Source organism: Odocoileus virginianus, chromosome 25 (genome assembly GCF_023699985.2).
Source record: "Odocoileus virginianus isolate 20LAN1187 ecotype Illinois chromosome 25, Ovbor_1.2, whole genome shotgun sequence".
NCBI lineage: Eukaryota > Metazoa > Chordata > Mammalia > Artiodactyla > Cervidae > Odocoileus > Odocoileus virginianus.
In genome coordinates, this window is record NC_069698.1 from 2,835,309 (window position 1) to 2,898,391 (window position 63,083).

General features: G+C 41.0%; 2 pseudogenes; both read right to left on the bottom strand.

The window, feature by feature from the left end:
- Positions 1-15,214: 15,214 nt before the first annotated feature.
- Positions 15,215-34,343, bottom strand: LOC110140376 (intraflagellar transport protein 20 homolog pseudogene; annotated as a pseudogene).
- An 11,739-nt stretch (positions 34,344-46,082) lies between these two features.
- LOC139031156 (U6 spliceosomal RNA) lies at positions 46,083-46,181 on the bottom strand (annotated as a pseudogene).
- Between the last annotated feature and the right edge of the window lie 16,902 nt (positions 46,182-63,083).

The following is a 63,083-nucleotide window of genomic DNA, read 5'->3' on the forward strand; positions in this document are numbered from 1 at the left end:
AATCCTGCTCCACCTCCTTAAGGAATGAGTATCAGAATGCATTATTTGGAATTTTCTGCATGGGAGATTATCTGTACAGTTTTAATTTTTTGGTTAATATTGAGACTGAGCATTTTTTCATAAAGAGTCATTTTTATTTCCTTTCTCCTTAAACTATTTGTTCAAATTTGTTGTCTGTTTTTTCCATCAGGACTTGGGCTTTTTGTTTTGTTTGCCATGCCAGACCATTTTGTTTTTACTTATTTCAGTTTATCCATTTTTTTTCTGAATGATTTCTGGATTTCTTCTTACTTAGAAGAATGATTTTCCTCATTCTTAGATATTACATGTGTGCACATATAGACAAATTTTTGTGATTTATTCTGATTACATTTAGAGATTTGTTTCAGATATTTAAGTTTTTATATCTACTTGGAACTATATATGGTGTAAGGTGTGAGCTATGGACTCACCTTTTCCACTCTGAATTGAAATGCTACCTTTATATTTGTTGAAAAGAAATAAATGCATCTGTGTATTTGAGTCTGTAGCTGGGCTTTGTGTTTTGTTCTGTTGGTTTGTAAGAATATTCGTAGGTTCGCATTTAAAAACTAGTGATCTGTTCTGTGTTTGGCTGCATTGGGCCTGCACCGCTGTGCTCGGGCTTTCTCGTGCGGTGGTGAGCAGGCCTGCTCCATCACAGCATCGTGGTGCTCGGGCTTCTCGCCGCAGTGGCCTCTCTGATTGCAGAGCTCAGGCTCTCGGCGTGTCTGTCTCGGTAGTTGCAGTGTGCGGGCCCTAGGGTGCGCGGGCTTTGCTAGTTGCGGCACACGGGCTCAGTTGCGCCACGGCATGGACTGTCCTGGACCAGGGATTGAACCCTCATCCCCTGCATTGGCAGGTGGAGTCTTAACCAGCGGACCACCAGGGCGGTCACAGATTGGTATTTTTAAATGTAGATTTATAATTAATATTGTAGGAGAGGGAAAAAAATCACTCCACCTTTCTGAGTTCTTGACTGAGACTTTTATAATAAGGGATAGATTTAAAAGATAAAAATAAACAAGTTTATTAATATTATTTCACGTCTGCGTGCGTGCTAAGTCACTTCAGTTGTGTCCGACTCTCTGCGACCCTGTGGGCTGCCAGGCTCCTCTGCTGTGGCATCCTCCAGGCAAGAATACTGGAGTGGGTTGCTATTTCCTTCTCCAAGGGATTTTCCCAACTCAGGAATCGAATTTGAATCTCTTACATTTCCTGTGTTGGTGGGCAGGTTCTTCACCACTAGCACCACCTGGGAAGCCCAATATTTCATGTATACATGGGAGATATCCACAAACAAATGAGTAACTCCAATAAGTGGCTTAGAATTTAGGCTTAAATATCTTAAGAGGGAGAAGGGAGGGGAGATATAGGCCTCTGAGGGGATAGTAAGTGATTTTTAGGAAAGACAGCCGGGCCCTTGGAATAATAGATGAGAGGTTTTTCCAGCAGTCGTGTATGGATGTGAGAGTTGGACTATAAAGAAACCTGAGCGCCGAAGCATTGATGCTTTTGAACTGTGGTGTTGGAGAAGACTCTTGAGAGTCCCTTGGACTGCAAGGAGATCCAACCAGTCCATCCTAAAGGAAATCAGTCCTGAATATTCATTGGAAGGACTGATGTTGAAGCTGAAACTCCAGCACTTTGGCCACCTGATGCGAAGAGCTGACTCATTGGAAAAGACCCTGATGCTGGGAATGATTGAAGGCGGGAGAAGGGGATGACAGAGGATGAGATGGTGGGATGTCATCACCGACTCAGTGGACATGAGTTTGAGTAAGCTCCGGGAGTTGGTGATTGATGGGGAGGCCTGGCGTGCTGCAGTTCATGGGGTCACAGAGAGGCGGACATGACTGAGTGACTGAGGTGAACTGAGCTGATGACAGTTTATGACTGAGTTTGATGTTGGCTTCTAGTCTCCTCTCCTGTGATGAGTCAGTTTTCCCTGACTGATGAAATTCCTGGGTAGGGCCTTTATGACACCTGAGCTCCTTTTTGCTTTTGTCTTTAGGCAGATATTAGGAGTTCAGAGAAAGCCTCTCCCTGTATTTATTGTTTTTCATCAACAATGAAAAAGCTCAAAATCATATATCAAAGCTGCATATTTTGGAGTGGCATATTCTCATACCCTTATTTAAATTTTTTTTTCCCTAAGCTATTACTTATTTTTATATATACAGTTTAAAATTGTTTAGCTCCTAGAAGAAAAAAAAATGCCCCCTAGAAGAAAAAAAAATGTCTCTTAGAGTTTTTATTGGAATGATATCAAATTTATAGATAAACAAGGCTTGACTTTTTAAAAACTTTATTTTGTTGAAGTATGTGTGTGTGTGTGTGTGTGTGTGTGTGTGTGCGCGTGTGTGCGCGCGCGCGCCTGTTAGTTGCTCATTCATGTCTGACTCTTTGTGACCCCATGGACTATAACTTTCCAGGTTTTTCTGTCCATGGGATTCTCCAGGCAAGAATACCGGAGTGGGTAGCCATTCCCTTCTCCAGGATATCTTCCTGACCCTGGGATCAAACGTGCATCTCCTGTATTGCAAGAAGATTCTTTATCAAAGTATAGTTGATTTAAATGTGTTAATTTCTGTTGTGCAGCAAAGCTATTCAGTTTTATATATATGTAAACATTCTTTCTCTTATTATTAGCAGAGGTCTTCTTATTCAATTAAAAAATTTGTCTAAAACAAAGAAGCAAATCCTCAGATCCCCTCCCTTTAATGCACATCTGCCCTAATCCAATATCTTGACTCCTAAAGTTTTGTCATTCCTTATCCCCACCCATACCCCTTCAGTGCTTTTCCATTGTTCTCAGCCAGTAAGGACTCCTTTATAAGGCACTTTTGGATCTTCCTCTTCCTGTATCTTCTGTATGTCACATCCTCTCTTCCTTGCTCTCTAGAGCCTTCAGTTAATCTGATTTTCTTTTCATTCCTTTATGAATGAAAATCCACCTCCAGTGGCTGAATACTCTTCCTGAACTTCTGACTCATTAAAAGCTGCTTATAGTTCAGATCCTAAATCAATCATTATTACTTTCTCAGAGACAGGACCACAGTCTACCACTCTTCTTAACTGATTCACTCTTCGTATCCTCCTGTCTCTCCCAAGAGGTCAAGAGGGCTCAGACAGATGGTTCTTGGAAGTGAAGTGACGTCGCTCAGTCGTGTCCGACTCTTTGTGACCCCATGGGCTGCAGCCCACCAGGCTCCTCCGTCCATGGGATTCTCCAGGCAAGAGTATGGAGTGGGCTGCCATTGCCTTCTCCAGGGGATCTTCCTGACCAGGGATTGAACCCAGGTCTCCCGCATTGTAGGCAGATGCTTTACCGTCTGAGCCAGGCATAAATAGTCAAGAAAGAGTATTTGATTAAATTACTAATCAATAGTGGCTACTTAGCTTAGGCATAAAATGAGTAATGAACATGGTCAGGACTTCAGCCACACTTAGCTCTAGAGAGAAATTCTTCTAGGAAAAGTTTATTTATTCTAAACTCAGTACTCCACTAGGATCTAGAATACACAGATTACCAAGTGCACCAGTTTCTTTTTATTTTATTGAAATATAATTAACTTACAATATTATGTTAGTTTCAGGTAAATAGCCTAGTGATTTGATATGTTTATACATTACAAAATGACCAATATAGTCTAGTTATCATTTGTCACCGTAGAATGTTATTACACTATGACGGAGTGTACATTATCAAGTGTACTCGTATTTTTGTGCTACTGTCATTAATTACTGCAAATTTAGCAGCTTAGAATAAATTATCTTACAGTTCTAGAGTTCAGAAGTCTTAAAAAATCAAGCTGTCAGCAGGACTGCATTCCTTCCTTTTTGAGGCTCTGAAAGGGAGCATGTCCTAGCCTGCCCCTAGTCTTTTAGGCTGAATGCAGCACACTATCTGTGTTCCTTGGCTTATGAACCCCTTTCTCTGATTACCCCAGCCTCTGCTTCCATGGCCACCTCTCCTTTTCTGACTCTGACCCACCTCTTTCTCTCATATAAGGACCACATGGTTGCATTGGGCCCACTAGGATAAACCAGGACAACTTCCCTACCTTAGAATCCCCAACTGAATCACCTTTGCTAAGTCCCTTTTGCCACATAAGCTAGCATATTCACTGGTTTTAGGGAATAGGGTATCTTTGGGAATGTGTTATTCCACCTTTTACACCAGGATAAAATCCTTGTCTTCCGGCAGCTCAGTCTCAAAGGACAGAATGTGTGTATATTCGTATATAATATACATAATATGAGAGCCACAGGTGCTATGAGAATTCACGGAAGGTACCTAACTGTACATTTCTTTTTAAAGTAAGAAAGGGTATCTCCCAGAAGGGAGGTTCAAACCAAGCAGTGTTTTGGGTAGAAAGAGAAATGAAAGATATTTTGATACAGGGAATAGTGCACGCAAGTAGGAATGTCAGGGGAATGTGATTTAAAGAATACCATAAGTTTTTTTTTCCAGTGGGCCAATTTTTAAATTATCTCTGTGACCTCAGCTCCTGATAATCTTGTAAAATATATACACCTTCTTGTCAGAAAAATGCAAATACACACTGTTGTGTTACATTAGAAATTTCAACTTCTAAGTAGATATGTATATAACATCTTCTTTATTTATTTGTTGATGAACACTTAGGTTGCTTCCCTAGCTTGGCTATTGTAAATGAACATTGGGGTGCATATATCTTTTCAAAGTGGTGTTTTTGTTTTCTTCAGATACATATGCAGTGGCAGAATTGCTAGATCATATGGTAGTTCCATTTTTAGGTTTTTGAAACCCTCTGTATTGGTTTCTGTAGTGGCTGCAACAAAGTACATCCCCACCACAGTGTGTAAGGGTTCTCTTTTCTCCACCTCCTTACCAGCATTTTGTTATTTTCAGACTTTTAGATGGTAGCCATTTTGACAAGTGTGAGGTGATCCGTCATTGCGGTTTTGATTTGCATTTCTCTGATGATTAGCAGTGTCGAGGGTTTTTTTATGTGTTTGTTGGTCATCTGTATATCTTCTTGGAAAAATGTCTATTCAGACCTTCTGCCCAAAATGGGCTCCTTAAAATCAGGCAACTATACTTTATTTAGTTGGATTTCATATATGACTCTGTTTGAAGAGAATCTCTGCTACCTACTGGTTTGGAAAAACTAATCTAAACAAAATAAAATGCATTTATAAATATTTGGCTTTATTTTAATTAAATATAAAGTATAGAAGTGAAGCACCTAATTCTCTTCAATATATGTTATTTAAATTTCATACAAATAAATATGTTATGGATCTTTTTAATATAAAGCAAGAGTGAGATTAAAAAAATAAAATTTCTTTTCAACATAGGTGATCAACCTATAAATTGTCTCAAAACTAATAAACTTCACATCTTCAGCCTCAGAAGTTGTGACATGCAGATGAATCATCAGATATTGTCTTTCTTGCTTAACAGGGAAATAAATTGATAACATTGGTGTGGGTGAATTTCTCAGGGAATAATACCTGTTTTAACTACTGTAGCTATCATAAGACACAGTGGCTAGAACTTAGCTATTTAATGGAATCCTGAGTCTTTTTAAGAATTTTTATCTATTTATCTGGGTGTGCTGGGTCTTAGTTGAAGCATGTGGAATCTTTAGTTGAGGCATGTGGAATCTAATTCTCTAACCAGGGATCGAACCTGGTCCCCCAGAACTGGGAGAGTCAAATCTTAGCCACTAGACCACTGGGTAAGTCCTGGAATTCTGAGTCTTCAAGTCATCTTGAATGTATGTCTATTTCAGGAAAGATGGAGAATAACTTTGGGGTGAAATGTATAATGAAAAGCATAATGTTGAGATTTAAGAGGAAACAAATTTTAATATGTCAACCTAAGAGATAGAAGCTTTCCTGAGAAATGTGAGGAATACATTGCTTGTGAATGTGATCCAAAAATTCAGACATAATTGATCGTACTGTAGAATTTGCAGTGAGTTAATCATTGTTAGCACCCCATTATTATCCTGGAAAGAATTTAATTTGGATTGTTGTCAGTTAAGGTGAATTTTATACAATATATATCAAGTAGTGAATGTTAAATCATGTTACCATGGAATATAATGGGGCTGTTAAAAATAATGATGTAATTTTATTGATATGAAAGCTATCTGACACATATTAAGTAAAAGAGAAACTTCTAAAATAGCTCCAAGATTTACTTCACTCTGTTTTCTAGTTGAATCTTAATGTATATTGTAGACTTTATCAGTTAGCTTTTGAACTTAAATAAGCCACCCCCCAAAACATAGACATTGAAAACAGTCCCCGGGTGGTTTTTTTGGTGTGGGCCGTGTAGGTTCAGGACACCTCACTTGTGCTCTGGAGAGTATAGGCTGCTTGGTTTAGGAGACTCCTGCTTGTAAATGTGGAAGTCGGTACCGTGGCAGCTGGGCGGTGACCACAGACATCTCACCGTCTCAGACTGGCACAAGCTCCTTCCATAATAGTTAGGGGGTTCCCTGTAGGAAGTCTCAGTACATAAGCTCTTTTTAAGCCTTTGCCTAAGTCACATTTTCCATTTTCCAGCTGGCCAAAGCTAGTCACACAGTGAAGCACTATTAAGAGAGGGAGCGGTCTTCCCACAGGAGGAGTGTAGAGAGATACAAGCTAATTAGGGTGAGTATCACTAATCCTACCACGAGGAACTCATGTGCATTCATACAAAGTTGAAAATACCCAGTTTTTGCTTCCATTGGTTAAAGTTTGAAAAAAAAACTTTTTTGAGAAACTGTGTTGTTGTGCACTACAGTTCTTCTCATGTATGATTAAAATTAGGCCCTTTGAATCGTGGCACAGGAACCTTAGAGCCGCTGTGGTCCCAAGTCGAAGTCCATCTGAGCAGAAGTCCAGTCTGGAAGTGAGAGTAGGTGCCGCAGATGTAACTCTTCAACCTTCATTTAAATGTTTTGAATAGAAAATTCATTCACATAGTTCAAGATTAAAGATACCAGAGAGTGAAAAGCCTGTCTTCCATCCACTAGGTTCTTTTCCCAGAGAGAATCAATGTTTGAGTCTCTTAAATGACCTCCTAGAGATGCCTTGTGTATATGTATGGGAACATTGGTATATATTCCCTTTCAGATGTGATTTAGAACCCTTAGTCTAGCTCCCAGTCAGACTTTCAGGAAACCAGGAGAAAGAAGGCAAGGTGCCATGTGTTCCGTCTTTTGTAAAGTGTTACAAGTGCATGAACAAGTAATTGACAATGAGTGTGGCATCAGAGTTTGGATGGTATTAATCTATTGTTTAGTCACTAAGCTGTGTCTGACTCTCTTGTGACCACATGGACGGTAACCTGCCAAACTCCTCTGCCAATGGGATCTCCAAGGCAAGAATACTGGAATCGGTTGCAGTTTCCTTCTCCAGGGAATCTTCCCGACTCAGGAACTGAACCCTCATCTCCTGTGTCACCTTGAGGATTCGTTCCCACTGAGCCACCAGGAAAGTCCGTTATTGATCTTTAATACTAAGCTTTCACTGGTTAGGGAAAGGGATTAGCAACTTGGTGCGTATACACCTGACATTCTGCTATTTATCATCTCCTGTAGGAAGGTATGTGAGTGAATGTATGACCAAGGTTAGAAATGATCTAACATCAAAGTGACCTTAAATTTAAAGAAAGAGGAGGCCACACTGTCATGTTAGCGAAATGTACCTTCTGAAACTCTAGGTGTATGCAGTAATTGCTCCATAGAGGTAAAGTTTATTCCTGTCTTGTCCTTCACGTTAGACGGTGGTGTGTGAGACAGTGAATGCTCAGTCGTCTGTCTGTTGCACATGAATGTGTAATTGCTCCATAGAGGTAAAGTTTATTCCTATCCTGTCCTTCACGTTAGACGGCAGTGTGTGAGACAGTGATGCTCAGTCGTCTGTTGCACGTGAATGTGTGTCACTGAGACACCTTTTCCACCTTTGCTGTTAGGTTATGATTCCCCATGCCTAGTAGATAGCAGATATTAGATAATTGTGTCTTTAATGTGTGAAGGAGTAGCGTATACATTAAAAAATCAAGTGACATTTCAGGGGGCTAGTTTTCTCCATCTTTAGTTTTTCCCCACTAGATATGACTAACAGCAAATGAGGGAGATATCACGAAGATGTCTAACTATGAAATGTAGTCATTCATAAAATTCCCACAGGTTGCTAATTTCAGAAAGACAAAGCACTTATCTGTAGTCTTCTTCAGCTTCCCTTAATTTTAAAGGCATAGGAGAAAGTCAGAACTCCTGGAGTTTGAAGTCAAGTGTCCTTTAGGAAGCATCACAACAAAAAAACCTAGTAGAAATGACAGAATACCAGCTGGGCTATTTCAGATCCTAAAAGATGATGCTGTTAAAGTGCCGCACTCAGGATGTCAGTAAATTTGGAAAACTCAGCAGTGGCCACAGGACTGAAAGAGGTCAGTTTTCATTCCATACCAAAGAAGGGCAACGCCAAATAATGTTCAAACCACCATACAACTGCCCTCATTTCACATGCTAGCAAGGTATTGCTCAAAATCCTTCAAGCTAGGCTTCAGCAGTATATGAAACAAGAACTTGCAGATGTATAAGGTGGGTTTAAAAACGGCAGAAGAACCAGAGATGAGATTGCCAACAGTCACTGGATCAAGGAGAAAGCAAGAGAGTTCCAGAAAAGCTTCTGCGTCCACTCCATCGGTCATGCTAAAGCCTTTGGCTGTGTGGGTCACTGTGAACTGTGGGAGATTCTTCAAGAGTTAGGAATGCCAGGCCTCTTTTCCAGTCTCTGAGAAACCTGCATGCAGAAGAAGAAACAACAGTCAGAATTAGACATGGAACAACGGGCTGGCTGCAGATTGGGAAAGGAGTGTGATAAGGCTGTATATTGTCACCCTGGTTATTTAACTTCTATACATCATGGGAAATGTGGGGCTGGATGAATCACAAGCTGGAATCAAGGTTGCTGGGAGAAATATCAAGAACCTCAGATATGCAGATGATAGCACTCTAATAGCAGAAAGTAAAGAGGAACTAAAGAGCCTCTTGATGAAGGTGAAAAGGGAGAGTGAAAAAGCTGGTTTGAAATTCAACATTCAAAAAATGAAGACTCTGGCATCTGGTCCCATCTCTTCATAGCAAATAGAAGGGGATAAAGTGGAAACAATGACAGATTTTCTTTTCTTGGGCTCCAAAATCACTGTGGATGGTGACTGCAGCCATGAACTTAAAAGATGCTTGCTCCTTGGAAGGAAAGCTATGATAAACCTAGACAGTGTATTAGAAAGCAGAGACATCACCTTGCCGACAAAGGTCTGCATAGTCAAAGCTATGGTTTTTCCAGTGTTCCGATGTGAGAGTTGGACCATAAAGAAGGCTGAGTGGGGAAGAATTGATGCTTTCAAATTGTGGTGCTGAAGAAGACTCTTGAGAGTCCCTTGGAAGCAAGGAGATCAAACCAGTTAAACCTGAAGGAAATAAACCCTGAATATCATTGGAAGGACTGATACTGAAGCTGAAGCTTCAATACTTTGGCCACCTGATGTGAAGAGCCAGTCATTGGAAAAGCCCCTGATGCTGGTAAAGATTGAAGGCAAAAGGAGAAAAGGGTGGCAGAGGATGAGATGGTTAGATAGCATCAGCAACTTAATGGACTTGAATTTGAGCAAGTTCCAAGAGATAGTGGAGGATAGGGGAGGCTGACTTGCTGCAGTCCATTAGGTTGCAAAGAGTCAGACAGGACTTAGTGACTAAACCACAAGAAAAGAAAAGAATATTGATATTGAAGTTAAACAGTGCAGTGATCAGATTCTGGTTTCACCACTTAACAGCTGTGAAGAGATGGCGTGCTCCTTACCCTTCCTCATCAGCAAAAGGACACTGATGTTTCCTTTTTTTTCCTTTAATTGGAGGATAATTACTATACAGTATTGCATTGGCTTCTGCCATACAGCAATGTGAATCAGTCACAAGTAGAACACTGATGTTTCTTACCAGGCTGGGTTTTGCTTTGTGAGAGAATGTCTGTAAAAAACTAGCTTGCAGAAAACAGATCCTTAGTAGTAAATATTAGCTATTATTGTTATTCTTAGTAGACAGGAGAGAAGGTGTGGAAAAGGAAGGAGATTAGACACCAATATCAGGCAGGAACCTTGGAAAATGATGAAGAATTTATAGCAGGAACCGGAGCACTTTGTTACCTCCAGTTGCGTTTTCTCCACAATGTCCTGACTGTCAAATAAATAATTTTAAGCTTTTCCCCTTATTTCACTCTCCAGCTTGAAATCTCTTCATCTCCCTCTGCTAGTGTCTTAATAAGAAGTTCATGTCTGTTCATAATCTGTTTTTTTTTTTTTCCCCCAAATTTCCCAGGGTGAAGCCGCTACTGCTGCCGCCGGGCCCTGCAGATGGTCTTTTCTTTGCCACGTCTCGGCTGCAGGCCCACCTTGTCCTGTCATCTCCATTCCTGTTTCCCAGTCCTCCCCCCCCCCCCCCGCCCCCCCCCCATTGAACAGCAGGGCCCTCCCACATGAGAGTTGAGAGCTGCTTTTCATGTTTTCTGATATTCTTTTCTGTAATTTAACTTTGCATTAGCAGTATCACTTGTCTTTTCATTAAGAGTGTTTCCTCAAGGTAGTGATTGTTCTATTTCTTGGTGTCTAACTGAGATGCTAATATCTGTAATTTATGTTTCTTAGAGAATTCTGCAAAAGAAGCCTGCAGGTCCAATTTACCCCTTTACTGATAATTTTGATAATGCATCTAGGGAATTAGGACTTTTTAAATCTAAAAACCACATGGGTCTGAGGTTCCCTCACCTATTTCTGCCTTAAGTACTGTTTTCTCCAAGTGATTATTCCACTGTCATATTCTAGCAGTATTTCAGGAGCGCCCCCTACTGGGGAAATGGCTTTTGGATGACATCTGTTGACCTGAAATTTGGGGAGAATCTAATTTCTCTGTACCAAAGTTTCAGTCTACAAGCAGAGACAGGATGCTTGAAGCAATGACACAACTCCAGTGTAAATTAGTAGTGTTTTTTTCCTTCCTAATCCCACTGTCCGTTGGCTCTTGATGACTTTTTAGATGGAACAGTATTAAAATAATGTCTTTGAAGCACATGGATTCCTATCCTTGTTTAATTGTCTTGGCTTCAAAAGTTTACTCAAGTAAATCCAGGGTTCCATTTTTACATTGCACTTTTAGCCCCCTAGGATTATGTAGTCAATTAAGCTATCCTTCCAAGAGTTCTAAATACTCATTAACATTAATCATTTTTAACATCCAAGTTCTTACATCCTCTGGGAAATGCTGTGGACTGCGTTAGAGTGTGTCTTATGTTGGCTCTCCTGCAGGGATGGGGCCGTATACTTCAGCTTTGTTGTCAAATATGCCAAGGCTAAAACTTTGCTATTGGTGGAATAATGACTTTGGGTTTTAGGTATACTTTCATGGCTTCATAAATTACTTAAGACCCACTCTGGATATGGTTCTCTTCTAAGTGAAATTACTTTAATCTTAACTGAGCATAAAAATGTTCAGTGACTAGAATCAGATTAAATTGGAAAATCAGATTAAATCATATACCACTGCTAATAGCAGCAAATACTCGTATGGTCCTTCACACCACAGCCCTCCTCCCCCTCATTTACTGATAAGAAGCTGAAGCTCAGAAAAGTCAAGTACAATAACTTATCCTAGGTCACCCAACCATAAACGGTAAAATCACAGTTCAAACCCCGGGAGGCTGTGAACCCGGTTATTTCTGTTAAAACATGTTCTAGAAGAGAGCATATCTGTTTGTGTGATAAGTTACTGAAATTCAGGTACCTCTACAGTTTCAAATGTATTATACAAAGTTAACAGGGAGGCTGCTGGTCACCTTATCTTTTAAGCAGAGACCATAAGCAGTTACTCCTCTGATGAAATTAATTAAATTAAAAATCTCGTTTGCTCATGGGCTTGGTTATAAAACCTCTGCAGATAAACATATGCTAGCTGACCGTGCTAGTTGTTAGGTCCCTATTATACACACTTAACTAGAGGTGAGGGTGAGCGGTTGTCCGACTCTTCCACACTCGGCGTCACATTAGCACAGGTCTTCCTACTGCTCATTCTAACGCTGTAATTCAGATCTTAGGACATGCAAGCTGTATAGATAACTTGCTTTTTAAAACCCCCAGTTTCCGTATTTATTTTAGGAGATTATGGGAACTGTAGTAACATTTTGTCATTCATGTTTTATGTAAAGAGAATAGTTCAAAGATTGTATTTCCCTATTGTTTCGTAATATCATGCAGCCAGTGAAAATGATTGAACTGTACGCGCCGCCTGCCACCAGCACTACCATCTGCGCCGCCTCCGCGACTGTTGCTAGTAGCAGACATTTGGCATTCGGTGTGACTTAGGCAGCGTTCTGGCCTCCCTGGAGGCTCGGATGCTGAAGCGTCTGCCTGCAGTGTGGGCCGCCTGGTGGGTTCAGTCCCTGGGGCAGAAAGATCCCCTGGAGAAGGAAATAGCAACCCACTCTGGTACTCTTGCCTGGAAAATTCCATGGACGGAGGAGCCTGGTAGGCTACAGTCCATGGGGTCGCTAAGAGTTGTACATGACTGAGCGACTTCACTTTTCATTTTAGGCAATGTTCTAAGTTCATCATGTACGTGAACTCATTTAATCTGTCTCTGAAAGGACATGCAGAAAACTGATCGTTGTGTTCCTCTGGAAAGGGAGTCAGAGCAACTCGAGTCTGACCTAGAGATTTAGTATCCACTGAATCCCTTTTTATTGGTTTGAAATTAACATACTCATTGAATTGAACATTAATTTTAATGTAATGATAGCTTCATTAGGATTAAAATAATATGAAAGTAAAAATTGAACATAAGTAAGTAGAAAAACAGCAAGTAGCTTATATTCACTATGGCTGCAAATTGGTTTTTTTTTTAGAAACATTTTATTGTTGCTGTTCAGTTACTCAGTTGGGTCTGACTCTTTGTGACCCCATAGACTGCAGCACACCAGGCTTCCCTATCCTTCACTATCTCCTGGAGCTTGCTCAAACTCATGTCCACTGAGTTGGTGATGCCATCCAGTCATCTCATCCTCTGTCACTGCCTTCTCCTCCTGCCCCCAATCTTTTCCAGCATCAGGGTCTTTTCCAGTGAGTCGGCTCTTCACATCAGGTGGCCAAAATATTGGAGCTTCAGCATCAGTCCTTCCAGGGAACCCCCAGGGTTGATCTCCTTTAGGATGGACTGGTTGGATCTCCTTGCCGTCCAGGGACTCTCAAGAGCCTACCTTAGCACCACAGTTCGAAGGCATCAGTTCTTCAGTGCTCAGCCTTTTTTATTGTCCAGCTCTCACATCCATATATGACTGCTGGAAAAACTGTAACTTTGACTAGATGGACCTTTGTAGGCAAAGTAATGCCTCTGCTTTTTAATACACTGTCTAGGTTTGTCATAACTTTTCTTTCAAGGAGCAAGCATCTTTTAATTTCAAGGCTGCAGTCACCATCCACAGTGATTTTGGAGCCCAAGAAAATAAAGTCTGTCACTCTTTCCATTTTTTCCCCATCTAGATTTAGCTCTCCTCTTTCTTCCTATTTCCACTGTGCATAAGCACCTTCCACATCCTCCAGTATTTTTAATAACACTGTTATCACAATATCAGGTCAATAGTTAATATTCACATTATTATGAATATAAAAATGCCATTCACAGCACAACCATATAGAAAATTATAATTACTTTTCTTTATGCCATTTTCTGTTTTTTCCTGAAGTCGATTTTTCATGTTTTTTTAATTTTTTTTTTTAACTGGTGGCATTTCTGTACCCTTGGAAAACTAGTATGGAATAAGAGTTACACAACAGTCCCTGGAGTCAGATTGCCTGGGATTCAGCCCCAGATTCAATCCCAGATTACCTGGGATTCCTTACTGGCTGTGTTGACTACCTAGTTAATTGGCTTTGCCTTCTTTTTCTTATCTGTAAAAGAGGGGCAGTACATCCATGCATTGCACAAGGTTCAGATACAGTGTGCTGGGAAGAGTGTCTGCCTGTAGAGAGCGTTCCATAAATGTTATCTGTTATTAATTGCTAATTCAACCTTGACACTCTGGATTTGTATGTTTCTTAATGTACAGGCTCCCAGTAGTGAGTCTGTCAGTTTCATCTTTGGGGAAATGTCTCCCAGATTCTTCCAACCTGCCCCACAAAGGAGTATTCACCCAACCTGCTGCTAAGTCACTTCAGTTGTGTCCGACTCTGTGCAACCCCATAGACAGCAGCCCACCAGGCTCCCCGGTCCCTGGGATTCTCCAGGCAAGAATACTGGAGTGGGTTGCCATTTCCTTCTCCAATGCATGAAAGTGAAACCCAACCCAGGACAGTGCAAATTCTTATTCAGGATTTCCTCTGATAAAATGAAATGCACATTTTATTGTAAGGCAAGATAGATTTAACATAGAGTTTTTCTTTGTTGGGCCTCTTCCTTTCCCTTTAGGGTGTATTGTGTATCTGCATTAAGCAGACCTCCTTAGGAGATAACTTTCCTAAACTTCCTTTTTAATCTCATTAAGGGTCCCACCTCCTGGGGAGATAAACCTCTCTTTTTAATCTTGTAAGGGGCCAGAGTGACCCATGAGCCACTCCTCACTTCCTACCTGTAGATCTGGACTGTATAAACTGTGCTTATGTACAGCGCTCTGTCTCAGAAATGTAGGTAACTGTGCTTTGACTTCTAATGAGCGGAAGAGTTCGCAGAGGTTTCTGGGAGGTTGCTCCCAGGTTATAACCCTCAGTTTGAATAGAATAAGATTTTCTGTTTCCTTCTTAAATCAGCTGGTTAGTTTTTTATCACCATCTTTTACCTTCATCTTGTTTTTTTTTAACTTGTAAATAATAATTTATTTCTTTTCCCCCCAAAACTATGAAAAATTAAAAAAGAAATCAAACTTTACACGCTGCTCAGTTCAGACTGAGAGCGCAAAGGGTGGGAGCCTGGACCGCAGTGGCCCCTAGGTTCACCTGCAGGTAAACACCTGAAAGACGCTCCCCCGGCTTTGTGTTCCTGCCTCCAGAGATCCTACAGTTCTTCCCATGCCATCTCACACCACACTCTTGGGTCATTAGGTCACCAGAATGATACAGAGGTTTTTTGGGTTTGGACATTGTGGATTTTTTTTTTTCTTTTCTTTTTTTTTTTTTTTTTTTGCCCTCCTGCTAGAAAAGGAAAATTTCAGTTCATTTCTAAGAAATAAATTGGTCAATAAATTCATTTTGTTATGCTTCTCCTTTCCACAAAGCTTCATATTCAATCCGATACCCTTCAGGCTGCATTCTTTTCTGCTGTTAGTGCTTGGAGTTGCTGCTATTGGTCTTCTGTCTTGCTGTAGATCTCAGCAAGCTGTGAGCACCAGGGGCCTTCATCTTCTTATTTCCTGCTTCTTTTGCAAGTTGGTCAACAAGCTCAATTAAACCACCAGCTATTTTTTAAAATTTTGTCCACAAAGTCCTTGCGCCCTTCCTTGAGCTCTCTGGTCTGCTGGGTAACCTCTGGGTCCAACACTTGCGGCTTGTCTAGCTTATCAAAGTGCAGCCCTGCTTCACCCAGGATGTCCGTGACTCACTCTCCGCTCAGGCAGCCGGCGCCCTGCCTGGCAGCCTCACCCCTGCTGTGGCTGCAGGACCTGCTGACCTCCCTGTTTTCGGCTTTGGTCCCTTGTGTTCTGGACTCCATTTCCTCCTCTTTATTGGCCTATGACTGTATTTTAATGAAGCATATCTTACAGCTTCTTGAGAAAGAGTTTTGGGGGAGTAATTTTTTTTTAAAGGAAATTGCATGTCAGAAAATGTCCATTTTCTATCCTTACACCAAGTAATAGTTTCATTGGATATGCAATTCTAAAAGAAAAGTAATTTCTCTTCAGATTTGTGAAGGCATTTTTTCTTTATTGTCTTCTTGTTCCAGTATTGCTGTTGAGAGGTCTAAAGCTATTCTAATTCCTATCTTTAAATATGACTCTCCCCCTCCTTTTCTGGAATATAGGTTCTTCACTATGATGCCAGTTCTCAAAAATTTTACAGTGACATGTAATTTTTAAATTTTTTTCTGGAATATAGTTGCTTTAGTACAGTGATGTATAATTAATTTTTAAAAGAAATCTGTGGATTCTTCTCTTCCATAAAGTATAACTCACTTTCTGTACCATTCTGCTCTGTGCTTTTTTCCCACTAAATGTATCCTCAGATCTCAGAGTATCATCTTTCCATTCCATACTGGAAAGCCTGTCTTATAAAGGGTGGTAATGTACTCTTAGAGAAAGCTCTGGCCTGAGTGATGGTGGGTTATATCAGTTAGTTCAGTTGCTCATATCTGTCCAACTCTTTGCAACCCCATGGACTGCAGCACGCCAGGCTTCCCTGTCCATCACCAACTCCCAAAGCTTGCTCAAACTCATGTCCACCAAGTCGGTGATGCCATCCAAACATCTCACCCTCTGTTGGTCCCTTCTCTTCCTGCCTTCAATCTTTCCAAGCATCAGGGTCTTTTCTTCTAATTAGATGGCCAAAGTATTAGAGCTTCAACCTCAGCATCAGTCCTTCCAATGAATATTCAGGACTGATCTCCTTTAGGATGGACGAGTTGGATCCCCTGGACAGTCTTCTCTAACACCACAGTTCCAAAGCATCAATTCTTCAGTGCTCAGCTTTCTTTATGGTCCATCTCTCACATCCATACATGACTACTGGAAAAACCATTGCTTTGACTAGGGGTTATATGGGTACCTTTAAATAATTTTAAAATGTTTAATATATTTAGTGGAAAAAAGGATGAACAAATTGTACACAATAAATATGTGCAGTTATTTGTCCATCAATAGTGGCTCTATAAAGCTTTAAAAATAATGCAGGAATTCGGGGCTGACTTCAGGTCAGACTTGATTTTATTGCCACTGCTTTTGCCTTGAATTTGACTAAGAGCCTGCATAAGGATATAAATGCCTGTGGTGGTTTAGTTGCTAAGTTGTGTCCAACTCTTGCGACCCCATGAACTGTAGCCTGCCAGGCTCCTCTTTCCATGGGATTCACCAGGCAAGAATACTGGAGTAATTGAACCTGAGTCTCCTGCATTGCAAGCAGATTCTTTACCGACTGAGCTATGAGGTAAGCCCCATATAAATGCCTGTTCTGCCTTTTTAACTTTCTATTTGTTTGCCATTGCTTTCCTTATGTATCCCTTGAAGGAATCTTTTAAAATTGTTTGTTCATTTAATTACAGTCGCTTAAAGGCACACATAAACTGCAGAACATTTCAGTAGACCGAGAGCACTGCTGCTGATCTCACAAACTGTCTGGCATCCTGAGCACAGGTAACTGTGCCAACCTGAATATTAAGGTGCTCGTGGTCAATAGTGGTAAAGGATCTGCCTGCCAGTACAGGAGACGTAAGAGACTCGGGTTTGATTCCTAGCTGGGGAAGATCCCCTGGAGGAGGGAATGGCAACCTACTCCAGTATTCTTGCCTGGAGAATCCCATAGAAAGAGGAGCCTGGCAGGCTACGTTCCACAGGGTTGCAAAGAGCTGGACATGACTGAAGCAATTTAGCATGGACACATGGATAGCTCCTTTTAAAAATAAAAATTCTAAAATTTTATGCCTATACCCGGTTGGACTGTTTTGCACACATCAGAGGCAAATATCTTCCTTTGAAGAAAGATCCTCTAAAATACCCTGTTCTTCTGGCATATAATTATGCCAGTATATATATATATAGTGTATATGTATATTATACTATATTTATATAGTATAAATATATATATACACACTATATTTATATAGTATAATATATATATACATATATAATATATGCCCAAAGTATAATATTTCTGGTATATGCATGCTTTTTCTCTTTCTATCTCAAACTGCTATCACATATTTTTCTCTCTCAGACCTTCACACCTGGTATTTTTAACAGGTTATGAAGCCTTTGTTTTAGGAGAATAATTAACACATGTATTAAATCTTAAGGTGTATAAGGCTAGTACTGTGGGTAGTGCTAAGTTGCTTCAGTCATGTCTGACTCTTTGCAACCCTATGGACTGTAGCCCACCAGGCTCCTCTGTCCATGGGGTTCTCTCCATGAGCTCTTCCAGGAGACCTTCCCAACCCAGGGACTGAACCCGAGCTTCTTACGACTCTTCCCTTGAGAGGTGGAGTCTTTACCACTAGCGCCACTTGGGAAGCCCTATGCTAGTACCATAATGTTTCTTAAATTTTAATGTACATTGAAATCACCTGGAGTTTTTTTAGTACTGATTCTGATTCAGTATGTCTGGGATGAGAGCTATGGTTCTACATTTCTAATAAGCTCCCAAGTGATGGCAGTGATGTTGGTCTATGAAGCACACAGAGTTCTACAGTTGGAATGTTAAGAGGTGCATAATCTCATCTCCACCTCTAAAGGAGTTATAATCTAGCCAGGGATGAGTATGGACATGAATAGAACACCCCAGATTTATGTAATTGTGATATAGCTCTTCGTTTTTAGTGTCTTTTTTGTCCTGTTCCCAAGTCACCTAATTTTACCGACCCCCTTGGATGGTAGCAGCATGAGCCCTGTGTTCAGAACTCACCTGCATTCTCTTAATGTGCCCTCTCTGAGATTTTCCCTTTGAGAATTAACATACTATATTATTTAAAAATATGTTAGCATATATTAATGTCTAATCCCTCTCAGATATTATATGGAAATTTGTACCAGGTTGTCTGATGACATAAGCCAGAAGTTTATATGGTAGAAGATAGTGTGAGGACTATGCACATGCTGGAAAATAGACTGTGAGTTAGTCCTTGGAGCTGGGAGAAATCTGCCATGTAGTTCTGTGATTAAATACTCAGAATCTGTGGGCTTCCCTGCTGGCTCAGCTGGTAAAGAATCCGCCTGCAGTGCGGGAGACCTGCATTCGATCCCTGGGTTGGGAAGATCTCCTGGAGAAGGGAATGGCTACCCACTCCAGGATTCTGGCCTGGAGAATTCCATGGACTGTATAGTCCATGGGGTCACAAAGAGTCGGACATGACTGAGCGACTTTCATTTCAGTTATATACATAATAAGGTCCCAGAAAGTAAACATTCGCTGAATGAGTGGTATGGTGGGACTGATAGACAGGGAACAAAAATGCAATAAAGGAGCTCTGTTAACCTCGAAATGGACGCATGAAAGGATTAATCATCAGTGATAAATGTTCATGATCCCCACAGAGCTGAACGTGTTGTGCTATTCTGAGCAAACTTCATCTATCACTGTTGAGCCGTAATAGCTCTCCATCTATTATGCTGACTGGTGAAGCTCTGTACCCACCGAGGTCAGCTTTATGACTTGCTCAGCTCCAGATTGCCACAGTGGCTGTTGCACCGTCTTTATCACCAAGCAGCCTTCTCTTCATCGTAATTGCCAACACGCAAACAAATGCACTCACTGCTTCTTCATAGGAAATGAAAAAGAGAAATATGGTGGCACGGTTCTTTCTCTCCAGGTTTGTCTGCCAAATTTAACTGAGCAATTGAATATAGGCTTTCAAGTCTAATCAATAATTGAATACTGATTGAGTACCAACTTTTTGAAAGCACTTTGTTGGGTCTCTGGGAAACATGAAGATTAGTAAGACCTGGCTCCCACCTTCACAGAGCTTACATTACAGTTTTTTTTTTTTTTTATAATACACATAACTTTTTGAAAAATCTGTTGTGAGCAATTGACCAAGTTATTTTTTCACCTTTGTGTTTCCCTACCTAGGAAAAAGTGAAAGTTAGTTGCACAGTCATGTCCAACTCTTTGGGATCCCATGGACAGTAGCCTGCCCAGCTCCTCTGTCCATGGAATTCTCCAGGCAATAATCCTGGAGTGGGTAGCCATTTCCTTCTCCAGGGGCTCTCCCCGAACCAGGGATCAAACCTGGGTCTCCTGGATTGTAATCGGATTCTTTACCAACTGAGCTAGTAGGGAGGTCCAGGAAAAGTGACTGGTCAACAGAGATCACAGAAGTGTCACTGAAGAATGGTAGTTACATGAGGAAATTAAACAACGGCTTTGGGCAGCAATGAGATACTGTCACGGGACATGATACAGCTAACTTTAAAATGAGCTTTGTATACAGTGATACGGGAATAGCATTTCTCAAACCAGGTCCACAACTTTGCTTCAAGAATGTTTTCTTTTCTGTAGACACATGAGAGATACACATGAGTAATTTATATTCAGTTTCATGTTTGTATGTATTCGACAATATAATTAAGTGACTTAAAGTAATGTTAGGGGTCCTCCGAAATGTTATTCTTTTAATCAAATATTATTCAATGCCATGTATGGATCTTATTTAATTCTCTTTCAAATAAGCTGTAAATTATTTTAAAAATTATGGAAGTGTTGAAAGTGTTAGTTGCTCAGTCATATCTGACTGTACCTCCATTCAGCTGTAACCCACCAGGCTCCTCCGTCCATGGGATTCTCCAGGTTGGAATACTGGAGTGGGTTGCCATGCCCTTCTCCAGGGGAGCTTCCCAACCCAGGGATTGAATCCTGCTTTCCTGCATTGCAGGTGGATTCTTTACTGGCTGAGCCAGCAGGGAAGCCCAGTTTAAATAATGACTGGATAGTTCATGATCCTAAGAAATCATGGTTATTATTTTTTAGGTGTGGTTGTTTTCTTTTTTAAAAATATTTACTTACTTGGCTGCGTCAGGTCTCTGGTTGCAGCATGCAGGTTCTCTCATTGCTGTGCAGATTCTCTAGTTGTGGAGCTTGGGCCCAGTTGCCGCTCAGCATGTGGGATCTTAGTTCCCCACCAGGGATCAAACCCATGTCCCCTGCATTGCAAGGCGAATTCTTAACCACTGGACTGCCAGGAGAGTCCTGATTGTTTCTTTTTAAAAAGGATTCTTATCTTTTAAAAATGCATACTGAAATAGCTATGAATGAGATGGTATAATATCTGGGATCTTCTCTGAAATAATCCAGGGGGTAAGTTGATAGTGGGGCTTCCCTGGTGGCTCAGTGATAAAGAATTCACCTGCCAAGCAGGAGATTTTGATTCCCCATGGATCAGAAAGATCACCTGGAGAAGGAAATAGCAACCCACTCCAATGTTCTTGCCTAGGAAATCCTGTTGACAGAGGAGTGTGACGGGCTACAGTCCAGGGGTCCCAAAGAGTCGAACGCGATCTGGCGACTAAACAGCAAGGGACAGTTGTTAGGCACAGATGGTGGTAGGTAAAATGGTGGCTTCCCAAAGACGCCTACGTCCTAATCCCCAGAAGTTAAGGTAGTAGTTGGAAGTAAGGTTGCTAATCAGTTGACTTTAAGATTCTCCTGGATTAACCATTTGGACTCAGTGTAATCACAAGAGTTCTTAGATGTGGAAGAGACAGGTAGGGTCAGAGTGATGCAGTGTGAGGGAGAATTGACTGGTCGTTGTTAACTTGAAGATGGGAGTCAGCCATACACCAAGCCTCTAGAGTCTGGGACGGGTGAGTGAATAGATTCTCATACAGTCTCTTCAGGAAGGAGCTCAGTCTGGTGACAGCACTGAGATTTTAGCCCTGTGAGACTCATTTTGGGCTTCTGACTTCCAGAACTGTAAGATAATGAATATATCTTGTTTTAAGGCTGGCATGATCCTGAGAGCAAAGTTAGAGTCTTTCCTCCTATCACCACTTTGCTTTGAGTTTTTGTTTTTGCTTTTTAGTCATAAATGGTTGCTGAATTTGGTCAACTCTTTTTTTTTTTTTTTTCTGTATTTGTTGAGATGATAATTTTTATCTGTCTTTTTTTTTATTTTCAAGTGTTAAACCTTCCTGGTATTCTTAGAATAACTCCAATTGGATGAGGATATAGAATCTTTTTTATATATTGCTGATTATAATTTGCTTTTCTTTTTTTTGTAGTTTGCTTTTCTTTTATTAAGGATTTTTATATGTATGTTTGTGAGAGCACTATGCTGGTCTTATAAAATGACTTGGGACACATTCTCTTTCTCTGTTTTTCAGGAACGGTGTGTAATGTTAGTATGTATCTTACCATTTAGTTGTTCAGTATGGTTTTCGGGAGGGTACAAGCGCTAGAAATCCCTATTGTTGTTGTTTAGTCACTGAGTCCTGTCTGATTCTTTGTGACCCCATGAACCGCAGCACACCACGCACTGTCTCTAGGAATTTTCTCAAACTCACGTCCATTAAATCAGGGATGCCATCCAACCATCTCATCCTTTGTTGCCTCCTTCTCCTCCTGCCCTCAGTCTTTCCCAGAATCAGGAGAAAGATTCCAGTTTCTCATTTTCCAATGAGAAAAGGACTTTAGCTCTTGCCATCAGATGGCCAAAGTATTGTAGCTTCAGTTTCAGCATCAGTCCTTCCACTGAATATTCAGGATTGATTTCCTACAGGATTGACTGATTTGATTCCCTTGCTGTCCAAGGGACTCTCAGGAGTCTTCTCCAAAACCACAATTCAAAAGCATCAAATCTTCCATGCTCCGTCTTCTTTGTGGTCCAACTCTAACATTCACGCTCCAGCTGCTGCTGCTAAGTTGCTTCAGCTGTGTCCGACTCTGTGCGACCCCATAGACGGCAGCCTACCAGGCTCCTCCATCCACAGGATTCTCTAGGCAAGAACACTGGAGTGGGTTGCCATTTCCTCCTCCATCTAACATCCACAGCTTTGACTGTATGGACTTTTGTCGGCAAGTGATGTCTCTGCTTTTTAATATGCTGTCTAGGTTTGTCATAGGTTTCTTTCCAAGGAGCAAGCATCTTTTGATTTCATGGCTGCAGTCACTGTCCGCAGTGGTTTTGGAGCCCAAGAAAATAAAATCTGTCACTGTTTCCACTTTTCCCCCTTCTATTTGCCGTGAAGTGATGGGACCAGATGCCATGATCTTTGCTTTTTTGATGTTGAATTTCAAGCCAGCTTTTTCAGTCCCTTCTTTCATTCTCATCAAGAGGCTTTTTTCTTCCTCTTCGCTTTCTGCCATAAGATTGGTATTGTTTGCATATCAGAGGTTGTTGATATTTCTCCTGGCAGTCTTGTTTCCAGCTTGGCATTTATCCAGTCCAGCATTTCACATGGTGTACTCTGCATATAAGCTAAGGAAAAGACTCTTGAGAGTCCCTTGGACAGCACGGAGATCAAACCAGTGGATCCTTAAGGAAATCAACCCTGAGTATTATTAATTGAGAAGACTGATGCTGAAGCTGAAGCTCCAATACTTTGGCCATCTGATGCAAAGAGCTGACTCATTGGAGAAGACCCTGATGCTGGGAAAGATTGATGGCAGGAGGAGAAGGGGAGAAAGAGGGTGAGATGGTTGGATGGCATCTCCGACTTAGCGGAGCAAACTCTGGGAGATAGTGAAGGACAGGGAAGCCTGGCGTGCTGCAGTCCATGAAACTGCAAAGAGTCAGACTTGGCTGAGCAGCTGAACAACAACAGCAGCAAAGGAAGGTGATGATATACAGCCTCTCACACCCCTCTCCCGATTTGGGACCAGTCTGGTTCTAGCTGTTGCTTCGTGACTTGCATCCAGGTTTCTCAGGAGACAGGTGAAACGGCCTGCTCCTTCCATCTCTTTAAGAATTTTCCACAGTTTGTTGTGATCCATACAGTCAAAGGCTTTAGCGTGATCAGTGAAGCAGAAGTAGATGTTTTCCTGGAACTCCTTGCTTTCTCTGTGATCCAGTGATGTGGTCAGTTTGATCTTTGGTTCCTCTGCCTTTTCTAAACCCAGCTTGTATATCTGGAAGTTCTTGGTTTACATACTACTCCTGTCCTTGACTTTTGTGACCCCATGGACTGTAGCATGCCTGGCTCCTCTGTCCATGGGATTTCCCAGGGAAGAATACTGAAGTGGGTTGCTATTTCCTACTCCGGGGGATCTTCTTGACCGGAGGATTGAACCTGCATCTCCTGTGTCTCCCGCTTTGGCAGGAGGATTCCTTATCAACTGTGCCACTTGGGAAGCCCAGAAATCCCTATAGTTCCATATTTTCACTACTGGCTTTTAAATACTTATTTATATTTTAATCATTAATTAGGGTTTACATTATGCATCTATAACTTGCCCCAGTCTACCTTGAATTAATGCATAACTTATCCTAACTTACGTGTAACGTCAGAATCATATAACCCTATAGTACTGCTTACTTCACTTCTTCTTTGTAGTGTTATTATCACATATTTTAAAGCTATTTATGTTGTAATCCCCCAAATATAGTATTATAATAGTTGTATTAAACTCTCCATCATCTTTGACAAAATAGCATTTCCGGTGCTCTTCATTTTTCTTCTATCAGAACTAAGTTTCTGTCTGGCGTCATTGCCCTTTTGTCTGGAAAACTTTTATCAGCACTTAAGGTGTAACAGTTCTACTTATGATGAATTCTCCTAGTTTTTTTTTTTTTTTTTGCTATTATTTATTCTCCAAGAATATACTGAGCACAAAATATGAGGAAGGCACTAGGTAATTGTCTAATGTATTCTACATAAGAAAATTCATTTGTTTTGATACTATTTTCAGACTCTTTGTTCAAATACTTTGCTTTTGGTATAGACTGAAAAATAGATAACAAAAACAAGTCAGGATCAACTAAAACTAAAAGCCAGTAAGAAAGTGAAATTCAAGTAATTTCATGGAAAAGAATGGTGATTCATTCAAAGAAATGTAACAGTAAAAAGCCTATTTAAGTTATTAACATTATCACTATCTTTATACTTACACGTTATGATTTGGATTTATGGCAGTCTTTTGTTTGTTTGTTTGTTTCGTGTTTTCCTTTTGTTTTGTTTGGGCTGTTCCTCGTGGCTTGCAGGATCTTAGTTCCCTGACCAGGAACTGAACCTGCGCCCTTGGCAGTGAAAGCTCCGTGTCCTAACCACTGGATCAGCAGGGAATTCCCATAATAGTTGTTTTACCAAAGTAATTCACAAAGGGAAGCAGTAAGTAGCTACATGTTTAAGGCCAGAGTGGCAAATAAAAAATTTCTAAAATAGGTTCATGTAAATAAAGGATAAACTGAAATTTCAAATTGTGTGTATGTGTAAGTGTGTTTGTGTGTGTAAGAGAGAGAGAAGAGAGACTTCTCAAAAATGGGTGGGTCAGAAAATATTCCTGTGGCCCCTTATTTCTAGGTTAAGAAAGTCATGCTGTTGTTTCTAGTAAATGGATTTTTGCAAATGTCTCGCTTTTGTCCCCATCTAGTCACTGTAGACTTCCCCTGTGGCTCAGCTGGTAAAGAATCCGCCTGCAATGCGGGAGACCTGGGTTCGATCCCTGGGTTGGGAAGATCCCCTAGAGAAGGGAAAGGCTGCTCATAGGCTGCCCACTCCAGTATTCAGGCCTGGAGAATCCCATGGACTGTGGGGTCGCACAGAGTCGGACACGGCTGAGAGACTTTCCCTTTCACTTTCAGTCCCCGTAGAAAATGAAGAAGCATAGAAGAACTACAGCAGTTGCTGTCAGTCTTTTTGTCCTCATTAATTCTTTCTTAGGCATAAAGCTAAAGCTGACACTATTTGTTATTTTTATCTTGTCATATATATTCCAGTTTGAGGTGAAATGCAAAGATTTACGAGGTAAAAGTTTTATAATGCATCATCCCAAGAATGCTGTCTGCTTGGCATTACAGAAAATATTAGGGGTGAGAAGTCGGCCTAAAATTATGGCTAATGGAATTATAACCTCGATTTATCAGCATCCAAAAGTTATAGACACATGTTTATTCATTTATTTATAGGCGAGTCTGTGTTTTTAGAAGTATCTTTGAAATTTCTTTCTTCTCTAGTTTTATGATTTATCCAAAATTATCCATTCCAATATTATATTTAGGGTAAATATGTTAAAATACTAGTTTAATTTATGTTTAAAGACTGCTCCTAAGTATGCAGATGGAAGTGCCGTCTGACATGGGGATACATTATGCCACATAGTACCTGAAAATAGAACTAACCCAGAAAGTGATTTTGACATAAGACCTCATTGTTTTCCAAAGGTTATTTCAGTCCCAGACTTTGGGGATGAGTCAAAACAACTCAGAATGGGAGAGGTAAGGTGCAATTTCATCCTGAGTAAATTCTGCAATATCCAGGCAGATCAGTTGTTGGCGAGAACTTCTGCAAAATCAGGTCATGTTTACCAATCAGCAGAACTTAATGAGCATGTCCTTTTTGCCTGACATGGTTATAAATACTGTGGGAAATATAAAAATGTCTGAAGACAAATAGAAGATCTACAGTTATGCTGGAGAAATAATGCAATTGTTAAGAAAAAGTAAATGCTGAGTTGTATGTGCTCAGTTGCTTGGTTGTGTCTGGTTCTCTATAACCCCATAGACTGTAGCCCATCAGACTCCTCTGTCCATGGGCTTCTCCAGGCAGGAGCGCTGCCTGCCTTCCTGTGGGTTGCCACGCCCCCCTCCAGGGGTCTTCCTGACGCGGGGATCAAACCCACATCACCGACGCCTCCTGCGGTGGCAAGTGGATTCTTCACCGCTAGTGCCACGCTGGGGAGCTGATGAATCTCATAGGAATATGCAACAGTAGGTTCAGTGAAAATTGAGCAAAAACTCTCTCTGTATTGAACCTACTTTTGTACATTGCTAAATTTTATAGTAATATACAACAGTAGGTTCAGTGCAAATTGAGCAAAAACTCTCTCTATATTGAACCTACTTTTGTACATTGCTAAATTTTATAGTAATATACAGAAGAAGGTTGTATAAAGAGAAAATTTTTGTGGATTTGAATAATTAATAAGGTTTTACCAAAGGAAATGGGGAATCAGCTGGATGTTTATTCATCTTGTTTCTGTTCTGGGTGGGATGACTGTAAAGTGAAATAAATAAACCACCAAACAGCCATATTTGTTGGAAGAAATGACTTACAGTGATCTAAGTAGGGTCAGTTTAAGCCTTCCAGGAATTGACTAAAAGAGTTACAAGATAAATTTCAGGAAGACTTGATTTCTATCTCATTGAGATAAAAAAGAAGAGGTGTTCAATAGATGAAATTCTGGGATGTGCTAAGCTGTTATATTAGTCTGTTACTAGTAACAAATCACCAAAAATGTAGCAGCTTAAGATAGCACATGTGTATTACCTTATAGTTTCTCTGGGTCAAGAGAAACTATGGGCACAGCTCAACTGGGGCCTTTGCTTAGAGCTTTGAAAGGCGGCAACCAAAGTGGCAAGCCGTGTTGACCAGGCTGCATCTGGAGGCGCAAGTGGGGGAAATGTGCTTCCAGGCTCATTTGGGTTATTGGCAGAATGCTGATCCTTTGGCTATAGGACTGAGGACCCCAGCTTTTTACTGGGTGTTGGCTGGAGGCTGCCTTTTGTCCCTGGAGGAGATTCATAAATTCCTACTACAGAACCTTTCCACAGACAGTGACAGTGTGACAGTTTGTTTTTTCCAGATCAGCAGGTCTCGAACATGATCTACAAAGAGTCATGCATATATGATTTTAGGTGATATATTCGTCTATCTAATCTATACGTATGCCATGGGTTTCCTAAAATATAGATAGAAAGAGTAACCTAATTATGAGTGTGACATCCTGTAATCTCTGGCATATTAATTTGGTTAAAACCAAGTCACAGTTTCTTCCTGCAAAGAGAGGAGATTAACTCATTAGGTGTCAACCTTAGGATGTGTCCACCTGACTGTCAAATATTAAATAATGTATTTCTACCATATTTTATTGTACTGATTAACAACTCAGCACTTTAGTAGGTGATTTTAAATAATCTCTTTCTTCTCACTAAATCTCAGTATTGGGATACAATTGTCTATGTGTCTTTCACATTTTTGTGCATCTTCTGAGCAAGAGGCATTAACTTCTTATGTTTGTACAGATGTTTGTATAGACAATGTCTCCCTCCAGGGCAGATGACAGATTTATTTCCAGATCATAGGATAAAGATAGGTTTTCCTCACTGGAAAACATTAGGCAGGTTTGCTAGCATCCTCCTTCTAAAATTGAGGGTTTCCTAAACTCAGAATTCCTCAGCTGTGACACAGATACTCTGCATGCCCAGAATCCACCTGGGTTCATGTCTTCACACCCCCATGGAACTTGGGGAGCAATGGGAATCGACTTGAACATGAAGTTCACGTTGCCTGCTGAGTCCTGGGCACTAATGTCCTTTGTCTCTGACTTGGGTCTCCTGTCTTCTGCCACGTCTATGAAACTGTGAGCTGACTAAGCAGGGCTACATCTCAGGCCCTCCACAGTTTCGTGACGCTCAGTTTTCCTCCATGTAATTTAAGAGATTAGAGTGGGATTATTTTTACATTCATTTAATGTTTCATCATTGGTATTCTGATACTCTAACTGGCTTTGTCATTTTCATCATTGGTATAGAAGAACGCAACCATTTTTTGCACTCTTCTTTAAAAGGCGTTTAAAGACTCCACAATAGTCTAGAGATAGTAAACATTATTTAAAACCACCTTTTGCAAATAAGGAAACTAAACATATTTTAATTTGCTTGTTATGCTAATGTGAGGCATTTTCCGTTTGGAAAACAAATCTATTAGGACGCTGGTTTGACTGGAGGTCAGGTACCCATCCCTTAGCTCATGTTTTTGCTGTAGTTTTATGGTTTATGGCAACATTGTAAAATCCCATTCTTTGAACTTCTTTGAGTTTAAGTATCAGTCTGATATATTCTACATCCTGTGTTTTGTTCAAACTATTCCTTTCCCACGTTTGCAAACATTAACTTGTCTGTGACTGTTAATTAGCATTTCTTAATTGATCTTTTTGTTTATTGTGAAAAAGTGAAGTGCTTTGGAAGGGGATAAAGTTGCCCTGAACCACTAAATGGGGCTGGTGCCTGAGATGGAATCCTGAAACAAACCCACACAGGCAGGCAGAGAGCATAGATACAACAAGTAGGTTTTCCACAAAGTCAGCGAAGGACCCACAACTGCAGGTGAGATTAGTCTGTTTTTTGCTATTTTGCTATTTTGTTATTTTCTTCAGCTATGATTGAAAGTAATGAACTTACAGTTTAATTTTTTACTGCATATGCAAAATTTATAGAGACTTATCTAAAAATAGAAGTAGCTAAAAATAGAAATAGCTAATACATATTTTTCATTATATTTAGCTTTTGTTGTTGTTTAATTGCTTAGTCGTGTCCAACTCTTTTGCAACCCCATGGACTGTAGCCTGCCAGTCTCCTCTGTCCATGGGGTTTCCCAGGCAGGAATACTGGAGTGAGTTGCCATTTCCTTCTCTGAGGGATCATTCTGACCCAGGGATTGAACCTGTGTCTCCTGCATTGGCAGGCAGGTTCTTTACCACTGAGCCACCTGGGAAGTTCCTATTTGGCTTAATACTTTAAAACAAAAACCTCAACATAAAAAAAGCTAGCATCCTAACACCAGAGTTTGTACCACACACGAGCATCCTATGAGTGTGAGTGTGAGCATGTATGTGCATGCATGTATGGATTTGTGTTTGTACGGAGGTCAAACGAAAGTGAGTGTATCCTTAGCTCCACCTCCCTTTCTGTGTAATATCATCCTTGATTGACTGGCCTTTCTCACGCATCTTTCTTCTCAGTTTCTTTTCTTGGCCTCTCCTGCGTGAACAAACTTAATTTAAGTTCTCTTAAATGAATGTTTGAAATGAATGAATGAATGAAATGAAGCTGTTCTCTTCATATTTGGCCTATCCCAGAACCTGGCTCATGAGAGCACTTAATCAGTATTTGCTGGATGTGTGAATGAAGAAGTGAAGGGATAGATAAATGAATAAGTTAATAGATGAAGTGCTATGGAAATGCATAGGTAGGAGAGCTTCATTTTACTGGAGTCAGTCAGAAAATTTTTTTCTAAAGAAGGTGAAAATTGACCTGTCTTGAGAGATGTGTCAAGACTTACCCAGTGAACAAATAAAGTCTTCATTTCCATAAATAAGTGTTTCTACAAATAGTATACCATTTCTTAGGAAACTGGGGGGAAATATTTCATTCCAAAAGGAGGAAGTGAGCTAAGGAAGAGAAAAACGTGAGCTCCAGGAGAGCCAGCCCAAGTGAGAGCAAGAGGAAGCCTCCTGGAAGCTGAGTAAGGGAGATGCTGTGACGATGACTAGGCAGCGGGTCCGGAGGTGAGCAGGCCATCGTGGGTGAGGAGGGCAAAGCGCTGCAAGGAGGTTAATCTGACGGCATGGACTCCTACCAAGGAAAACGAGTGATCGGTACACAGACAGTGCAAGCGACAATGTTAGTCAGTCAGTGATCTCCAGCTCTTGTACCTCCGTGGACTGCAGGCCGCCAGGCTCCTCTGTCCTTGGGATTCTCCAGGCAAGAACACTGATGAGGGTAGCCGTTTCCTCCTCCAGGGGATCTTCCCAAGGCAGGAACTGAACCCTCGTCTTCCGCATTGCAGGCAGATTCTTTACTGTCTGAGACACCAGGGAAGCCTGCACACAGAAATCCAGGTTAATTAAAAAGGGATAGTTATCAAATATCCATAAAATTAAAAGTTATTTTAAAAAGAGCTTCATGGCTCAGCTATAGATGTTGTTTACGCAGTCATAATAATACAAATACTGCTTGTTTAATTAAAATTATGGTTAACTCTACTGGAAGGATTAAAGAAAGGGAAAAGTCTGCACTTTGGGAAGGGAGAAGTATGAAAGGGAACTAAATTCTTATGTTCTACATAGCAGAGACATGAAAAATGGCTGAAACTGAAAATATTATTAAGTGGCATTATCAATACATTATTTAGAGATAAGAAGAAATGCTAAAAGGAAAAGCCAAAATAGTTGGGAATGGTTGCCTCTATGGAAGATAATGGAGGGGTCAAGTGATTACTTATTTTCATAATAAACCGTATAGAAGTATTTGGAATCAGAATGTACATTAAAAAATTAGGCAGAAGAGGGGTTAAACAATGTCAGTAAAATAAACAATTTAGTCCTCAACACTGGTTTCTCAGTGTTGATGCAAAAAACCCTTGCTTCAATGTGGGAAAGTTTTCAAAAGAATTGGTGAAAAGTTTGAGAGTTTTCTATTTAATTAATCTTTATAAAAATAAGTGTCTGTCAGTTGATGTAGTCTCAGAGGATGATTATGTGACTGCAGGCAGACCTAACTGGAAGAATATGTTACCTGGGCCATGAGAAAATGCAGCTGATAAATATTATAGCTTTCAGGGCTATTTGCAGCTGTGTCATGGGGGGAAACTCGGAGACCAGTCAGTGACTGCATTCTTTTTTTTTTTGGCGGCCCAGCATGGCTTGTATGATCTTAGTTTCCTGACCAGGGGTTGAACATGGTCCTGGCATAAAAGCGCCCAGTCCTAACCACTAGACTGCCAGGGGATTCCCCAGAGATCAGATTCTTAATCTTCTTCCTAATAAATATGTATTGTGGGTTATAGTCAGGCTTGTAGGAAAATGTGTTCTCTTCTACAAAAAGCCTTTTGAGGAAAATCATTCTTTCTCTGAAGAACTCTGTAGTTTCATAGCTTTTAAGTTACGGAATTTAATTTTAATAAGGAACAGAAAAGTCACACAGCAGAGGTGACCTATTAAATAAAGTTATAACATACCTAGAAAACTGTGTCTAGTGATATTACAGAAGTGTTGTCACAGGATGATAGTAACAGATCCAAGACTATCAGCCCACAGACTTAGGTTTAAGCAATTGCCCCCAGATTCAGGTTTGAGAACTTTAGTGTAAAAAATTCCTTCTGTTAAAAGATGAAAGAGTGACATCAGACAGTTTGCTCTTGGGCAGAGGATAATTTTCTTATAGCCCGTTTATGTCTGTGGGGCTTAGCTGTGGAGGTGAAATAAATTTGGAAGTTATTCTGTGGAATAGAGAATCCTGCCTGGTTGAGTTTCTGCAGAAAAGAACCTGAGAGGTGCTAGGGCATCCTTTTCCGAAATGGTTCTATTTCTTTGTCACATCCCAGGAGCCTTCTAGTTTTTCCCTTAAGAGCCTTAAAACATGATTTTTTTAAAAAAGAAATTTAAACTTTTAATTTTGTGTTGGGGTATAGCCAAGTAGCAATATTGTGATAGTTCCGGTGAGCAGCGAATGGGCTCAGCCATACATATATATGTATCCGTATCCATTCCCCCCACCGCTAAACTCCCCTCCCATCCAGGTCACCACGTTTGAGCAGACTTCCATGTGCTATAGAGTAGGCCCTTGTTGGTTATCTATTTTAAGTATAGCAGGGTGTACGTGTCCATCCTAAGTGTCCCTTCCCCCTGCAGCAGTAAGTTTGCTCTCTAAGGCTGTTAAAACATGATCGTTGAAGAAAAGCCCTTGCTTCCCAGCCAGTCTTACTAATTCTCTCTTGAGGGGAGGGAAAGCGACAAAGAAGTACTGGTGGGTTGAGTCGTGTGCCTCTGAAAGATATGTCCACTTGGGGCCTGTCAGTGTGACCTTACTTGGGGGGCGGGGGGAAGCAGCTTTGGAGATGTAACTTAGTTAAGGAGCTTGAGACGAGATCATCTTGGGTTTGAGTGGGCCTTACGTCCAGTGATGAGCGTCCTTAGAAGAGAAGAGAGGGAGACGAGGCGCTAAGGGGAGGTCGTGTGAAGACAGAGGCCGCGACTGGAGCTGTCAGTGCACATACAAGCCAGGAAACCGAGATTGCCAGCGACCGCCGGAAGCTAGAGGAGAGTCAGGGCCCGGTTCTCCCAAGTGCTTCCAGAAGGGATGAGCCCCGCTGAGACACTGACTTCAGACTTCAGCCTTCCTGCACTGTGAAAAAAAGTCTGTTATTTTAGACACCCAGTCTGTGATAATTTCTCACAGCAGTCGAAGAAAAAGATGCACAGCTGTTCCGATACGACTTTCCCGCAGAGCCCTCAGCCAGCTGCGTCTGCCCTCTTGGTGCCCCCAGTCCCGTTCTCTTCAGGAGAGAGTTCGTGTCGTCAGTCGGTTGGCAACATTTTTCTAAATATATTTGCTGCAAAAATGCTTTATATTTTCTTAACCTCTTCTCCCAGTTTAACAGGTTTATCAGTTTAACAGATGTCTGTTAGAAGACTGCATCCAAGGAAAAAGCCAAATCTCAAGGAAGCTGCAGCAAAGGCCCTGGAAGTCTTAAGTCATAGGAAGATCAATGTCATTCAACTAATGACAACTAACCAACAATGTCATTCACCTAATATTTACCTTGGACCTAAGATGAGCCAGACGCTATGGGAGATCAAGAGGTTGAGTCAGATATTAGCCCCTGGCTTTAGGGATATTAAATCCTATAAAGGATGAAAGACACAATCTTCAATGACCTTTAGGGAAGAAAGGAATTGATGTTATCAAAGCCAAAAAAAAGCACCATGCTCCCTCTAGCAAGGTGCCAATTTCTGCCTTAGGATGTGCTCAGGGCTCATCCTCAAATGGAGTTTTCCATGCAGTTCTCTAAAGGTAAATTTAGAGAAATGTACATGGGAAGCAGGAAATAGGAGTCAGTTAATGAGTTTGTTGAAGTCCAAGATTGAATGAGGTCAAGCACATGATTCTTGCCTTCAAAGTTGGAGACAAGATTTAGGCACCCATATCATTTAAGAATGTTTTCACTTAAAAATATCAGAACACAGAGTGGCTTAGCCAGTTACCATCTTTTGTAATCAGCAATCTACAATCTTACGTAATCAGCAATCTGCAGGTAGGGAATTTCCAGTGAGGAGAAAGCCGCAGGTAAGGAACCATCTGGAAATTAACACCAGAAATCAAATTGGCCAGCAAAACTCTGAGAAAATAAATTTTTGTTGTTCAAGCCACCTAGTCTAAGGGTTTTGTTATGGCAGCCGAAACTATTACAGGAAGAAAATTTTTCTTAAAAGCCTCCTTGTGAATTTTGCTTTACATTTAGTTGCTGGGAAAAAGTCACATGGCCACTGCTTGCTTCATGAGAACTTGCAAAAATATATGAAAAAATGCAATGCGACCAGCACTGTTGCCTTCCATCAGTCACAGCTGACCACGTGTGACTGGATGCATCATCAGCCCTAACAAGACAGATGTTCTGTTAACGGGAGGAGGGCAAAGGCTTCAGATGGGCAAATGACGTTTCTGCCATAGAGCCTGGGACAGTTAGAGAACTGTGCACAGGGGTTATATCCAAGTAGACATTACTCCCAATTCTATCAGTTGAATGTCTGCTTGGCTATAATTCCATTGTCCTCCTCCTCTGTCAAGAGAACGTCTGTTTTGTTAGGGATGACTTCAATATGGTTTGCGTGCTATAGCCAGTGCATAACATGGAGCTGATCTTTCCTACTTACCATCTTTCCCCATCATTCCTGAATAAGGCCCATTGCTCCTTATGTTCTGATTCAGTCTGTTTTCCTTGTCTCGTATCCTATTCCATCACTCTGTCTAGCCACGCGAATGTGCTGACACATTCGTGAGAATATCCAGTATTCTCACATTCTATCCTTAGCTCAAGCAGCTCTCTCTCCACCCAGAGTGCAGTCATCCAGTTTCTCTACTTGGTAGACATAGGAAAGCAAAATGCAAACTGTTTTCTCCAGGCATAGCAAGGCTTGTCCTAAGCAAACAGTGGTTTTCCCGTCTTTGCTTTGAGGTTTTAGATCAGTCTCATTTAATCCGCACAACCTGTGCTGTAGGAATTACTGCAGACAAATTCCATTTAGTAGAGAGCTATTCCTTTCATGGAAGGAGAACTGAATCTGACTGTATGAGGGATGCACGCAAAGGGCCATGGGAGTGTTTTTCCTTACCTCATCTACTGGCAATCGCCATTGGCTTCTTTTCAAATCAGAAATTGTAACATATACCCACTCATACTTTCTGCAAACTACTATACAAACAACTGTTGGTCACTTCCCCCTAAGCTATTTAAGTTGACCTTCATGTGTCAAAGGGCCTCCATCGATCCCTGACTGGCTTCTGAACTCTCCCATTACTGAATTCCTTCCATCAGTTTTTTGACAGTGCTCATTTATCATAAAATGTGTATTTCCACATCTCTTGTGAACTCTGCCACGGCGTCTTGTGACATCTCCAACACTATCAATTTATTTGCTATTCATCAGCCATTAAGAGGTCACCCTGTTCAACAAAACATGAAATAATGGAAGAAAAAAGATCATATCAGAGTAAACAAATTGACTGGGAGCATGTGATATTGCTTACTCTATATGTTGGTTGATGGGTCACAAGAAAAATATGTATTTTAACTGCTCAGTAGAGTAATAAAAAATCCATTCTTCTCTTAAGAAATATAAAACTATTCCTGAGGCAGTCTAGAACAAGCAAGTACCATATAGGTCAAAAATAAATGAGGAATGTTATGCTTAGAGGAGATGTAAGTGGGGCAGAGATGGTGAAATGACTCAAGGCCACTTTCCTAAGATTAGAGTCAAGATTGGAACCCAAGTCTGGTGGCTAAGATGGTAAAGAATCTGCTTGCAATGCGGGAGACCAGAGTTTGATTCCTGGGTCAGGAAGATGCCCGAGAGAAGGGAATGACAGCCCACTCCAGCATTCTTCCTGGAGAATCTCATGGACAGCGGAGCCTGATATATATATATATATATATATATATATGTGTATATATATATATATGTATATATATATATATGTATATATATATATATGTATATATATATATATATACACACAGACTTTATTCCAAATTCTAGAGGCTGGCTTGTTTCACACCTGTTTTTGTGTATCATGTCACTTGTCTTAAAGTCTCAACAGAAAATTTTACCTTAACATTCCCTTATATATTCAAAGCTTGGGTTGATTAAAATTGTATCTTCACTTTTCAGTTCTATACATTGAAATAACAAAATTTGAAGATTGATAAATTTTACATTCTCTTAAATTTTACCTTCTTCAGTTTATGGTGTGAATTTTATGAACTGGAAAGAAAATGCCGAGCGTACATTAGAGTCCCTGTTAGGTGGTTTTACACTTGATTTTGCTAATCAGGCAAACTTTTCTTCTTTAATTGAGCTCAGAGCCTGGCTGCAGTTTGCCCAGAGGCATGGGAACTTCAATTGCTCAGTCATTCCACACCTTACACATCGAGTTTCTGATCTCAGTTTGATAGTTTCTATTTGGGTAAGAGGGGGCCCTCATATTACATCTTCTTCCAACCAAATATAAATATTTGATTTGAATAAGGTTATGATTACTTTGTACAAATGTAACTCATGAATGCATTGGTGACTATGAATTTTAGATATTTGTGAGGCCTCCATGTTGACAGGCTAAGTCACTGGTGGTTTTACTTTCTTGTACTGTAGAGTTTACAGTTTCCACAGTATATCATCACAAGTGCTTATTAGCAATAATAGCAGCTTTCTTTTCCATTCATAGAGATACTCTAATATTTGCATTTTCTGTAATGAGAATTAGAGTTGCTTAGAAGAATTTTTGCCTTTGAGGAAAAGCTTTTAAGAGATTACCCATAGGCTAGAGATAACTGCATAGAAAAAGAACTAGACCAAGACTCCAGAGACTTGGATTAAAGATCAGGAATGCTTGAGAGAAACTAGGAAACTATGCTATTATCCTAATTTTTAATATTATTTTTAATGGTTTTAAAATCTTTTTTTTTCTGTGTAAATATATTCTCTTTTAGAGTGCCTCAAAGTAATGTCTAATATTATTTAGTATATAAATAGATAATCCCATAATTTATTTAAGCTTTTACAGTTTTCAAGGAACTGTAATCAATATAAACCTAGGAATATCAATTTTTTTGCAAGTACAGTGTTTATAAATCACATCAATTTAGTCAAACACACTTTTTATTTAGAAAAAATCATCCAGCATTACAAAATGATAACGTAAAAGATAGAAATTGTCTGTAGGCATTGTATTAACCACTGTTTATAGTTTAGTATACATTTCCCTGATATTTATTTTTCTAAACATTTACTTGTGGTGATTTTTTTCCTTTTTAAACAAAAATAGAACATCATTATCCATGCAGTTTTTTCATATATTGATAGCTCTTGAATAACCTCTTGTGTTTACATTATGTTGAATCTATTTCATCTTTTAAATTGCTACACAGTGTTCTAGAGTTCATTCAGTCAGTCAATTATTGATAGACATTTAGATTGTTCCCAGTGTTTCTTTAATATGATTGAGACTGCATAGATTTTCTCAAATACTTATGTTTGGAATTTCTGCAAGTACATCTGAAGGATAAATTTCTGTTTAGAATATATGTGTTTTAGAATAAGAGCATTTGCAAATTTAAAAGGCATTCCCAAATTGTCTTCCAAAAAAGGTTATATCAGTTTCCACTACCATCAGCAGTGCATAATCAGAGTTTGACAAACTACTTATTTTCTTATCCTTTTTTCAACATGTGTAAAATGAGTTGGCTGGAGCAAATGCTTTTATATTCTTGCATGATTGTCTTCTGATTGTCTCCCACCATGGTTGGCAAACTCCTAAGGTCGGGCAGTGTGGCTTGCTCAACTGTAATTACTTAGTGTATAGCACATTGCCTAGCACATAGTACATCAGTGATTAGAATGTGTGAGATAACAAAATACACGTGTGTGTGTGTGTTCTAATGAGGTAACTCTTGGTGGGCTCCTGGATGGGTGCTGGTCACCAGAAAGGTGAAGCCATGATTAGAAACTTGGAATTTTCAACCCTACTCCGCATTCTCCAGAGAAAGGAGAGGAGCTGGAAATGAAGTTAATGATCCATCATGCCTAGGTGATGGTGCTTCCATACAAACCCCTGAAGTGAGTCTGAAGGGCTTCTGGGTTGGTGGTTGCTTAGAGGAGCTAGGACTCTAGTGCTCTGGGGGAGAGCATGGAAGCTCTGTGCCACTTCCCTACACGTCTCGTTCATCTGAATGTTAATCTGTATCTTTTATTATATCCTTTTACAGTAAACCAGTCATCAGCAAGATTTCTGCTTTCCTTAATTCTGTGAGCTGCTCTAGCAAATTAATTGAACCCAAGGTGAGGGTTTTGGGAATCTCCGATTTATAGCTAATGGCTCAGAAACACTGACAAACTGGACTTGCTGTTGAAGTTAGGCTGGGGAGCAGTCTAGTGGGGCAGAGCACTGCTGAAGCTATGTGTCTACTGATTCCTCAGGGTGGATAGTGTGAGAGGTGAGTTAAATCGGAGGACACCCCGCCAGTGTCACAGGACTGCTTGGTATGGGAACAGTTCCCACACATTTAGTGACCGGCAGCCTCAGAAGGGAAGTGTTCATGTGAGTGGCAGAGGGGAGACTCACAGGAGGATGAGTTTTCCCTGCTCAGGAAGGCTCTTGAATACCTACAGCCCTTACATAGTGTCTTTCAACTGGTGATGACAGTAGGTTGAAAATAAAACTGTCCCCTTTTATAAAGATAGGCAAAAGATCAAGAAAATTTTAGTGTATCCCATCATGAGGAGAGCTAAGTCAACTCCTTTTTCTAGATGGTCTTAAGACTACTGCCTCCCTCTGATTGAATCTGAGACTATTTGATCAATTAAAGGAAATGTTTTCAGATGTTTATTATAAAGTTTGAACAGGGCTTCCATTTTTCCCAGTGACAGTTTTAGATTTTTATATCTATTCTTCTCTGTGATGACAGTAATATTTTGGGTTTTCATGAGAATTTCTAACAGTAGACGGCAGAAATACAAGCCTGCAATTACTGCATATTCTTTTAGTTCAGCATAATGTGAATTAGGAAGCATAGGACTTCCCTCATAGCTCAGTCGGTAAAGAATATGCCTGCAATACAGGAGACTGGGGTTCGATTCCTGGGTCGGGAAGATCCCCTGGAGAAGGAAATGGCAACCCTCTCCAGTATTCTTGCCTGGAGAATCCCATGGACAGAGGAGCCTGGCAGGCTACAGTCCATGGGGTCACACGAGTCGGACATGACTTAACAACTAAAGAGAGAGAAAGAGAGAATGTAAATGCAAGAAGGGAATGTTATATTGGAATCCCTAAATGGGATAAGCAATGGTGAAAAAAGTTTTTGACTTGGAGAGACATACAGAGTATTTTTCTTGGCCCTCAAAGGTAATGGAAAATGTGTCATACTGGGATCAGGTAGACTTGGTCCTACCAGTTATTATCTCTGAGTCAGAATACGTCTGTTTCCTCATCTATAAAATGGGAATAATTATATTACCTACATATGAGGCTTATTAGAGATTTTTCTGAAAATCAGCCAATCTTCATCTCTGAGGTCCAGTCCTCCTCTGAAAAGTATTCTTGCCTCTCTTCTCCCATAAGATAAGGTAAAATTACCTTGTCTCTGGGCATTCCCCCACCCCCACTCTACACCAGGACTCTCTTACTATCATTGCATTTCTTATTGTATTGAAATTGAATCTACATATACCTGCCACTTGCCTGTGATATCCTTATAGACTGTGATATCCTTATAACCTTTATGTCTTCAGCACTTAGAGAACCTACTCATCAAAGAGTATGAGTTCAGTAAATGTTAAATAAATGAATGACATATTTCAGGTGCTTGCTTGGCACTTAAAATATTTTGTTCTTGACTTCTTTTGTAAATTTGCATCTCCAACATTTTTTATCAAGGAAAAGATTTATCTTTTGTTTATGATGCTTTATTAAAATGCAGGATTAGTACTGTTTTTGGACCCATTCTAGGTAATTAGATACACTGTGAGAGATGTGGTTCATGGAAGGTTAAGATTTATAAAACTACACGAATAACAGGATGACCTTTAGTCATAGCCTATGCACATACATCCAGAAAAAAATAATTATTTGACCTTTTTGTCCATATTTTTTGTAAATATATAACTTGATAGTGCCAATTTAGATCCTCAAAGCTATGTTTTGGAGACTTTTTTTCTGTTTGTCTCAACTGCCTTATTTCTCTGTATTACAAATGCAGTGAAATGATGTTAATTCTGTGCTTAATTATGCTTAGCATAATATATATGCAGCCCAGTGTTTATCAGTTGGATATAACAAAAATGCTGTTGTTTCATTCCACCTTCCTTCTGCTTATCATCTGTTGAGTTTTGAAAACAGCTGGGGTTGTTCCATGTGAATGGAAACAATTTTAAGGCTGTACAATAAATGCCTTCTCTCTCAACATGATCTTATATCAACAGTAATCTTTGCTTTTTAAAGTTTTCATGCAAACTTTTAACCCGGTTTTTGCTATCCTTTCCGATCAGAAGAAATCTATTAGATAAAAAATGTTTACATTTGAATTTTTCAAAGGCATGCATATTTCATCCATTGAAACAAGAACTTCCATCTCTCAAAATTGACTATTAAAGTCTGTCTGGCATGTGTTGATTCATGTTGACATAAAAGACCATCTTAATATGATGACTGGGTTTTTATGGCTTCAGTTCAGTTCAGTCGCTCAGTCGTGTCTGACTCTTTGCGACCCCATGAACTGCAGCACGCCAGGCCTCCCTGTCTCATCACCAACTCCCGGAGTCCACCCAAACTCATGTCCATTGAGTCGGTGATGCCATTCAACCATCTCATCCTCTGTCATCCCCTTCCCCTCCTGCCCCCAATCCCTCCCAGCATTAGGGTCTTTTCAAATGAGTCAACTCTCCGCACCAGGTGGCCAAAGTATTGGAGTTTCAGCTTCAACATCAGTCCTTCCAATGAACACCCAGGACTGATCACCTTTAGGAGGGACTGGTTGGATCTCCTTGCAGTCCAAGGGACTCTCAAGAGTCTTCTCCAACACCACACTTCAAAAGCATCAATTCTTCGGCGCTCAGCTTTCTTTATATCCCAACTCTCACATCCATATATGACCAGTGGAAAAACCATAGCTTTGACTAGATGGATCTTTATTGGCAAAGTAATGTCTCTGCTTTTTAATATGCTGTCTAGGTTGGTCATAACTTTCCTTCCAAGGAGTAAGCATCTTTTGATTTCATGGCTGCAGTCACCATCTGCAGTGATTTTGGAGCCCAAAAATATAAAGTCTGACACTCTTTCCAATGTTTCCCCATCTATTTGCCATGAAGTGATGGGACCAGATGCCATGATCTTAGTTTTCTGACTGTTGAGCTTTAAGCCCACTTTTTCACTCTCCTCTTTCACTTTCATCAAGAGGCTCTTTAGTTCTTCTTGACTTTCTGCCATAAGGGTGGTGTCATCTGCATATCTGAGGTTATTGCTATTTCTCCCGGCAATCTTGATTCCAGCTTGTGCTTCCTCCAGCCCAGCGTTTCTCATGATGTACTCTGCATATAAGTTAAATAAGCAGGGTGACAATATACAGCCTTGACGTACTCCTTTTCCTATTTGGAACCAGTCTGTTGTTCCATGTCCAGTTCTAACTGTTGCTTCCTGACCTGCATACAGGTTTCTCAAGAGGCAGGTCAGGTGGTCTGGGATTCCCATCTCTTTCAGAATTTTCCACAGTTTATTGTGATCCACACAGTCAAAGGCTTTGGCATAGTCAAGAAAGCAGAAATAGATGTTTTTCTGGAACTGTCTTGCTTTTTCGATGATTCAGTGGATGTTGGCAATTTGATCTCTGGTTCCTCTGCCTTTTCTAAAACCAGCTTGAATATCTGGAAGTTCACAGTTCATGTATTGCTGAAGCCTGGCTTGGAAAATTTTGAGCATTGCTTTACTAGCATATGAGATGAGTGCAATTGTGCGGTAGTTTGAGCATTCTTTGGCATTGCCTTTCTTTGGGATTGGAATGAAAACTGACTTTTCCAGTCTTGTGGCCACTGCTGAGTTTTCCAAATTTGCTGACATATTGAGTGCAGCACTTTCACAGCATCATCTTTTAGGATTTGAAATAACTTAACTGGAATTCCATCACCTCCACTGGCTTTGTTTGTAGTGATGCTTCCTAAGGCCCACCTGACTTCACATTCCAGGATTCTCATGTTTTTAACTGTATTAGTAACTTAGGAGTTGGATAGTGAGTAGCTTTTGGGTAATATTTATTTTAAAAGGATCCTTTCAGGTAGTTTGTCCATTAAAGATGATTTTACTAAAAAAAAAAAAAAGTTCCTTCAAATTTTTTTCAGTTCAAGGTCAAAACTGCAATTAGAACATCAGTGTCATTATTGAAAAACATTGTAGCTGATGTGGTTTTTCCTGAAAGTTCTAAGATTAAAATTCATGAAAAATATTCTTGGTGGCAGTCAATATTTGTTAAAGGTTAACATATATTTTTATTTTTGGGCCCACCATGTGGCATGTGGGATTCTTATTCCCTGATCAGGAATTGAACCTGGAATCAGGAATTGCTCTCTGCAGGGAAAAGAGTGGAGTCCTAACCACTGGATTGCCTAGGAATTCCCAAATTAACATCATTTTTGAGAGTAGTTTTATAAGTAAAACTTAGGTCATTATAAAACATATGAGTTATGCTTTAATAATAATGCTGCTGCTAAGTCGCTTCAGTCATGTCCGACTCTGTGCGACCCCAGAGACGGAAGCCCACCAGGCTCCCCCGCCCCTGGGACTCTCCAGGCAAGAACACTGGAGTGGGTTGCCGTTTCCTTCTCCAGTGCATGAAAGTGAAAAGTGAAAGTGAAGTCGCTCAATCGTGTCTGACTCTTAGTGATCCCATGGACTGCAGCCCACCAGGCCCCTCTGTCCATGGGATTTTCCAGGCAAGAGTACTGGAGTGGGGTGCCATTGCCTTCTCCGTTAATAATAATAGCCATACTTATTAAACAACTATTCTATGTCAAGTGTTTTACATAAATTCTATATTATTATCTCATTTATTCCTCAGAGCAATCCCTTTTCAGGATGAGGACCAGAAAGTTAAGGATTTTGTTCAGATTTGGTAAGTGGAAGATGCAGGATCAGAAGCCCTGATCGCATGTGCTGAATTCTTGCTCTGTATCTGTTGATATTGTTCATTTTCCTTCACTCGTCCTGCCACCAGGGGGACCCAGGTGATAGAGAGCCAAATAAAGGCTCCAGCCAAGGGCCTACTCTATTCTGAACGTTGTGTATGTTTACTCAGTCAGTCCAACTCTTTGAGACCCCAAGGTGCAGCCCACCAGGCTCCTCTGTCCATGAACTTTTTCCAAACAGGAATACTGGAGTGAGTTGCCATTTCCTACTCCAGGGGATCTTTCCGACCCAGGAATTGAACCCTGCGTCTCCTGCATTGGCAGGCGGATTCTTGACCACTGAGCCACCTGGGAAGCTACTGCTGATACCCTAAATGCTTTCTATCTTCCCTTCTCAGTAAACTTAACACATCCAGAAAGGAATTTTTAGGCTCACTTTTCTTCTTCCTTATAAGTCTTTCTTTTTGTTCTAGAAAATTCTAAATGCTAGAGAGCCTCTTCCTGTAGTATAGGTTGCTCAAGGTGGTAACATGGACTAGTGCCATGATTTCTTCCTTTTCTTTATTTCCTTCTGATCCTCTGTCTTTGTCAACACTGACTGGCGTGTAATAAATGTTCAATAAATGGCAGCTATTGTGCAGTGGTGAGGATTCCGCCTGCCAATGCAGGAGATTCAGGAGACTTGGGTTTGATCCCTGGACTGGGAAGATCCCTGAGAGTAGGAAATGACAACCCACTGCAGTACTCCTGCCTGGAAAATCCCAGGACAGAGAAACCTGGAGAGCCACAGCCCATGGAGTCACAAAGAGTCAGACCTGACTGAGCGACTGAGCACCTTGCTGCTATCCAGGTTCTGGGGCTCCGCCCTGAAGGGATTTTTGGTACTAACAGTAATTACAGCTAATATTTACTACACCCTATGTACTAGAATCTCTTTCAAGCACTTTAAATGCATGTGCTGTTATTATGTCTGTCTTTATCAAGCAAGGAAAAGGTGAGGCTCAGTGAGTACATTACCTAAGATAACACTGATAACTGGTTGGCAGTGATAGTTCCGGAGCTCAAGTTTTCTGACTTCCAGTCTTCTACTGACTCACGTGATGGTTGTAGAAATGTGTTGCTTAAATTTCCTTCAAGAGAATCTTCTGTGAGGACCATAGTTGATGACAGACTCCAGCTTCCAAACCCTATAAAACCCCCATGGTATTCATACCAAACCATTTTTCCTTCCCCTTGATTGCATTCAGACACTGATTAAACATGGTAGGGCTCATAATACTGGCTTATTCCAGAAATGGAAAGATAATTCAACATTAGCAACTCTGTTAATATAATTCACCTAGAGGAAAACAAATAAAAGAAATAACATGATCCTACTAATCAAGGGTTGGGGAAAAAAACTCAGTAAACTAGGAACTATATGGTAACGTTTTAAACTAATAATTACCATCTAAAAGTTAGTATGATGTGTTAATGAAAACACAATGAAAAAATCCCCATAATGTCAAGCATAAAGCCAGAGCATCACTACTTTTTTACTTGAAAAACTTGCTCCAAGTTTTTTATTTCAAGCAAGACACTTGCTCCTTGGAAGAAAAGCTATGACAAACCTAGACAGCGTATTAAAAAGCAGAGACATTACTTTGCCAACAGGTCCATATAGTCAAAGCTACGGTTTCTCCAATAGTCATGTATGGATGTGAGAGCTGGGCCATAAAGAAAGCTGAGTCCTGAAGAATTGATGTTTTTGGTCTGTGGTATAAGAAAAGACTCTTGAGAGTCCCTTGGACTGCAAGGAGATTAAACTGGTCAATCCTAAAGGAAATAAGTCCTGAATATTCATTGGAGGGACTAATGCTGAAGCTGAAACTCCAGTACTTTGGCCACCTGATAGGAAGAGCCAATTCATTGGAAAAGGCCCTGATGCTGGGAAAGATTGGAGGCAGGAGGATAAGGGGGTGACAGAGGATGAGGTGGTTGGATGACATCACCGACTCAATGGACATGAGTGTGAGCAAGCTCTGGGAGATTGTGAAGGACAGGGAGTCCTGGCGTGCTGCAGTCCATGGGGTCACAAAGAGTTGGACACGACTGAGCGACTAAATAACAACAATTGAAACATAGTTGATGTAGAGTAATATTTTAGTTCCAGGTGTGCTGCATTGTGATCTGACATTTGCATACATTATGAAATGATCATCATGACAAGTCTAGTAACCATCTGTTCCTATACAAAATAATTAAGATATTATTGACCATATTCTTTATGATGTGTATTACATCCTCATGGGTTATTTATTTTGTAAATGGAGGTTTGTGCCTATTAATCTCTTTTACTTACTTTGTCTCCCACCTCCTAGCAACCATGAGTTTGTTCTGAGTCTGTTTTTATTTTATTTGTTTTGTTTTGTGTTTTAGCTTCCATATGTAAGTCAAGTCATCCAGTGTCTGTCTTTTTCTATCTGGCTTATTTCACTTAACATAATATTCTTTAGATCCATTAATGTTGTCACAAATGGCAAATTTCATTGTTTTTTATGACAGAGTAATATTCCATTGTGTGTGTATGTATATGTGTATGTATATATATATGTATGCCACATTTTCTTTATTCATTCAGCTATTGATGGACATTTAGATTGTGTCCTTGTCTTGTCTACTTAATGCTACAGTGAACAATAGGGTGAATATATCTTTTTAAATTACTAATTTTGTTTTCTTTGGGTAAATACCCAGATGTGAAATTGATAGATTTTATGGCAGTTCTATTTTTAATTTTTTGAGGAACTCCATACTGTTTTCCACCAATTTATGATCCCACAAACAAAGGTTACCTCTTTCCCACATCCTTGCCAACACTTATTTCTTGTTTTTTTGATAATTGCCATTTTCATAGGTGTGATGTGGTAGCTTACTGTAGTTTTGACTTGCATTTCCCTGATGATTAGTGATGTTGGGCATTTATTCATGGGTCTGTTGGCTATCTGTACAAAAATTTCTATTCAATGCCTCTGCCCATTTTTTAATTGAGGTTTTTTTTTTGTGATATTGAGTTGCATGAGTTCTTTATGTATTTTAGATATCAACCTCATTGCATATATCTGGTATTGCTAATATCTATCTTCACTCATTCAGTAGGCTGACCTTTGTTTTCTTGATAGTTTCCTTTGCTATGCAAAACTGTTTAGTTGATATAGTCCCATTTGTTTATTTTTGCTTTTGTGTCCCATGCCCAAGTAGATAAAATACAGAATGTATCACAAATTTCTGTGCCATCCTTACTCAGAGGCCATGCTAATCCTCTTGGTACTGCTCCAGTTTTAGCATATGTGTTGCCCACGCAAGCCCTTACTACTGATTTTGTAACATGGTTCTGAAGGTACATGCCAGTACAATTAGAGAGGAGATTACTAGGTTTTTGTGTTGTGTACCTGTGAAGTGACCAGTTTACCTCCAGGGAATGAAACTAGGAAACTCAGGGGCAGGAAAGATGAAATACGGTAAGTTTTTAATCTACGAATTTCCATTTTTTGCTGTGTGAGGTATTACATGCATGTAATAGTGACAACACTAAGCACATTCTTCAATTCACTTGATATTTTCTAGGTGCTAAGACTTTCTAGATAGAGAATGAAATGTTCAGTTTACACATGCAACAGGCCTCTTGTCAAAGACTGGGTTTGCTGACTGGCTACTGCGCTAGTCTCGTTTTGAAGCAAGGGATGCACGCCTGTACTTAACAGGGCTTTGGTGATTTGACCTGTGTTTTGAGCCAGAGATGAAAACCCAGAGAGAGAGAAATAGAAGGGTGAGACTGGGAATTACAGTGAGCAGGCTGGGCAGACTTTGGGATAAGGAAGGAAAACTTGCTAGCAACTTTCACCCCTTTTATTAAGGTATTTATCTTAGATGGATATCTCCTTTGTACTCTTCGAAAGTAGAAAATCATGCCATGAAGTTAACCAGAGCCTGGAGTTCTTTCTAGGGGAGCAAAATGGCTAATAAAGCACAGCAGTAATTTAATGTTTATAAAGAATGGGCTGAAAGAACTACAGTACATCAAAAGCAAATAACTGCAGAGGAAATGGGCATATTTTAAGTCGGTTCAGACTATATTTTACATATTCTGGCTGTACTGTAATGTACTAGTTTGCATGTAGAGCTTAAATGTATAATTAATACAGCTTTGAAGCTAGTTCTATCCACATGATTAAAATTTATCATGGAATTAGCTTTCAAATAGAGACTTTTTAACATGTTATAGTCGATGCTATAAATTAGATCTTCTCTGATGAGCACTGAGTAAAGGACTGTAATTTATTTCAGTGGTATTTTATTAGAGACGTCTTAATTGCTGTGGCAGGTGAAAAGCACCATCCAGTATCTTGGCCAAACATTTCAGTTAATGAAATCATTTTTCCTCTTAGCACTATTGGTTTAAAGAATGTTCTGTTTTATTGAAGATGAACTAAATGTCTTTTATTTTATATGCATGATTCAGCCTCACAATGAATGCCAGGCAAATCTACTTTGTGGGACATTTACTCCATAAGAGAAAAAAGGAATCCTTTAACATTAGTGAAGGAAATGATAGACTATCCATTGTGAAAAGTCAAAAGGAAGAAACCTCAAATTTCCTTTCTAGTGATCTAAAAGTAAAAATCTGGGAAATGATTGCTGATGAATGGATTATGGGTGTGGAATTTTTTATTATTTTCCAATTATTTGTATTATTTCCCTGTATATTTTTTTAAAAAAACAAAATTATAGAAATAAACACTTTAAATTTTTCTAATAATCCTTTCTCTAAGAGATAGCTACTATTACTAGTTTGGCATACATTCGTCCAGAAATTTTCCACACAAAGTATTTTTTTCCTCCTTAAAACCCTGGATCTGTTGCCAACAATGTCTGAATTCTTCCGGCTCTGCCTGCTTCATTTGATCAAATCTGCCCATCCCATGCAGCTTCAATCACTTTGTTGGAATGACGTATTATGTAACTATAGCCAACGTTCCCAGTTTCTGGGCCTGAGGATGGATTTTGTGCCAGTGCATCTGTGCCTCAGAGCAGATTTTAGATTGTGTGCCCGTGCCCAAGTAGGGGCTCGGTGCCAGCTTGTTCAAAGCGCAGCGGACTGCAGACCCTCGCGTGTGGCGAGGGTGATGCTGGTGGCTCCGCTTCCGCAACCCCAGACACCGTGTCTGGTGGAGCGCCGTGCTGAAGGGCAGCGTCTTTGTCCTGCTTCCTCACCGCTTGTGCTGTGGGTTAAGCAAGGCCTCCTACTGCAACTTCGCCCTTGTCGAAATGATTGCCAAGTTTATTCCATCTTGCGTTGTATGTTTCCTAGCTTCTCATGGATGATTTTTATGGTTTAATACTTGACCACTAATACAGTAAACACTAGTGAGAATCTTTTTAAAAAAAGTCTTAGGAAACAATTTTGTTCGATATGATAGGTTATTTGAAATAATATCCACTATTTAAAGAAGCACTGAAATTAACAGTCTCAGCGCCATGCTGCATTTAGTGTGTGATTGAATTTTAACATGTCAAATGTATTTACTAAAGCCTAATACAAAATCCCATGGATGCTAGAATATTAATTCTGAGGAGCCGTGGGTCAGAATGCATCAGAAGCTGTTAGATGTCTTCCTGAATTTTGTCAGCTTGCCCACCCTCCTTAACATGCCGTCTCAGAGCAGCGAGACCGAAAGTGTGCATACTTAGGAAGGCCAATCTGTGCTTTCAAGGTGTTTTTTTAAAGCTGTCGTGACGTTTCTTCTTCAGACAGAATTGGGTCAGAAGATTTAAGATACCAGATTTTCTTATTTTAATGTTGGAAAGCTCTCCTGTGTCTCAGACCATGTGAATTTTGTGTATGTGTCAATATGTTTAGAAAATTTATATATACTGTCACTTATTGAAAACTTACTTTGTAATAAGTATTCATGTGGATCCTAGTATGACCTATAAATACCTTTCAGTCTTATCAGTCTACATAAAGTACTGGTGAATTTCATATTGAGATCAAGCACCCCCTTTTCTCACAAAGTAGACAATGAAATATAACTCAGTTTTTCCAAACAGAATGAAGACAGGAAGATGACATTGTACTGAATGCTTGATAATCCCTCAATAGCACTTTAAGGACTAAACTTGATAGGACGCTTCCAGAAGCAGTGTTCAGACTTGTGACTAGTTTGTCTGATGAGACTTTCAATGGGTCTTGAAGTTTAGAGCTTGAAGAACTTAAATATTATTGCCCTCATTTTATTTATGGGAAGCAAAAGACCAGATTCACTCCACACATTCATCCATTCCATTGTCATTCACTAAAAACGGCCTACAGGCTTGACTATTAGATCCCATGATCAAGTGAATAAGTCGTGGCTCAGTGAAGTGTCCAAAATTTCAGAGTTGTTTCTTTCAGTGGGAGAGAGAGTGAAAGAAACACTGGGTCTACTGTCACTGAATTAGGCTGACCTTTCATTCCACTTAAGGGTGGAGCCCATAATTCAGCATTAATTTTTTGATCCTTCTACTGTCTGTCAGACATAGGAGAATCCAGAGTAAAGATAACAGGCTTCTGTTCTCACTCAGTTTACAGTCTAACTAAGATAGTTAAAAAAGAAGCAAACAAACTAAAAAATTACAAACTGTGATAACAAACAGGGCAAAGTGATAGAAAACCAGAGAGAAGATTCTAATTACATGATTTCTTTGAGAGGATGTTGCTGAAGACTGCTGAGACCAGCTGATGGGAAGGATCAAGCCATGGCTGGATTGTGATCCGATGTCAAGGTGCGGTTGCAAAATATATAGTGACGGGATCAGGCAGGGCCCAAAACCCTGACATGGGATTGAAATTGTATTTGAAGAGCAATGAGAAACCATTGAGGGAGTAACATTTTGTGTTTTTAAAGGACATTCTGCCTGTTGGGTGGAGAATATATTAGAAGGCAGTAAGCATCGTGTGAAACACATAGTAAGACGTTTTCTCATAATAGTTGGGCTGACAGGGCTGAGGTGGATAACAGTGGCAGAGGTAAAGAACAGAGCAAGCGTTGAGCTGTTTGGGGAGCTCAACCCAGGACTTCAATCCAGGACTTATTTCTGGCTTCAGTGTGGGAAATGAGGGAAGTTATCAAGGATGAAATCCAGGTTTCTAACTTTGAAACCAAATGAATGACAATGCCGATGCATTTACTGATATGTGGAAAACTGGGCATGGATGGGGCAGATAAGGATCTTTAGAGGTCTCATATTAAAAAAATAGTGGATTGCTTCTATAAGCACAATACAAAACAAAAATAACACTAAGTTATTACATAAATGAAAGTTGTCTAATCAAGCCTCAACCTTGATGACTACCTGTATAGTTTTATTTTAACATATTAAACATTAATTTTGTTCCTTAAAAAACTGGGGAGTTCCCCATATTTTGTTGGTGCTTTGTTTGCAAGCTTAGTTTCTCATTCAATTACCAAGCCCTGGGAAAAAATCATGAGTTTTATTTTGGCATATTGAAATGCATGTAAAATTGCTAAGAGATGTGAAGTAAGTAGCTGGATGTACAACTGTGGGGCTCAGAGCATGAGACAGAGACATAAATTTGGTAATTGTCAGCATAGATGGTTTTAAAAGCTATGGAAATACATGAGATCACCCGAAGAAAATGAGTAGGGAGAAAAATGATACAGGTGAACTTGTAACATTTAAATGAGGAGCAGGCAGAAGAGACTGAAGTGAAGTAGCCAGACTAAAAGATGATGTCAGGGGAGCTAAGAGGAGAGTCGTTCGAGAATGAGACAGTATACAGTGGTGTCAGTGCTTCTGCATGGCCAAGATGATATCAGAGGACTGGGTGTTTCTGGTAACCTTAGCGTGAAGGATTTTTAGGTTATTATTGAGAGTGAAGTAGATTGAGAAGGTAATGGAAGGTAAAGAAGCAGAAATGATGTGTGTAGAGAGTTTCTTTAATGTTTTACTGTAAGGGAGAAAAAAGAATTGTTACAGTAACTGGAGGGAATTGTAAGGTCAAGGATGTTTTATTTGGTTTTGCCTTTTTAACCAACCCTTCTGAGTAGATCCTCAACAAGGGTCCTTTTGCCCATTTGAGTCAATAGAATAAGACTGAGTTTCTCAGAAACAAAAGAAAAGCTTTGTTCTTGAATCAGAGGATGGAGAGATGTGATCTGGTGCTCTTCCCAAGAGGCTGTGGGTGGGGCTGCCTCAAGGCAGAGAGTGGTTCACGCTAGTAGTCAGAGGAGTCCATTACCCCAGGTTGTCTCTGGAAGGTTTGGTCTCTGTAGCCTCCTTCACTCCAGTGTGGTATATTCAGGGAGTGATCCCCGCAACTTTGGGGCAGAATGGGTGGTTAGGATCACCAAGTGGCATCTCTCCGCTTACGATTGAGTTGGTTTTGTTGTCTACCAGCTTTGCATGCCTTTAGGTTCATCCAGTCTCCTGGCTGGAAGAGGTACAGGGCTAGATCAGTGGGTGCAGGCAGCGCCCAGTTACCATATTCCATGGGTGCCGTCATGGTTTCTCCTACCTGGAGGGCACACTTGAGTTGTTCTATCTCAAGGGGGTTAAAGTGTCCCTTTTCTTGGGTTTGGAAATGAGTCTACCATATATAAGTTCAAATGCACTTAACTTTAACTTACCCCCTAGAGCTAACTACATGCAGAGCAGGGCAATCAGAAGCAACTCAATCCAATTTTCTTGAGTTTCCTGACATCCATTGGCTAAGGCCCTTTTCAAAGTCTGATTGAACTTCTCTACTTTCCTCAATGATGGAGTCTCTGGGCTGAGTGCAATATACATTTTATGTCCAAGGCTCACGTAATCCCCATCTTCACTAGCGACAAAATGCCAGACCATTATTGCTTTGTAGAAATCCTGGTTGGCCAAATCTGAGCATTATTTCTTTAATAATGCCCTAGTCACTTCAACTAAGTGAGGAATGATAGAAGGGGACTTGCCCCAAAACTGGGACTAATGGGGAATGCTTCTATCTGACCAGAAAATGTCTACTAATACAAAGAGATACCTAAAATCGCCTGGTACTCTGGGCCTGACAGTGAAATCAGTCTACAGTCTTCTCCAGGATATGTCCCTCTGGTCTGAATGAGCCTTATCTGGGGGCCTCTTGGAATATGGTGCTGGAGTTGTTCATTGTATAGGTGGGACATGTCTCAAATATTCTGCTAATTATACTTTTCATGCCAGGAGTTACCATGACCTCAACTAATCATACAAGGCTTCTCTCCCAAGTAAGTCCTTGATAAGCCTCTCTGAAGGCTTGACAAGCTGCAGTTGGGGGAAAGAAGTGTTGTTGATGAAAAGTGACTAATTTTCATCAATTAGGGTTTGGGTGGGCTCTGGGAATTGGTGATGGACAGGGAGGCCTGGCGTGCTGCAGTTCATGGGGTCGCAAAGAGTTGGACACAACTGAGCGACTGAACTGAACTGAACCACTCATGGCCTCCTAGATCTCTACTGAAGCCCTGTTTGGGGGTTTTGTCTAATTTTTCCTTTTTGTAGATTGGGAGAGAATTGTCTGGTTCTGTGCTCCGAGGTGTGAGGAGTAGTTGCCGATTACCTGGTTCTAGGGCCACCTTTTTGGCAGTTGCATCTGCCGTGTTTTACTTTGTTGCCTCCGCAGTCCCCTTTCGGTGACACCTACAGGGAATCACTGACACCTCTTTTGGAAGTTGTACTGCTTCTAAGAGCTTCACTGTGCTTAAGCCATGTTTCACTTGTTTATTGTCTGCAGTAAGCATGCCCCTTTCCTTCCAGATATCCCATGTACATGTAAGATGGCATATGCATACCAGGAACTTGTATAGACATTTAAGATCCTCTCTGTCCCAAGCTACAAGGCTCAGGTGAGGACTGTCAGTTTTATCTTTGGGACAGAAGTCCATAGAGATAGGTTTCATGCTTCTTTGACTTGGGTCTAGGAGGTCATTGAATACCATGCTAGCCTTTTCCCATCTGTCATAAACCTGTTCCCATCTGTGATTCGTTCCTCATTGACATTTGGGAAAGGATCATTTAAATAGGTTGGGGCAGCTGGAGTCGATTGTGTCTGTGGTCTCTGTGAGCTTGCCTGGTAGCTCAGCTGGTGAAGAATCCTCCTGCAGTGCAGGAGACCCGGGTTCGATCCCTGGGTCAGGAAGGTCCCCTGGAGAAGGGCATGGCAACCCACTCCAGTATTCTTGGGCCTCCCTGTTGCCTCAGACAGTAAAGAATCCTCCTGCAATGTGGGAGACCTGGGTTCAGTGCCTGAGTTGGGAAGATCCCCTGGAGGAGGGCATGGCAACCCACTCCATTATTCTGGCCTGGAGAATCCCCGTGGGCAGAGGGGCCAAACGAGCTACAGTCATGGGATCGCAAAGAGTCAGACACAACTGAGCGACTGAGCACGTTCATACTGTTTATATAGAGTCATGTTCCAGGGACCCAGTTTCTGTGGGAAGCAAGGTGGCAGGGCCTAGAGTGTGATGGGTTTTTATGGTAGCCACTGTGTTGCATGAAAGCATAGGTTGAACTTGAATTGACCTTCCAGGGAACAGCCATTCTGTTCCCTTAGAACTTACTAAAGCCTGAATGTGGTGTGGAGTCCATATAGTGACTGGCTGACCAAACGTTAACTTTCAGCCTCCTTTAGTGGGGTTGGAGTAGCTGTTATTACCTGTTGGCATCCCTTAGCAGTTTGATCTAATTGGTTAGAGAAATGAGCAACCACTGGAATAAGGACTGCTAGTTTTTGATCTAATATCCCAAGGGCGGTTCCCTTTCTCTCATGAACATAAAGGTCAAAGTGAAAAGTGTTAGCTGCTCAGTCATGTCTGACACTCTGCAACCCCAAAGACTGTAGCCTGTCTGGCTCCTCTGTCTGTGGAATTCTCCAGGCAAGAATACTGGGGTGGCTAGACTTCCCTGGTGGCTCATGGTAAGTGAAGTGAAGTCGCTCAGTCATGTCTGACCCTTTGCAACCCTGTGGACTGTAACCTATCAGGTTCCTCCGTCCATGGGATTTTCCAAGAAGAATACCGGAGTGGGTTGCCATTTCCTTCTCCAGGGGATCTTCCTGACCCAAGGATCGAACCCAGGTCTCCTGAATTGTAGGCAGATGCTTTACGATCTGAGCCCAAGCGTCTGCCTACAATTCAGGAGACCTGGGTTCAATCCCTGGGTCGGGAAGATCTCCTGGAGAAGGAAATGGCAACCCACTCCAGTATTCTTGCCTGGAGAATCCCATGGACAGAGAGGAGCCTGGTGGACTATCGCCCATGGGGTCACAAAGAGTCGGACACGACTGAAGTGATTTAGCATGCACATATAGCCGATGAACAATGTTGTGATGGTTTCAGGTGAACAGCGAAGGGACTCAGCCATACAGCTAAGCTTCAGCATGCGTCCATTCTCCCCCAGTAGCTTTGTTCTTCTTGAAGACACCTTTTCATGTTCTAAATTCCATTCAAAAGGATCATTATCCTTTCCTTTCAGTTTTTTGTATAGAAGTCTAGCTATTAGACTATAGTTAAGGATCCAGGTGAGCAAAACCTGGCCACCTTCACGTTTTAGAAGGCAGCAAGTGGCTTTTCTCCTGTCCTAGAATAGGCTTCTCTGGCCTTCCAGAAGAATGAAGCCTAAGTAAGTCACCCTAGTTTATAATATTTGAGCCTTTTTCTTGAAAAGCTTATATCCTTTATGGACTAGGTATTTCAGAGTGGTTACAGTATTTTTGTAGAGGCTTCCATAGTTGGGCTGGTAATCATAATTTCGTTTATATTCTGATTCCATCTTGCTCCCTCCTCCAGATGCAATCTTTTGGGTCAAAGTTTCCCCAAAGATGGTGGGGAAATTTCTGACCCCTTGGGGAAGGAGAATCCAGCAGTGTTTTGCTTTGTTTTGTTGCATGTTTGGGTCCTGTCATTCAAAAGCAAACATTTCTTGAGACTCTGGGGCTAATGGAATATAGAATAAGGCATTATTAAATCTAACACAGAATGCCGAGTTCTGGTGGCTGGTAGAGTGACCAGCAGGGTGGAAGATTAGGGACGACGGGATGTATACCCCGGACGGCTTCACTGAGTACCCTGAGGTCCTGTACCATCTGGCATTCCGCACTGGGAGTTCTCCTCTTTACAGGGGGAACGGGTACTGCAGGCTGACTGGCAACATCTAGTAGGGCCTGGTCAATCAGGCTCTGTAAAATGGCAGCCATGCCCAAAAAGGCCTCCTGTGGAGAGGATACTGCTTTCTCTTGGGTCATGGATGTCCAGACTTTAGATGAACTATCACAGGATGGCTCCTGCAGCTCATCCCACCTGTTCCTGATACGCTAGATATTTACTCCAGGGAGATCGACTTGCTCTGCCTAGGGAGGTTTTTTCCTCAGCCATTCACATTACCATCTTGTGCCCTTGTCTCGGGACACCTGTCTTCATTTTTTCTCCGATTAGGTGGATAGTAGCCTGCACTTCATGTAAGATATCTCTTCCTAACAGAAATGTAGAGTATTCAGGGACATATAGGAAGGAGTGGATGAGCAAGTGTTCCTCCAATTTATGTTCTAGTGGCTCTATAAACACCTGTTCTTGGCCTTCCCTTGGACCCCCATCATTTTGCACCTCTTATGACCGAGTTTACTTGATCTGGTATTCAGAACTGAGTAAGTGGCACTGGTGTCAACTAAGAATTTGACAGTCTAATCCCTATGTCCAGTATCAACCAAGGCTCCTTGGGGATCAATTGGAGTGCTGGCTTAGTCCTCTGGTCCCATCGTTCTTCATCTGTTTGGACCATCTGTCTTGGAGGGTCATGGCCAGAATCTGCCACTTGCATTCCTCTTTGTGGTTGGTGAGAACATTGTCCTTTTCAGGTGTTTTTCTTGTTTGCAAATGGTGCATTGATTAGGTCCTAGTTTTTTTTGGCTTGCTATCACTCAGTGGGGTGGGTGCCACTCATTGGAGTTGAGTGTCTCCAAGGGCAGTTAGTTCAGATTCCCTTGCCCATCAGTTGACATTGGAGGCCAACAACTTACCTCTGGGCCTGTTTATCCTCTGTTTTTGTCCCCTCTATATCTCAATTATTAAACACCCTCAACCTTCAGTGACCAGGCAACAGGTAGTGGCATTTTGTCTGTTTCCATCTTCTGAAGTTTATGCCTAGTGTCAGGGGCACTTTGGGAAATAAAATATGACCTCAGGATTGCATTCCCTTCCAGTTACTCAGGGTCAGTGGAAGTAGATTTGAAGGCATTCCCTGAGGTGCTCTAGGAATCTTGGAGGGTTTTCTGTAGGCTCCTGATCGATTTCCTTTATCTTATACCAGTTGATAGGCTTCTGTCTGGCTCCTTGGATTCCCTTTAGGATTGTATTTTTTTAATGAGCCAGCCTCTGTATTCCATCCCCTTCTCCATTGACTTGATGGACCTGGTGGGTTTGGTATCTGAGACCACTTTTTCCCTAGTGTGAAAATGGCATGATTTACCCTGCTTCTGTCCTCTTTGTCTGGTCTTATTCCCTCATTGGGAGTACTTTGAGGAGGTTCTTGGTGTCATGGGGTCATGTGTCCGGAGCCCCTCTGGGTTTTCCCTCAACCCTTTGCTCTGACATTTCCAGTTATACAGATCAGAAGTGGTAAATGGAATGTGTACCCTGGCTGTGCCCTTCGTCTCCACTGGGATCTGCTTCAAAAGGAGTACTTGTCTTGTGTTGTTTAGACCCTGGCTGATAATTAGTCTTGCAAATACTGCAAGATTTGACCCAAATAAGATTTCCAGTGCAGGAAATTTGGAACCAGCCCCAAACTGTTAATGGATTCCTCAAAAGACCAAAATAGAAGGCATCCAAATGGTGTGGACTCCGATATAACTGGTGGTCCCCCTTGAATCTGTAGTTAGTCCCTCCTCAGTCAGAATGTCCCACCGGAGTTTAGATGGGACTGCCTCTGGGCAACAGCAGCTTAGCCATGTTAGTTTCCGAACAGACTGGTCCGTTAGGAAGTGGCACAGTTGTCTGAGGTGACGGCCTTTTCTTTCTTCCTTTCTGCAGAAAAGGAGGAGTTTGCAGACCTCCTGCTGGATGAGAGCTAAGAGTACATGGGGTTCCCACAGGATAGTCACCAGACTGCAGACGTAGCTGGAATTCTGTGCTGATACTGGGGCGGGGGGGCCTGCAGCACCTCAGTTGGTAAAGAATAACCCAAGGTCCCGCGCGCAGCAGAGAGGAGAGGAGAGGTGCCCGGGGCTACTTCCTGTTCCTGCCAGCCTGCTGTTCAGCTGCTGAGTCGTGTTCAGCTCTTTTGTGGCCCCATGGACTGGAGCCCACCGGGCTCCTCTGTCCATGGGACGTCCCAGGCAAGAATACTGGGGGTATTTCCTCCTCCAGGAGATCTTCCCGACCCGGGGATCAAACTCAAATCTCCTGCACTGGGAGGTGAATTGTTTATCTCTGAGCCACCAGAGACGCCCCAGCAGCTCATAGGACTCTCGGTGAGCGGGCGCTAGTCTTATGAGGGCTCCCCTGCCCACTTAAGGAAATCTAGCACTGACGGAAGAGGTTCAGCCACTGCCTGGTACCAACCTTGACACTCAGGCATCCTCGATGCCTTTTCTCGAACTCAGATTAAACATCTTTGTTCCGATTTGTCTGGCGGTCCTTAATAAACTGGGTTGTTTCCTGGTCTTGCCTTTTGGCTCACAGGGCTGGCAGCTTTTCGTTACCAAATGAAAACTTTACTATGGAGAATGCTACTGCTGACCCTGTAGGTTGGTGAGCCTAGTGGATCGGTGAGCTGAAAAGGCCACGGTCTGTCCCTTTGTGGTCACCAAAGTTTTGTTAGTGAACCTCCTACAGTTACCCAGCAAGGCTGCTTCTGCCTGGTATCCTTCAAACCAATAGAACAATACCAAATCAGTTCAGAGGCAAAGGAAAGCTTCGTTCTTTGATCAAAGAATTGAGTGGTGTGGACTCACACTCTGGAGTACGTGTTCTCCCTGAAAGACCATGGGGAACATGGCTGCTTCATAGAGTTCCTGTTTGCGGGGAGGGGAGGGAGGCGGAGTTCCACGGTCGGGGCACAGCTATGCTGCTCCCGACACTCCAGGTTGAAGTCCCAGATGTACCATCTCTGCACGCAGCCTGATGAGGTGAAGTGTCAGTTGCACTATTTTGCATCAGGAACACTGGTCTAAATTGCTGGGTGCAAGGCCTCTGCACGCATACCCTGTGAACAAGTGAAACTGGACTAAAGCCAAAAAAAGGTTAGACTTCATTTTATCTTCCAGATTCTATACTTATGTCCTGGGAACTATTAATAGACTTTTATGGTGACACTTTTAAGGATGGATGATAATAGCACATCTTTGCATAAGAGGAATGATCCAGCAGGAAGGAAAGGTTAGTTGATTGTAGAAGCAAGGAGGGATAACTGAAGGAGAAAATTCTTAGAGAAGATGAGTTACTTCCTGTGTGATGCTCAAGGATAGGAAGAACGTATTGTAAAATATTCATCTTTGTGCTCCCTGGCCAACATCCTTGTATGAAATCTTGTATAGATAATTTTGTATCCTTTCTGTTAAAGAGAGATCCGAAATTTGACCACCCTAAAAGCCTGGATCCAGCCCTGACGGGGAATACTGATGCCATCCCACAATGCAGAGGTAGATGGTTTTGAGCCTGCGTGTTTTACATTCAGACAATTGTGCTTATCTTTTGTCTGTTTATTTTTAATTTTAGGCTAGAATTTCAGTGACCTTGGGATCATTTAGCAGGTAGATAATCTAGCTTTTTATGCACCAATTTGGGAGGCTTGTGGAGTGTGTCATTACTTACAAGAATGAATTCCATTGTTCTGAGTTCAGCAGCATCAGCAAGGGCAGACCTTCGTATTTAGATGTGCTTTTCTCCTCATTTTTCTTGCTGCTGCCTCAAAAAGAGAGAGAATGGGCATATTGATAAAACAGATATATGCCATAAAACCCTTGCTTTTCTAGTTAGAGTTGCATTTGTAGTATTTTCCAAATTAAAGTTAAAATTTTGGGATTTTAAAGATATCTCAGTTCCTAAGGAAGGAACAAGAGACCAGGAAGGAAACTTTTTAAGGCACCAGTAATTTTTTCTTCTCTTAAGAATGAGAAATACATTCAGAGAGACAACAAATAATAGAATAAAACTGATCCGCTCCCTTTTCTGAAGCATTCTAGATAGATTTCAAGGTCTGAAATTAAACACATATGTGAGCATGTGTGTGTGTTTGTCATGTCCAACTCTTTGTGACCCCATGGACTGTAGCTTGCCAGGCTCCTCTGTCCATGGACTTCTCTAGGAAAGAACACTGGAGTGGATTGCTATGCCCTTCTCCAGGATATGTAAACATACCAAAGAGTTATTCATCAGTAGGACTACATCCGAGTCCCAGAGCCTTAGGTATGGTCCAGCATGGTGGTATGAAAGAACCTGACAAAGTGTGATTCCATGGACTGTGGCTTTCTGAGTAATTGTGCACTAAAGTAAATGAGTGTCCTGTCCCTGGAGTTTGAGCCGCCTTGTACTGTCTGCTGGGGAGATCCTGGAGGTCATACCCGCACTTGGAGAGAAAGATCAAATGCCAGTCTGGTCTAAGGAGGACCAAGGGAAAACCTTCTTCCTCTGCCCTGTGTGTCGAATGGGAATAGAGTATTAATTTGAAAGGGTGCCCCAAAGTGTTTCCAGGTCCTCTGCCAGGTTTCAGTGTTTAATGGTGGAGGTAATTGAGGGATATAAATTACCTAGAGGCATTTATCTATTTAGATGACATAATCATTTTTGGCAGGATTCTGGAAAAGCTAGAGCAAAGACTTCTTAAAGTTAGGAAGGGCAAGGCATTTGATGTTCCCTGATATGTATTAGTGCTGACAAATCTTTATTAACTATGATAGGCAAGTAAAGACACAGCATAAAGTACACTGCTCCTGAAAAAAATACCTGATAGCCCCAGTAACATCACATTAAAAGCTTTCTTTAAGGTTAGTGATGACCAGAGGACACTGTGAAGAGTTTTCCCTAATTGCTAAACCATTAACAATTTGACAGATTACCCTATCAAGGGAGGTTCAAGGCAAAGAAGGTCACAAGGCACACAGCATGTGGCCATATGGCCGTGTTTTTTACTCCAACTTTTCAGGGATTACTGGTTGAAAGCCTGGGACCAGGCAGTCGTGGAAAGCCATTCTGGCTCCTTACCTGAAGGCATTCAAAGCAGGAAGCCACTGAAATCAGTGTACATGGGTTTTTCTGACCTTGGACCTTGGTACTTGTAATCTGATCTAGTTTGTTTTACAAGCTGTCTTACTTGGCAACAGGTATTATAGACATAAATGTTTAAAGTCCAAGAGATTTCAACTTCCCTTCTTCAGAACTAACTCATTTGTTTTCCAGCCTCTAGACAAGGTGAGATTTAGAATGCTTGTTTGGAAAGAAAGAGGAAGGACAAATTTACTTTGGATAGTGAAGGAAGGAAGGAAGGGAGATGAAATATTTTTAAAAAAGATAGAAAATGTGTATATATATTTTTTTTCTCCAATTTTTCTTAAATCAGTTTTTACAGTGTGGCTTTGTTTTCTGATTTCAAGAACTGTGACTTCCCCAGAAGTCAGTTTCACAAACATAAATTAATAATTCTCAACCCAAATGAAAATGACTTTTGATTATTTGTACTCCCATTCATTTCTGATAGCGCCGATAATCAGAAGCTCAGAATGAAAGTGGTCTCAGACTCTCCAACTACAGAAAATAAGACCAAGGAAAATGCAGCATGTCAGTTAAGGTCTTGTGGTAAATCAGTAATAAAGCTAGGAATAAAGCGTTCATGTTATAACTTCCAGTGATAGGGTCACTAATTTACACTATTCTGCTTCTAATGCGCACTGATTATTTTGAAGATATAAAAGTTCAGTTCTTCCATGGTGCTGGGCACTCTGCCTGCTGCACTGTATTCATGCTATCACTGGAGATGGAAATGAAGGTCATCTGGTCCACTTCCTGGAGACACGACTGTCTCCATCCCACTGCAGTGGCTCAGCTGATGAGAATCTCAATGTGAGTTGAAAACTGATTGGAGAACACAACCAGCAGTAGGAATCAGGGTGAGGGGGATGATAGAAAGGATGATAGAATGGGTTTATTTAAAAAAAGGCAGAAGCCCACTGGGGAAACACTAGACGGTATATCTCTTGCAGGACCACACACAGGGAGTGACTCTTGGAGGTCATAATTCATCTGTGGGTAAGGGTATCGAGTTTATTCTAAATAAAAATGAAAAATAGTACATTTTTCTTAGGAAGACAGTTCAATAGAACTGAATCCCTAGCAGTCGCTGAAGTCAGTTCTCTTCTGTTCTATGCGCATAAGCTAAATTTGAGATCAGGAGGAGATAAGAAGACCTGGTAGAAAGTGGATGTTTCTTTAACATAAAATTTAGCTCGCTCCTGTTCCTGCAGCTCTCATGATACCTCATCCTCTGCTTTTATAACCCCGTGAGCCCTCAGAAAAGACGCTTGACAAGTCACCTTACTAGTCACCTTGACAAGTCCAGGGACGCCTCTGAGGCTTCACTTCCCATCTTTGTCTCACCACAGTGCCCGTCTTGTTACCTCTGTGGCTTTGACTCCGGGAGGTTAAGTGACTTGCCCGATATCACAAGGCAAGTAGTGTATAGGGGAGCTTGACTACAACCTGCCCCTGATGTGTTTCTCCTACTGCATCCCTCTTCCAGCTAATGCCATGACCATGCTCCAGGATGGAGTCGTCAGCTCCATCCTCCTTATCCACTTTTAAGGAGGGCATGTCTTTTAATTCTGTCAGAACTGACTTTTGAATGGATCACATTTTTTCCATCCTTATTCTTCTACCTTCCCCTACCCTTTTTTCATCTCTCACCTGAACTCTAGCAACAGTTTTCTAAGTAATTTTCTTGCCACAGATTTCTTTAATCTTTTTAATCCACTGTCATTTCGTACAGTTTCCAAAGAAATAATTGTGATTATGTCCCTTCTGTATGCAGAGACATCCAAATTATTCCTTCAAATGATACCCTAAGTCTAATCAAGCTGCTTCCAGAATACCTATGTGTGTATGCGTGTGTGTGTGTATACATATATATCTGTATTTAGTACTTACACACTCTGGTTTTTTTAAATTATGTCATTTCAAAAAACACAACTTGCCCTTAAGTCTCTACATCATTAGGGTTAAATTTGGACTTAGGAGACAGTAAAAAACATGTTATAATTGGTTCACACAAGAAATAAAATCTGAATTTCTTTCACATAAAATAAGTCGCGAGATAGGCAGGCCGAGGATGGTGTGGCACCCCCGCAGTTGTCTCAGCCCCAGATTCCTCTCTTTCTGTCTCTGTTGTCAGCACTTCCTTCTGCGCTTCTTAAATATGCTCATAACCCGAGGTGGCTTTCAGAGCTCTAATGACCACATTTGAGTTCCAAACTGACATCAAGAAGAAATATTCATTTCTTTCCCTGTAAGGTAACTTCTTGGACATCTCACATCATATTCTTATATCTCATTGTATAGAACTTTGTCACATAACCATGCAGAGTTACTTGAGAAGCTGCAAAATGTAGATTTTGAACTGGATTTGTTCCCAACCCCTTGAAAATGCAAGATTTCTGATAGAAAGGCAAAGTGTAACCCATAGCTTTGAAAACCAGCTAAAGTGCCTTTATTTTTCCCCTGACTTCCACACGCAGAAGTTTTCTCTCCCATGCTTATCAGACATTTGTTATGGATCTCAAATGTGTGAGATATATATGTATGATTGTACGTATGTGTGCCTATGTATTTAAATTTTTTAATTTCTATTTCCCTTGCCATAAGGAAGCCTCTGTAGGTAGAGATCATGGCTCACTCAACATTTCATCTTGATGTCTAGTAACAGGCAGTCTTCGATAACTGTTTGCTGACTAAGTGAATGCGTGCCTGCATGCGTGCACATCAAACCTTGAGGCCCCTGAGTGCGTTGCAGTTTATGCTCTGTTTTTGTGTTGGTGATGCATATAGGCTGGGGTTTCTGCGGATGGTACTGCTGGTTGGTCTCTGCTTTAATACAGTCATCCGGGAGAGAGTACTTTTTCTCTTGGCCCAGGGTCCCTATGTGAACTTGCACCTGGCTGTCCATGGTGGTGTCAGGAGGCTCGAGAGGCCTCTGACCAGGGAGTGGTGTCTAC